The 72,089-nt window shown below is 41.0% G+C and overlaps 1 protein-coding gene across 1 annotated transcript; it reads left to right on the top strand.

Moving 5' to 3' along the window:
- Positions 1 to 41,429: 41,429 nt before the first annotated feature.
- LOC146987561 (embryonic protein UVS.2-like) lies at positions 41,430 to 45,931 on the top strand. The gene is made up of 10 exons (XM_085777845.1): positions 41,430 to 41,466; positions 41,579 to 41,669; positions 42,918 to 43,109; positions 43,277 to 43,429; positions 43,578 to 43,621; positions 43,715 to 44,386; positions 44,482 to 44,578; positions 44,673 to 44,858; positions 45,603 to 45,755; positions 45,886 to 45,931. The coding sequence occupies exons 1-10, from the start codon at positions 41,430 to 41,432 to the stop codon at positions 45,929 to 45,931; spliced, it is 1,671 nt and encodes a 556-aa protein (XP_085633971.1).
- The last annotated feature ends 26,158 nt before the right edge of the window (positions 45,932 to 72,089 follow it).

The following is a 72,089-nucleotide window of genomic DNA, read 5'->3' as shown; positions in this document are numbered from 1 at the left end:
ATCAAGTGACCTCACTCACTTCCATCAAGTACCCATCCCATATGAGCACATATGTCACCTTTGACCTTTTGGACATAAAATGTCACCACTTAGATTCATCCTTAGTGACATTTGAATTAAATATAATAATAATTGGTGTACGGATTCTGGAGTTATCGATAAATGACAAGTCACAGTTCCCTTTAACCATAAATTTCGAACTAATCCTCGGTTCACCCTCAGGGTTCCTGATCTTTGGAATCCTAAGAATGTGGTCCCTGTGGCCTCAACCTTTGACCTTCAAGTGGAATTGAATGTTGTTGTTTTTTTTTAGAGTATTTTATTTTTCATTTTTCAAGATATACATGAAAACACAAAAACAGAACACCAAACTCAATCCAAACTCCAAACCCCTCCAAACTCAACACGATGAAAAAATCGTAGTGCTCCAGCCTCCCGTCATTTGGGTGCAGTCACTTTGTGGCACATTTGATATCTGTATTGCTAGTATCTCGTCCTGGCCTGTATTTCACCAGTTGGATAAAGTTTGAGGTACAGCGGCCGTTATTTATAACTTAAAACCGAGTTTTCCTTAAGAGCCCCGGACCACATGTCTTCCTAGCTCGGCAGCATCACCGGAAGTCCCGTGGAATTGAATGTTTGAGCCAGATTATAATAAGTTTGCTCGAAGTATTGGTGAAATATGACATTCATAAGAATTTGATGGACAGTCCAGATACATAAAGCCTCTGACCCTGGTTGTCACCGGTGTGGAATTATGTGGAGATATCAAAGCGCTGTATTGACAGATGGACACCACCCATCTATGGTCCTTCCCAATGCTGCAAAACAACAACAGCAAGTGACTTGCTAACTGCTTTTCAGACATCACAGCCCCGAGCTGCGTACACAGGAGTCATTAGCGGTAGCTGCTTTCACAACAGACACAGATCGGTTCTTTGTTGCTCTGTCACGTCTTGTTTCTCTGTTGTATTTAGGCCTTTGTCACATTGTGAGGACTATGTCTGTGAATAAACAAATCATATAATACATAAAATACAATATACAATACAATAGCAGCATTAGGATATAAAACACAGAAGCAGGCTCTCAAAGCTAGCATGAAACAAAGGCATTGTAGACAAAAAACAAAAGACCACAACTGCTGTTTGTCATGAAATGATGTCCTGTACTCTTTGAAAGACGTCACAAAGTTTCTTTCTGTATCTATTCAGTTTCTCATGTGAATCATGACCTTGATTGCAGCGTCACATTTGTCCACTCATTAGCAGCCTGTGGGACAAGGAGAGAAACCACACTTCTCTCTGTCCTGCTAAATGTGACAAGGCAGTGTTTTGTTGTGTTTTAAAGGTTTTATGCAGGGTAAAGTTTGATGCTCTTGTGTAGTGTGATTATCCTATTGTTAAAGCTTCAGTCCACAGAGAAATGCACACAGCCTGTATTAAAGCAGAAGTAAGTGATATATTTGTGTTAATATAAGTCTTAAATAGTTATATCTTCCGACAGCAATCACTTACATAGAGTGTTTGGTCTGAAACACGGGTCTGTCAGTCCCTCTGCTCTGCTCTGAGCCGAGGAGAAAACATTTATCGTATCCTACAGTTTTTATCCAATGAGGAGAGAGAACGGCATGCAGGGCTGTGTGTGCAGCCAAGGAACGCCGTGAATGTGGTGACGTAGGGACGAGGACTGTTATGGTGCGTTCAAGGAAACTCGTATTTTTCCGACCGTGAAGTCGCACCAGTTCGATCTGGTACGAGTTCACCGGTCGGAAGTTACGAGTGGCCGTTATAGTGACTTTCACCGGTAAAACAGGTCGGAAAAACACGAGTGGGTTGCCTGGAACGCTACAAAGTCGTAAGTTGTGACTTGAAGCTGTAATTTACGATTTCAAAAGCCTGCCTGGAACGCAGCATTAGCGAAAACGACCGGACCACTTACTTCTGCTTTAAAGAAATTGACTCAGGACTTGTGTGACATTGTGATGTAACAACAAAGTGTTTTCCTGAAATCTGACACATTTTACTGGATCACTCCAAAATCAGTCAGCCATTTAGAAGGACACACTCAGAGCCTCCTCTCTGATGAGCTCACTGTCCTGTTGTAATAGAGCTCCAGAGGGAAGAGATGTAAAACTACAGCAAGACAATTTTTGGTTCTTAAAACCAAAAATTTCTATTTTCCTACACTGACGATATGTAAAATATGAAGCTTGAATGTCTTTAAATAAGGACAAAACCTAAACAGAGTGTAAGCTGTTATCTGCCATCTCTCACAGAGGCATAGCATGATGAAAGAAAGGCACATGGGACAGACAGCTGTTGACAGTCGCTTGTGTGTTTATCAGACAGCGTTGTGAACATGGTTTGTCCTTCTATTTTCTCAGTTTTTTACTGACCATGAGAGCAAACATTGAAAATGATCTAAGCTCTGCAGCTCCAGTTTTTTAATCTCCGGCCTTTGTTTGTGTAAAGAACATGCTACTTCCCCCGGCTGATACCTTTAGCAGCCACAACAGTTAAAACTATGTGACCTTTCATGACTCCCAGCTCATGTTCTTTAGATACTATCCCCCCTCACTTGTTTAAGGAAGTGGTACACTCTATTGGGCCCAGTGTACTTTCAATAATAAATAGCTCTCTAGTAACTGGTTATGTCCCATCTTGTTTTAAACACGCAATTATTCACCCTCTTATCAAAAAAGAAAATCTAGATCCATCTGACCCAGGTAACTATCGTCCCATATCCAAACTGTCATTCATCTCAAAGATTCTGGAAAAAGTTGTATTCACACAACTCACCTCATATCTTGACAGTCACGGCATTTTGGACAAATTTCAATCTGGTTTCAGAAAAAAACACAGTACAGAATCCGCACTACTGAGGGTTAGTAATGATTTATTAACATCTCTAGACTCCGGTGATCATTGCATTCTGATTCTATTAGATCTTTCAGCAGCTTTCGATACCGTAGACCACTCCATCCTTTTAGACCACCTCGAACATCTTGTTGGTATCCAAGGACTGGCCCTTCAGTGGTTCTCCTCATACCTCCAAGGTCGATCAGCCTCTGTGCAAATGCACGATATGCACTCTTCCTCTGTATCCATTCCTTGGGGGGTTCCACAAGGCTCCATCTTAGGACCTATCCTCTTCTCCTTATACATACTTCCTCTGGGCTCCATCTTAAGAAAGTATAATATCTCATACCACTGTTATGCTGATGACTCACAGTTATACCTCCCGTTAAAAATATCTAACCTGGGTAGTATCAGTGTATTACTACAATGTATTAAGGATATCAAATCCTGGATGGCCCGAAGTTTCCTTCAGCTCAACCAAAATAAAACCGAGCTCCTAGTTTTTGGCCCCACAGACACTCCTTCCTCCATCATCAGTGCTCTTGGTCCTCTATCCTCACATCTAAAACAGCATGCAAAAAACCTTGGTGTCATCTTCGACTCTGGATTCAAATTCGACAAACAGATCAATTCAGTAGTCAGCACAAGCTTTTTCCATCTTAGATCCATTGCAAAACTCAAATCATTCCTGTTACCCAAAGATTTAGAAACCTTGGTTCACGCTTTCATTTCCTCCCGACTAGATTACTGTAATTCTCTCTACTCCGGAATCACCCAATCAGCCCTATCTCGTTTACAGCTAATTCAAAATGCAGCAGCAAGACTTATTACTGGTACCAGAAAGATCGACCATATCTCACCTGTACTGGCTACTCTTCACTGGTTACCAGTTAAATATAGAATTCAGTTTAAGACACTTTTATTTGTTTTTAAAGCATTGCATGGATTAGCACCTGATTACATCACAGAACTCCTCACCCCCTATTCCACTTCTCGTCTGCTCAGATCCACTGACAAGTCACTGCTGTTTATCCCACCTACAAAACTAAAAACAAGAGGTGACAGAGCCTTTTCAGCTATTGGTCCCAAACTATGGAATAGTCTCCCACAAACAATCAGATCTTCACCCTCCATAGACATCTTTAAAACACAGCTAAAAACGTATCTCTTCTCTCTGGCTTTTAATTCAGTCTCATGAGAACCTCCCATAGGCCTACCATTATTTCTACTCACTTGTTGTTTTAATGTTTCTTTGTGTCTGTCCTGTCTTTGCTTGAACTAATCTTGTTTGTAAAGCACTTTGGTCAACATCTGTTGTTTTTAAATGTGCTCTAGAAATAAACATGACTTGACTTGACTTGACTTTCAAAAAGTGCACGACAGCAAACCTTGACTTTTAACAAAAGGAGTCGACTCTAACTGAAGTGGTGAAATAGAGGCTCCATCAAAGGCTCATTTCAACCGTGCTTACACCACCGCTTATGGAAGAGAAATGAATAAATAGAGATAAACAGATCAAAGCCGTGAGTTGGTGAGGTAGAGAGACAGACGGGTAAGTCAACTGACAAACATGTAAGAAATCTCCATGTGGGCCAGACTGTTGTGGCCTTGACCAAAGAACTGCAAAATCTCATTCCTATGAGGTGCAGAGCCCCCGCTTGGTGCCTCAGTAATGCTGAGATCCCCACTGTGTGCGTGATTCACACTGGCATAGCTAAAAGAGAGTGTTTGCTTTGAGGTTGAGCTGAAAAAAAAAATAGGGAGGCTATCATTTACTTTCTGTTTGCAAGCTGCTTAAATGCTCTGCCTTGAGGTGCCAGGTACCGTCTGTACAATGTGAAACATGTTATCTCTGTGCATGGTCAACTGAGCTGCTGGGTCAGGAAAATTATTTCAAAAAAAAAAAAGGAAAAGGAAAAACACATGCATACATCAAACAAAAAAATAAACTAATGATGATTTCATCCACACACAGTGAGGATTATATTGAAATCAAGAGGAAAAAATGCATAGACAGTCAAGGCACTGGAGTGATTCTTCATCTTTCAGTAACACAGACTGACAGCTGAGATCCAGCTCAGTTTTAGCGCCCACCTCCCTCCCTGCTAACCTCCTCCTAGAATGGTGACCTGTCCAGGCTGAACGCCGCAGGAACCGTGTGTCTGCTGGGATTGGCTCCGGCCCCCCGTGACCCTGCATGGATAAGCAGTTTAGACAATGGATGGACGGATGGACAGAACATTTGAGAATATAAAATTGGGTGCGCCGCTTAGGGCGCTATATACGTAAATAATCATCAATTCTCAATATTCTCAATATGTGATATATTGTTCCAATTTGAGTGGTCAAGTGTTGCCATCATCATTTTAAAAATGCCCCTTGTCATTTCCATCCATGCATTTAAAGTTGGGGTCTGTTTTACACATTTCCTGCTTAGATTCTTTTCACCAGACATCAACAGTATATTTATTTTATATTTATCTCTTTTCAACCGTTCTTGAGGTTTATATCCAAAATGTATAGTCTTGATTTTGTCTTGATTTCACATCTGAAACCGTCTTACTGAACTTCTGTATCTTTCTCCAATAGTCTCTAAAGACACACCAGTCCCCCAAAATATGGCAGTGGTTTGTGTTTTGATTTCCACACACAACTCAGGAACGGAGCAGCTTTAACTCATCCTTTTTTCTCCCTTTACTTCTTCCACTTGCTTTTCCTTTATTCAGAGCCCCTCTAGAAATGCAGCAGCTACTCTTTCTTGGGTACTCATACAACAAAACACACACACATACTGTATAATATATATATACTGTGTGTGTGTGTAAATATATATATATATAAAGACAAAACACATAGCATGCAGGCAAAAAGAGTTTTGTCTCGCTGTGAGTGGATGTCACTCACTGACACAAGTCGCAATAATTGTCTTAGTAGCATCAGATGACCACCATAAATTGAATAATTAAAAATAATAATTAATTCTCCATAACTCATAGGCCATACATCTGAGTTGCTGATAGGACCATATCACAATTAACATATCGGTGACCTATGATTCAATATCCCGTTATAATTTGATGCCATATGAATGAAACTGACCTGACTTGATTTTAATCTTTAAAAGTTCGCCCACATATCCTCCCTCAATAATTATCCATTAAGCCTGTTAATTTCATAGTAATATAAGACACAAAAGGTAACTAATGGAATCTTAGTGCTTTGAAAAAATAATGAATGTAGCCTGGAAAAAATAAAATATCAGTAAAAAGGAAAAGTTCATGATGGTCTGTTACAGGATGTCAGCTAACAAGTCACACTGGAGAAAACTGTGCATCAGTGAGGAGCTGGTTCACACAGCGGATCTTCATGTGGGCCAAGTGATTGTGGCCTTGACCAAAAAGCTGCAAATCTCATTGGTACAAGGTGCAGAGCTGCGGCCTGGTGCCTCAGTGCTACTGAGATCCCCACTGTGTGTGTGATGCACAGTGGCATGGCTAAAGAGACTGTCTGCTTTGAGGTTCAGCTGCAACCCTGTTTAACCTTAAGGCTTGGCTGAAATTCACTTTGGCACTTCATACACGTACAGAGTACATTATACTTTATATTATGTAATATGTAGGGCTGACCCAAAAAATTCGAAGCTTTGTTCGTTGCCATGGAAAATCGATCATGAAGTCCGTGATCGATTGTTTTTTTTTTTCTTCCTTTTTTCCTTTTTGACACCGGTTCTCATCGGCAATTGTTACATTACAATGAATAGGCTACTTGGCATCCTGGAAACCTTCCTGATTTAGGAGATATGCAGTGTTTGTTTGCCATTACTTTCATTATTTCCGCTACAAACGCGCACCCCCCGCCCCCCCCCCCCCCGTCAGACGTTATCGGGCCAGCCCTAGTAATATGTAGGTTTGTGTGTTCATTTCTCCCACACAGATTGTAATGTGTAATGTACTGCACAGTATGTCACTGTATCAAGGGTGATGTTGCCATAAATGTCAACTATAAAACGGTAAGATGGCGGATGGTGTACATCGCGGGTCAGCAGCTCCTGGTTTGAGCCAGAGGCCCCGATTAAAACCGCCAATCTACAAGACTGATGATCAAGTTATTGTAGAGGACGAGTTTCTCAACTTTCTTGTGGTCAAAATTAAAACGATGACCCAGGATGAAATAGTCCTTCTCAGCAAATGTTGCCTAAAAGTATTGAATGAATGTGAAGATAACAGTGTTTCCCACAGGCTTGCAAGTAGACTGCGGTAGCGATCGTAGACGGGGGGGGGGGTATAAGTTTCACTTGTATCAATGTAGTTCTATAGAAGCTCAGTGGCGCTGTTTTCAACTCGACCGCAGCAGAAGAGGTGCGTTTGATTTCAGCCCCGGGCGCTGCTTGTGTGCCCGCAGGGGCGGGGCTCATAGGGGCTCCGCTCCGTTCAGACGCTGTGCTGAGCGTGGACGCACCTCACCGGCACAGAGCGTGAAGAGAGAGAGGAGACGGAGGGGTGAAGCGAGTTTAGTGGGTTAGCGAGGTTGAGTCAAAAGCCAGGCTCTCCTGTACTACAAAGGTGGCTCTCTTTTAACCCGGCTAGATCTCCATGGTAACTTATACTTAGCTCATAACCTCGTCCCGACCAGGTTATGTTCAGAGTCTCATCTTAAAATCGGCTATAAAAGCGCCGCTGTTTAACTATTTAACTCGTTTTCAGCTGGCGTCACCTTTACTTTGAAAGTTCAGTGGATCTGGATCAGAACGGAGCGTTTGTAGGAGGGAGAGATCACACTGATCCACTGCTTTTTACTTTCACTCTGAGCGTCTCCGCCTGCAGATGTTCAGCTGAGGGAATACGCTGCTCAGCTGTTGAGCCGAGCGTCAGGAGCAAGTTGATAAGCTTCGTAGTAGCCTACCGTGTTAACTCCGGGGGGACCGCGGGGCTAGAGGTTTTGTTGAGCTAGAACATGAACACAAAGCCTGGCTATGTTGAGCCTCCTTCGCAGTACAGGCCGGAGGAGTCGGTGTTTTTTTTTTTTTTTCCTCTGCCTTTATTTTGAAAGGACAGCTGGAGAGAGACGGGTAGGCTACGCGGAGATAAAGTGAGGGGGGATTGACACGCAGTTCCACTATTATCTGAAGCTTTCAGGCAACGTTATCACCCATAAAAATACTATATTGGTGAGAAATGAAGGAGGAGGAGGGGGGGAAAGGCGTCAACGATTATTGATTTGTTATCCGTGTAGATGTTGACACCTAACTGCCGTTATGCTGAGTTACTGCCTGTGTCTTTTAACAATCTGGATGTGTCCAACCTGCTGAGCAAAATGGAGTGACTGCACAGTGAAGTTTGAAATTAAATAAGTCTATATTTCAAGCTTGTTTTGTAGCGGAAGCTTCTCAAAGCTCCTCTTCCCGGTTCGTCAAATTTGGACGAACCAGGGTCTGTCCTCTTCCTGGTAGAGGAGCTTCAAGAATCTTCCGCTACAAAACAAGTTTGAAATATAGGCTTATTTAATTTTTTCGGGACAGTTTCGCATTTCGGGGCTTCAATACAAGACGGACATTACATGCAAGCAGCCTGGAGGTATTTGGATGTTTTTTGGTGTGTCTTTTTGTTACGAAGACAGTTGGTATCCATTTGCAACCGTTATATTGACATGCACTGCTACGCTGAGACCCCCTGTAACTCAGAGAAGCCACGGATAACTCTGAAACTTCTCCCAGCCCTTAGTCGACATGAGGGTGAGTAGATAATGAGTGAAATTTCAATCTTGGGTGAACTATCGCTTTAACCAAAAGTCTCTTGAAATATCAAACAAAGAGAACTATGGACTGTGGAAGTTTGAATAGTCAACATACAGAAGTTATCATGATGTGAACGGTATGTTGCTTCTCTGGGAAAGACACAGAAGCAGACAGATGCTCTTCTCAACCAGAGTACCTAACTGTGCGTTCATATACCCTCTCAGTTTCTCCCGCTGTGAGACTCAGATCTGCAACTGGCTGGTGTGGTGGCGGCAACACTCCTCATGTACATCAAGTTGAAATTCTCTCAACTTCTATTTGATGCTCGCAACGCAACGCACCGCTCCTGACACCCATCGATGCCAGCCTCCATTGAAAATGAATTACTTCCGGCTGCCGCGACGCTCCTGGCGCTTTCGGTGTGAACACACATTAAGTACGGTGAATCCTACATCGTGTTGCATTAATTTCTACATGAGTATACATGTATAATTTATATACATTACACACACACAAGTATATGCTTTTATTTTATATAAATGTATTCCATATCTGGAAATTCAATTTTCAATATTTTGAATTGAAAAATAAAAATTGAATAGAATTGAAAATGTCATTTTAAATGTTTCCAACAAGAATTAAGAAAATAAGAAATACTACTTTAAATTGACTATATGAATAGAACAACACATAACAAATCATAGTGGCTAGACAGAAAATAATAATGAATAAAAAGCATAAACCAAAGAAATTGAAACACTTTGTTACTTGTCTGGCATTGCTTTGTTGTAACATGTTTAATGTAGATTGGCAATATTGCATTTGCGTATGACCACAGTGCTCAGACTTTCCTAAAATAGACGCACATATTTAGGGGGGGGGGGGGGGGTTCACTGGTGTATGCTATATAAACTCTGCCCTCGGGTGCTTGGTACTGTCTGCCTGTGGCCCTGCACAAACACACTCACCACCCTTGCGCCTGGTCTACGTCAAAACACCTTTATCAGCAGCACTGTGCAAATATCGCACATTCCTCTTGTAGCTGTGCAGAGAAAGCTCAGGCAATTTGAGATGTAGATCATCACCATAGAAGAGAAGGTGTGTGTGTGTATGTGTGTGTTCTATGTCTCCTTCCTCAGCTTCTCTTCATCTCTGACCATTTCTCTCTAGTGGGTCATAACGCACAACCTGTTTTTTGGTGTAGAGGAAATACACACAAACTGACACACACACAGCAGCATTGAGGAGTAGCTGATGACTAAATCACTATGTACATTCACTTCGTCTAACAAAACACGCCCACGGCCCTGAGGAGAGAGAGAGAATCAGAAATGTCCCTTCACCCGACCAACACTCCATCTGTCTTTGATTGTGTGTGAACAGTTTGTGAGTATGTGCTCAAAGGTTAACTTGCTTGATTGCCTGAGAGTGTGTGCGTGCTTATTTACACACAGCTCTTAGCTTGTACACACTGTATCCAGATGATGTAAATTGCTCTTCTTTTTTTTTAACTATGCTGCTGAGTCCACAGGAGTTGGTCCATATACATAAATTACAGAGGAAGTTCAGGGGTTATGCTGTCAGCTGAGGCCTGAAGTTTCCTCCTTTGTTTTTATGTTATAGCATCAATCTTATTACAGCAGGTGACACTTTGGATCACACCAGGGATCATAGATACTGTTCATCTGTGCAACTTCCTGTTTGCACAATGTGGGCGGGAGTGCGAGGGCGCTTGAGGATATTCATGTTGGTGTTCGCGTGTGTTCATGTTTTTGTTTCTATACATCCTCTCGCCTCTCTTTTATTTCATGTTTTTGCCCTTGCATTCCTAGATCAGTTGTCTGGGAGCCCGCCAATAACTGCAGGGCATAAACAACAAGTTTAAAGAATGTCTAAAGAGGAGAGCTGGCAGGACTCAAATACTCTCTGGGAAAAAAGCCCCTGTTCTTAAAGCTGCTTTGATTCATAGATGCACATTTTCTATCTTTAGCTTACAGCTAAAACTCGGCTCAGTGAAGCCTTGAGTAAACACTGTTGACTGACTTTTTTTGACTCCTGGGCTCTATTGCTCTTTTGGCAGCAAAAATGTTGAAGATATACTGTATATCATATTTATGTGAGCGGAGCAGGAAGAGAATGGTGGTGTATCAAAGGATTGATGCCATCACTGTCAGTTTGTGTTTCACAGAGATACTTTCATTAAAGGGACTAAAATAAACACAGATTAAATGGAGTTTTAATGTTTTTTTTCTTTGATCTCAAAATTGAGATTAGCTTGAACATGTCAAACCAGGACAGAGGTCCTTGTGTTTGTTTTTGAAAATACCATGACAAGAAAGGAAATTAAATTAATTAATAAATTGCAGGCCAACTAACCAGGAATCACCTGTTAATGAATCCATCGATCCACCCTCTACTACATGAGAAATGTGTCAATGAACTGAGAAAGCTTTGTGTGTGAGGTGTTTACCTCTTGGAGCTAAAGCCACAGAACCTGCATGCCTGCAAATATTTACTGCAAGAGCTGGTATGAACCTCTAAAGATGGCCCTCCCAATAAACAAAAAATGAAATGAAAAGTCACAAGTTTACATTGGTGTGACAAAGTAGTCAGTGTTGCTTTCTTTGAGATTATGTTTTCCTTCCTTTCCTCTTTTTCAATTGTGGCAAAGATTTGCACTCACTGGGACAAAAACAGATGTGATGTGAGTGCCTTTCAGTAGTGATATTATACTCAAGACCAAATAAGATCCACTCCGTCATTTAATTTCAAAGAACCTGGTCTCTTCATCTGGTGACCATAGTCACTTATTAACAAAAATGTGTTTGCGATCGGAACGTCTTATACATGGTGGACATGATGAATGTATGGGAAGCACTGCATGTCTCCAAAACTTATCAGGCAGGTTTCCAGGATGTCAAGTAGTCTACTCATTTCAATGTAACAATTGCCTGATAAGAACTGGTGTCAAAAAGGAAAAAAATAAAATAAAAATAGATCACAGACTTTATGATCGATTTTTTTAGGTCAGCCCTGGTCTCCATACCCCATCTCATCCAAAGAGCACCTTCTGAGATCCACCTACAAGGCTGAACGCTACAACCCTCTCGCCTCTCTTCTATGCACACATCGTGTATTCAGAAAATGAGCCTTAAAACTAGCTGTCAGGATTCTATGACTTTGTGATGTCACAGCAAAGCAGTCACCAAGCCCCGCCCACCTGGACCAACCACCCAACACTTGCAGGAGTTGGTTCCTCTGAGTGCTTTACCTGAAATCTGCTCTATTTTTATTCAACAACTCAGAAATAGTCAACCAATGAGATGAGAGGCTCAGATCCTCCTCTCCTTTCTAAAAAAAAAAAACAAAAAACACAGGAAACATATAAAACATGTCATTATCAGCAAATGTGCCATAAATATTGTAAATAAATCAAAGTACCTTCTTCAAGGTTTCAGGTCACATCATGGGATAGGAAAGACCATATTCATCCGCACGTTTTTCATAATTCATCTTCAACTAACCATCCAGCTCTCATTAGTGTCAAAGAAGATGCCAGGAAATGTGGAATGTCCACAGCAATAACAATTCCACATTTTTCTCCAAGCTTGAGATGAGATTCCACAAAGTCTTATCTCCTGCCATGTCAGACTCATCTCACCCACTTTACTAGGATGTGCGCTGAGATGCAGCTGATGCATTTCTCTGATTAATAACAGTCGGCTTTGAGATTGCACTGTACATTGAGCTCTCATTCTGTACAGAAGCTCACTGATTTCATATGAAGTGATGTCCCCATCGATCTCATGTCTGGCACAGTGACAGTATAGGGAAGTGTATGGACAGCTGCTTAATCTACAACCACGCATAGAGGTTAGAGGAAACACGAAACAAAAGTGTTTGCATGCATTCAGAGCACATGCAGCAGAGATATCATTGCAGTCTTATTGGGCTGGAGTGTAAGTTATACAAAGTCATTTCAGCTGCATTTTTCCTCTTAGGACAGTGTGACATCTGGTAATTTATCACATTTACTAAAGCTTATTGAAGGTAATCCGCATTCACAAGGAAAATGAAACAAACTGTGAGATATTCAATTTGAATATATTTTCATTCATATATAGTATTCATATATTCATACCTTTATTTTTACATTTACTTTGCTGCCTTCGTGCTATACAATCGTTTATTATATAAATAAATGAAACAGATTGTGGTCTTGATTGAATTAAAATCAACACATCTGAAGTCACTTTGAAATTAAACTGTATGTGATGTGATGGGTATTTCATGTACAATCCAGATCCACCTGTGAAAAAAGTTGCTGTAAACATCCATTGAAGTAAAAAGACTATTATGCTAAATGTAATTGTTACATGCAATATTTTTCATAATATCACAAAAAAAAATACTGTGTATCACAACAATTGAGCTGGATTGTATGACAATATTAAAAAGTGAAACAGCTGAAATGCACCAGTGTTGAGACGCTAGCTTGCTAAGCTAATAAATATCAAACTACTAGCCGCCTAATGCTAATGCTATAGTGTAATGGTGTTGTGACAGGAAGGCAGATGTGTTTTGCAGTTCATTGAACGTTCCTCACAGTGAGGGTGTTGAGACAGATTTGGGCACTATTATGTTATATAATAACAATAATTTCTTCTTGAAATGTTATTTTGTAGTCAGTAATTTAGATGATTTTACTACCCCCCATACCCATACAAAAGCCACATTATATCTACTCAATGTGATAAAGCAATCTTAATAAAAAAAAGTTAACACATAACGGAAATATGACAGCCACTGTAGCATCTGGCCAGGAAGGACAGATGGAATTGCTTGAAATGCTGTGGCCGCATTTGCATGGACATTTGAAATGAAGACACAATATTTTGGTGGTATTGGTGCTTGTGATAATCATTCTGCACATCCATGTTGTTTTTGTGTAACTTAAGATGATGTAGAATTAAACAGCACAGTCTGTCTGCAGTTTTTTTGAGCTACTTTCTTCTGCTGCAGTGTGTTACTGCTGCTGATATTGCAACACCTGAATATTGCGAAACATCAAAGCAACACCTGTTCATCAGTTTAGATGTCTTAGACAATCCTACAGATCAGTTCAGTTTGATGTCTCCGGGATAAAAACAAAAAATCACACTTAGAAAATAACTCCAACATTCTGCAGGTATTTACATTTTGCTAGTTTTCTCCCTGTGCTTATTAAGCTTGTTGATTTCTAGACGCAGCAGGTAACTAATGGACTTTCGGTGTATTGAACAGATAATGAATGTGCCTTGGCAACTAAAAAATAACCATTATAAATCAAAACTGCAATAGTCATTAAAATGTGTTGAAGAAACAATGAGTGGTGGTCTTCGGCGAGTTAATGAGGCTGTGTGTGCAAATCAGCTGATTGCACGACAAAACGTCTCTTAAAGGGATATTTCAACATTTTGGCAAATTTGCATGTTGCCATAATCCCTATTTTTAGGAGAAGGTTCATTACCTTTAATTGTTGGTGCAAGCTGGTTTTAGATCGGCGGGGCAGAGGCACGAGCTGCTCAGCTAACGCAATGGATGCTCATGGTATTTCTAAGTTTCTCTCATCAAACTAAATACACAATCCAACAACTCCAAAACGCTCTCGTGGACAAGTTGTGACCTGCACAATCGCCACGCTATGAATAACATAATTATAACAGACACTTGAAGCAAATACATTTGTCAAATTGTTGAAATACCCCTTTAACAGGTTGAAAGTTGAACATACTAAGTTTAACACACATTCAGTTCAGTGTCAAGCAGAGTGAAGTCATGTTTGGCCTCTTTTACTTTGAGCAGGCAGCTGATCTCAGATGACCCTGTTACATTTTAAAGGGATCAGGCCACAACATGGCCTCCAGTCATGGGGAGGGCAGGGGGGTAAATTCATTAAAGATTTCTGAGCTCCATCCCTTGCCTTGTCATAAAGAAACGTCAAAGTGTCATTTGGAGGAAACTACAGGATCTTCCTCTTACAATGTATAAAGCTAAAGAGTATTTTTTGTTCGTTCTTTCTTTTTTCAAAGGAATGACGCTACATGAGCAGCTCAAGTTAGAATGAAGAAATAAGCCATTAGTCTGTTAGACATTTAATGTACTGGGAGTCCAGCTAAAGCTGTCTAACTGCCCTGTGGTGACAATGAAATCATTTGCTAAAGAGGTTGACCAAGCAATTTGTGCATGACCTCAAACCTCATCTGCCACACCTATTTCAGACAGCATTCCCCTGTCTGTATGCTTCATAGCCTAGTACTGTTTTCAAAATCCCCTTCGCTCACAAACTCTAACCAAGAAATGAATAGGCAAGTTTTGATCAACACCTCTTAATGAACACATTTAATGGACCAATCCATGGCAGCAACTCAATGCATTTAGGTATTTACACAGGGATAAGATGATCTGCTGAATGTCAAAGCGGGCATCAGAATGGAAGTGACTTTGAACGTGGCATGGTTATTGGTGCCAGATGGGCTAGCCTGAGTTTTTTTAGAAACTACTGTGATTTTCATGCAGAACCATCTCAGAGACTGGTACAAAAATGAGAGGTGAGTGGCAGTTCTCTGGGAGAAAATGCCTGGTTGATGCCAGATGTCAGAGGAGAATGGCCAGACAAGATGGAACTGATAGAAAGGCAACATATACTGTTCATAGCACAGAAGAAGAGCAATAAAGTTGTTCACCCGCCCCCTCCCGCTGATCCGAAAACGATCTGATCAGTGACTCAAAAAACATGATCCAATCAGTGAGGTTATTGATCCGTTGCACCCCTAGATGGGAAGATCAGAATTTAATGTTAACAGCGAAAAGCATGGATCCATCCTGCTTTGACTCAGCAGTTCAGGCAGGTGGTGGTGTGATGGTGTGGGAGATATTTTCTTTCTCCAGTACTGTGTACAATGGTCTGGTCTAGGAATGGGAATCGAGAACTGGTTCTTTTCGAAAACCGGCACCCAGTGGATCAATTCCTTGGGCATACTTGCTTAAAGGGACAACGAGGAGTTTCTATTTGGTTATAAAAAAGTCTCATGTTAATGTAGATGAATCTACGCTACCCACACTTGTTAATGGCTCCATTTTCGATAAATATATCGTTTTGTCTCTATCGTTATTTTGTTATTTTAATTAGTGGCGGAAATGCTGGGCGAGCCGACCAGTGTTTCCTTACTTTCGGTTTCGCGGACGCTGCCCAGCGGGTCATGAGAATAACGCCACCGAATGGTCGTTTATGGTCGCAACAACGACGGTATGTGATCATGCTCGAACCTCCGACTCTCATTGTTGATGAATGAAAACATTCTTGGCAAGACGGCCGTCTTGCGCCGGTCCAAGAATTTCACCGTGCGCGCGGAGGCTCATGGTAAATGTAGTATGAGAACACTTTGCTTTCCAACTCCTCGTTGTCCCTTTAATGATTCTGCTTATCAGTTCTGCTTTCTTTGCAAATTAATACACACATTTCTGAACCAAATAGCCTGTCAAACCGTCTTGACAATTCTAGTGTTAAACTTTCCAGACAGGCCCTGTCTACTTTGTTAATGTTAGTGCCATTAATGCAAACAAACATCATCATGCCAAACTAATTACAAGGAAATAAGACAATATTCAAGTATTAATTCACTATTATTTCTATTTTGTGAAATTAACTAGCAAGAGAACAAGAAGATAAAACATACTCTTGGACACTCTACTCTACTATAAAACACTCAAGAACAGTAATGAGGAGTCATCACGCTCAACATTTCCATATTACATAAACTGAGAATGCCGTGTCTCTGTCAATTATAAAGGATGTCTGGGTTTTATATTGAAATACTGTATGTCTTAAAGTGGAACTGTGGAACTCAAGATCGGAATAAAAAAAAAGAAAAAAAAAACTTAGGTCAAACTGGCAGGGAAACAACAACAAACACAAAACGATGCAGGAGAGGTGGTGGACTGTTCCACTGTGGAGTCACTACAAACTCATCAGAAAATTCAATGTGTGAAGTCTGCAACATCTGGATGAGCTGGAGTCATTAGGCTAGAAGGGCTGTAGACGGATGAAGTTAGAGCTGAGCTCTGCAGCTGCAGCGGCATTCAATGAAATGGACAACTTGCCAGCTGTTAAGCATGAGGGTGGAAATGTTCCACGCTGCAGAGACACAGTCAGTCAAGAAAGTGTTAAAGAAAAGAGACAAGTCTCTATATCAGGACAATGATAGAGGAGACCTCAAACCTACCATGAACTGCGTACTCAGTGATGGCACAATTACAGCTTTTTCTTCTGTTTGTAAAATTCATGATATAAAAATCATCACTGCCTTAAGTCCCCAGCCTTGTCGGGCAGTTTCCCTCATGATAAGCTTCTCTTAAGCACACATAGAACTTGTTTTTCTGGCCTTAATACCAGAATTGACTACAAGATGTAAAGCCAGGTATTCAGCTGAACCCTCATTTCAGATCCAGATTCTCAGACATCACTAGTCTGAACCTGGACCGAGGGTGGACAAACAGCCAGGACTGAGGAACAGAATGTTAACTAATGATACAGTGGAGTGGTCAGGTTCATATCATGAGGCACAAACTCAGCATGTGCTTAATTTTAGGAATTTCTCCATACTGTATATCAAGCTTCATCACCAATGCACTAACTTAAAAAGTAAAAAGAATTAACGTTGTACTGAGCTGTTTAAACACTTCCTGAGTTTTAGTTTAAGGTCTGATATCCATAAAGGTGCGTTCACACCGGACCTTTTGTTTTTGTCGCTGTCGCTCGTATCGCTCCGAAAAAAACTCTCCGTCGCTCAGGTGCAGACGCTCATCAATTTGGCACAGAGCCACAGACTCGCATTTTCACTTTGATGATGTCATGCCCACTGCCATGTGTCTCTGTTTACACCGGCACCACCGGGATTACGGCAGCCAATCAGAGCTGAGCGACGAGTGACTGACGGCCGGAGAGTTGGGATTTCTCATCTCGAGCGACGGGAGCGTCTTGAGCGAAAAAACGCTCCGCCCTAGCATTTTTTCGCCTGGGCGATTAAACGCTCCATCGCTCGTTTGCATTCACTTAACATGTAAACTTGTCGCTCGTTCTAAAAACAAAAGGTCCGGTGTGAACGCAGTTTAAGAAGATATAAAATTATCACGTTTTTCTTTTTTTTTGTAATCCCCAGAACACACACACACAAATCTTAATGGCTTCCAGCCAAATCACATCAATCTTGTTTCCCAAAAGAAAAAAAGTGTGATGGAAACTTGTAAACAATGTAATTAGCATTAGTTTACAAACACAAAGTCACTGTGTTGAATTTTTTCAGAAAATCACTCGCTGTCCATTAATGATGTGGAAGATTGGTAACCCATTGTACCCACCCTCCTCCCAACTGAGGTTGTTTTTAGCTCATCCATGGCTGTGACTTTCAAGTTGCAATCCCCCAAAAGAGTTGCTTCAATGTGCACAAAGGTACCGCAGCACATGGGCCAGGATCTGGGCTAAAAGTCGGCTCAGGTCCAAAATTCTTTTTGGCTCAAACCACAAAGCCAATAATTGTACATCAAAACTCTCTTTCTCTCTCCCTGTGATTTTAATTTCTCCATTATACACAAATAGCTGCATAACAGACGCTGGCACGCTGTTCCAAGTAATCAGCCAATCCATCACGGTGAAGTCACTAAAGAAGAACTGTAAATATTAACAAAAAAACAACAGTGGTAATGTAGCTTACACAATGCATAATTACCATCACACACACACACACACACACACGGTAAAACTATTTAGATGTATCCATCACACTCTAAAAAACATGATGACATTAAAAAACCAACAAGCTTGTGGAGTGCAGCCAAAACACTAAAACATTGCACTTCAATATCCGAGACTCAAACCTAAAACACTTGTCCAGCACGTGTGAAAATGTGACTGAGGCCAAGCGGAACATGTCAGCAGCAAAAACTGAGCCACACAGTTACAGTAGGTTCATAGTTTGGATACAGCACCTCCTCGATGTCCCAGTGGTCCAGTTGAGCTCACACACCATCTGTCTGCGACACACACCATTTATTCCACCGTATTTCACTGCTTCTCCTGCCACTATCTGGCTTAAAGAAGTGCAGTGTGATGGTGGATGTGTTTGCTGAGGTGCAGATCCATGTCGAAACTTATCAGCCAGCACATCCAGCGTTTCCCATTAATAATAAACAACAGTGTTTCGCACAGGTTTGCAAGGAGACTGTGGCGGGTGGTCGGATCGTCCGACCCGGGGGAGGGGAGCGGTGTGTTTCGACCGGATCGTCTGACGTATGAGTTTCGCTTTACCGCGCACTGCTGTCCTGCATGCGCCCTTCATTCTGTGTGTGTGTGTGTAAACACTGGACGAGTCTGTGGCGACTGCCGTCTCTCTCGCGATGGCGCACGCACCGGACAGGTGGTGTAACGCTAATATGTTCAAATTGCTATCCACCCCCCATCAGACCGTCCGACGGGGAGTTCGATACCTTACGTTTCTGGTTAGGTGTCTACGCTCTCTTATTTGCTGCTGGCTCACTCCAGGCTACAGTCAGGTAAGCGTGACATATACCGTCAAGCAGGTCGCACTCTACGGCTCTACGCAGAGGGAGGAGGGGCGGTGTTCCTACCCGCACAGGAAGGTTACTTAAGGCCGCGTTCAGACTGCAGGCAAATCTGATTCAAATCTGATTCCTTCTCATATCCGATTTTTAGGGCTGACTGTCCACACTGTTTTTAGCAAGTGTCCAAATCGCATTTGGCTCTGTTCAGACTGGGCCACATTATTGACCCATCTGACAGGTTGCTGTAGCAACGACGTCGGAGCGGATGCCACGCCGAATGTGACAGGCGATGTCTTCTGGATGCAGCGGCTGCAGCACAGTGATCTGCCCGGTGCTGCAGCCGCACTACCCCACTAGTTTCAACCTCAGCCCGCCTGGTGTGTGTGTGTGTGTGTGTGTGTGTGTGTACCAGAGACTGGTGTGTGTGCGTGTGTGCAGCAGAGACGGGAAACTCCAGCACCCCAGAGCTGGGAGCGCGACGTCGCTGTCACTCCTGTCGCCGACAACACGGTAGTTTGCATAAAAGAAAAGTAACAAGAAGGAAATTGATATTTAACTGGAGCTCACGGGACCATACGGGACCTAACAACACAGTGACAGCGTCGCGGAGAGTGACGTCACGGACAGTCAAAACCGATCTGAGTGTTTTGAGCTGTTCAGACTGAGACGCATCTGTCCAAATGCGATCTGAAACTACCTCCCGGAGGTGGCTTCGATCCGTTTTGCAAAAATCGGATTTCATGTGATTTGGGACTGTTCAGACTTAAAAAGAGCCATCCAGTTCCAATCTGGATGGGCTAAAAATCGGATTTTGGCTGGCAATCTGAACGCGGCCATAGTGCAGTTTCAGCCGAGGCAACCCAGCTCAGGCTGCAGCGGCAGCACCATTCATCCCTTTAACCATTTTTCTATCATTGCAATGAGTCTGGAAACATTATTTTAAGGCTGATAAACTCTGCAATGTTGCTTTAACACACTACTCAGAAAGCAACACATGCTACAAAAACTGACAACAAAGTGTTTACAGGGTACACAAAAACTATGATGGACCTGTCTGGGTAGCACTTGCTGTTCAATACCTCTTGACTTTTGAAGTTGTGAAAACAGGTACCTGTTAGTACAGTAGTGTTTGAAAGTAGGTAATTGTCAAGAAGTAAAGCAGAACTGAACAACAAGTGTGTCCCAGCTGGGTCGGTCACTTTTTCAAGTCCTCTTTAAACACTTCCATTCTGTCAGTATGTGTAGCTCATTGATTGATGAATTGTTTTGTTCATTTTCATAATGCTTGTGTTAGAAATGTAACGATTACCGTTAAGAATTACTGTTTATGTTCAAATTATTCTCATTATCTCAGTGGACTATCGGGATATCTCTCATCCAAGTCTCCAGGAGCAGGTGCCACACGCATGTGTAGCTTGTAACATAGGCATCTACACTGAAAGCATGGCAGAAAGAGACAGGCAGCAACTTTCCTTTATAACCTTCCTTTCCTTTAAAACTTGTCAATGATGTATACCGAAGCTTTGAGTGATATATAGCCTCCTAAAAAAACGTTTTCCGTTTCCTTTTGAGACACTTTGCAGCCTTTTCTCCCAAAATGAAGCTTCATTTAATTAATTAATTACACTTGCATTACTCTGCTTGTGTTTCACATTGACCTTTATTACTGACACACAGCATCAGAAAGCAGTGAAGCAGCAAAGCCAGAAAAAGAGATATAATGTCATGGGTGTGGGACCAAGTTCATTTAAACTTGAACCACATGAACTTTTCCTGATGAATAAACTCTATTCCTATCATTTGTTTACATACTTTGTTGGTTTACACACTTGAATCACGTTCAGATTTGCTTATTAGCGTAGTTTAAATGTTAATTTAAACTTTCACTGGAAGAACTTTTCCTGACAAATAAGCTTTGTTGCACTTCAGAATATTGCAATAATACCCTCCTGAGACCCGAGCATTTTTTATTTCTCCTTGCTATCTGGGATAAGTAGGACCTAATAAGTACAATACCTAAAGTTTGTCTTTGTACAGGAAGTAGTTTTTGCAAAAAATGATGTCCTCATATGAGGACACTGGGATTATCACAACATAAAAAAACTGTATTTGCTGTTTGGGACCAGAAGTTTGTGTAAATGCAAAATTTCAGCTTTCTACAATAAGTAGTTCTCTCAAAAATCAGTGTCCTCATATGAGGACATTGGGTCGAAAAACAATGAATCCTATAGAATACAGTGACATAATGGAAGTTCAAAGGGGTTTTATTCTAAAATGCCACATCAGATTGGCCTGTCAGGAGTGTCATCCTGAGGTCAAGTACTATCAGTCTGAAGTGGAACGGTCAAGTAATAACGAGTAGATTTTAAGAAATGTGAATACTCCTGAGACCCTGCGTCCTCTTACGAGGACATTATTTTTGCCTCTTAGCACCATGATACTCCATTTTTAAAAACTTTGACCTATTAGCCTTAAGGGACACTGCCTGCACCATCTTGTGGTGATATCACAAAAAAAAAACCCAACATGGTACTTTAATAACATAACATAGTCCCAATGTCCTCAAACGAGGACGTGACATTTATTGATGTCCTAGTCTGTAGGGCTGCCCCCAAATAGTCGACCAAGCACTGGTCGACCAAAAAATCATTAGCCGACCAAAATTTCATTGGTTGATTGGTCGCAGGAAAAAAAACAAAAACATTTGGAGCCTTTGTCAAAATTAAGCCAACATCAATGATGAACTGTATATGAAAGGTTATGGGGCTTTTATTTTGAAGGGCCAGATACAGGAAGTCGTGACGTGACACTTTTTTTTTTTTTTTCTACACGGCACGGCAGTCTCTCTCGTATCACCGCTGTCACCATTAGCGGTGCTGTCTGAGCCCCGGTTCCGTCCCACAGCGCTCACCGGCGGTCAGTCTCAGTGTCACGGAGCGGATCCATGATAGTCCCCGCTGCAGTCAGAGACCCGCACCCATAGACACATGTCTATGCCCGCACCGCTCCACGCCGCGGACCCCCACCCCCGCACCCTCGTCACACAGCGGTGAAACCCGACCGGCTTTTTGTTGAATCTCGGACCCAACACGGCCGGAGTCACGAGCATTAATTAATTAATTCTCAACCTGACCACGGGCAAAAAAAACAAACAAAAAAAATAAAAAAATTTCCCTCAAGGTGGGGGGTCGATTAGTCGACTAATTGCCATAAGTGACGACTACTGGTCGACCAACAAAATCTTTGGTCGGGGGCAGCCCTACTAGTCTGCTACTATTACTAAAATGTGTCAAATTTTAATGCCATATGAAGACAGAGACATTGTTGTACATAAATACACTGGTTTCATTCATAAAATTTGGATTTAATTCTTACCTTGGTCTTTTATCTTCCGGGAACTGCCATAGAAGGCGCCGGCTGAAATTCCCACCATTTTTTTACCCCAAAGAAATTGGTGTAATTTCTGATATCACCACAAGTTGGTGCAGGCAGTGTCCCTAAATGTGGCTAATAGGTCAAAGTTTTTAAAAATGGAGTATCATGGTGCTAAGAGGCAAAAATGTAATGTCCTCGTATGAGGACGCAGGGTCTCAGGAGGATACGGATACCCGTGATCATTTGGTAACTATTGTTATGTCAAATTTTCCATATTGTTACATTCGTAGTTTGTGCATCTGCATTATGTTTAAATTAGTGAAGTTGCTGTATGTTGACCTCTCGGGGCCACTGTATCACTCTCATATTTGTACAGTGATTATAAAGCATAGCTATTTTAGCACAGTGTCTCATAGACCCATATACTCATAGGGTATCTGGAACATAAAATGCACTAAATAAATTATTTAAAATATCCCCTATCCCCCCAATAAAATAAAAAATGAAATAAGATGTGATTTTGGATATCATCCAAACCCAAATCTGAATCAGCAGCAGTGGTAAATCACTATCAAAACAGGGATTATGACTCCAGCACATCACTTTTAAATTTGAGATAAACAAATTGTTTTATCACTGCTTTTAATTAAACTTTAGGCCATTTTTCAGATGTGCATTTTTCATCACTTCTTGTTCTCATCTTTTTTCTAGTCTCTACTTTCTCATGTAAGTCTCACCTTTTCACAGTATCTCGCGGCCTTGGTGTGTCTGCATGACTGAGCCAGTGTCAGGGAAGACAGTGGCAGGGAATGCTGAGCATGCCGCCTCCCCTCTCAGCCTCCCTAATCCGCCCCAATCTAATTTAGATTAGCCCTGAACATTCCCTCAACATTCTCTGAGCTGTTGATATTACAAACACACCACACAACAGGCGGGTGTGTTCGCAGAGAATGTCAAGATGATCCCTGCTTGAGGGGCGGTTGGGTGTGAGTGTGTGCCTCCACAGTATGTGTGGGCTTTCTTTTCCATGCCTGTCATTTCTAGAGGTTGCATCGACACGTGTCTTTATCCAGCATCAGTTTGTGTGAGTATTTCTTTTGTTTGCAGTCAGTGTTGGATGTTTCTGAACATCTCAATGCCTGATCTTTTATCATTGTAATTTATTTTTTTCTATATATTTTTTCTATATATTGCAGGCAACACTTTAAACTTGTTGTGGGCAGTAAATAAAAACATATTTTACCTCATCCATAATATACCTCCTCTTGTGGATCCCTGTGTGGAGGCTGCTCTATGGATAGATAATAAAATATGCTATTGAAAAAGTACTTGAATTAATCTTGGACTGTTATTTGATAATATCAATGTTTTCCACCATATACAGTTATTTTTCCCTCCCTGCTCCTGAGTCCAACCATTATTTCACTTCATATAACAGATAAAAGAAAGAAAGCTGAAACACAAAATACAAGTTAGATTTGCTCTCTGTTTAACTGGGAACGCTCCCAAAAGCATAACTTGCATATTAAAATCACAAAAATTTTCTCCCGGGGGGGGGGGTGGGTGGGTGGGTTTGGTTTTTCGGACCTTGTCACCTTTTTTACTCTCTGGAGTTTGCAGGTCTGTACAACACTACAGCTAATCAAAAACACCTGAAATGTAAATTCAAATTTCTAGCCAAGCTAACCTTTTTGTCCTGCCCTATTGCCAGTAATTGTGCTAAGCTTTTAAAAATTAAAAAAAGTATATATATATATATATATATGGAGACTGAAACATAAAATTCAGCAATGCAATTATGCATGATGAAAAACATCCGTAACATGAATATTTAATAATACAGTTATGAAAAAGAAAAATTGTTCATATAGATTTTTCAAAAAGAACCAAGCCAGCTGCTTTGTCCTGCCTGTCAGTGTGATAATTTAGCTAGCTTGATGAAAAATACATACAATACAAACAACATACTTATTCTAAAACATCCATTATAAAAGGGAATGTAGCCTGTAAACCATGTTTATAACCATGTCATCTTTACTATATTAAACATAATGTAGGCTACATTAATAACATGCAATATTTTCTTTTTCTTTTACCTGTATTCCTGTTGTTATAGTATAGTTCTCAGTGTTCGGTCTGCAGGGATTAAATAATTGAATGTTTTTTTTTTTTTTTTCTTTTTATAGTTGAATAGGCATTGGTAAAAGAAAAAAAACACACTAACAAAAAAAGACAAACACTTTCCTATATCATTTGGTATCATATCACTGATGTCAGTGAACATGGTTATTAATATATTATTCATACGCAGCAGTGTGAGCAGGTGAAGTGTAGAACATGACACTAAACAAGATCTAGTTTGCAGTTTTTATTAAAGATATTGTTCAGGAATCATCCCGCTGCCTTCAGACTCTGTAGCATCGTCTGTCTGTTGCATTGACTACATGTTGTATTTGCTGTTGTTGTGGTGAATTATGATATCCGTCTTTCACTTTTTTTGTGTTGCAAGATTCTTGCGTGTGTGTCTTTATAGCACCATGAAAACACCCTCCTTCCTTTTCTCCTCCTCCTCCCGTTTACTCTTTCTCTCCTCCTCATTCTTCTCCTCCTGCACATCTCCACCTCCCCTGCTCTCCTCCGCCACCTCGCTGCTCCATGTGCAGAAACGGCATTTGTTATATAAACATAATCACATACCGTTCTAGTACATTCCCACGTATTCAGTGTTTAGCAGAAAACACACAAGCCCATCCTTGAAAACCCTGGGTGGTATTTTTTTTTCTGATTTTGCAGAAGAGGAGTCAAAAATAGTTCTTAAAAAGAAAAAAAAAAAATAGGATTTTGTTTTTCTTCCCCACTGAAACCTTGAGTTTATATGTACACACGTCAGTCACTGATGTCAGTCTACTTGGTCCTAAAAGTTATATTTCTACATGGCACAGCGGGCCCATATCTTTTATTCTTCTTTGCTTTCCAGTTGTCTTCACTTGTATTGTTTTCTCTGCAATATTGCTGCGTTCTCTCTCTTCGTGGCTGCTATCCTTCACCTCATCTCCCTCCCTGCACTTTTCATTTCCTCTCCGCACTTTTTTTCTCGGCCCCTGTCATCCGTAGCTGATTGGAAAGCCATATCACTAAAAAATGTGCCATATAACAAGGGTTTAAGAAAAGATATCTGATTCCGTAAATGATGACCATGCATCATAGAAAATTACAGATCATTGTGGTTTCTGTGCGAGGATTAGTGTCAATAGACTTGCTCTCCTTGTCTTTTCTCCGTATCTCATTTCTTCTGCTTTCCACTTCTCTTATAATCTCTCTTCTCATTTCCTCTCCTTTTCTTTCCTCTCCATGTCACTCATTAAACAGACATTGGAGTCTATTCTTCTGCATCTTCTTGACCTATAGACTTCTTGTCGAGCGCCGGTTTAAGGAGCAAGTTCAACGCTCAAGTTCGTACAGATGAAAATAAAAACTAGTTTATGTTCATAGCTGAGATTGGGAATATGTTTTTAATGTCCAGACTTGTTTGTTTTTTTCTTTTTTTTTTGTTCAGACCCAGTTGCACAATATGCTCAGAAACGTTGTTTTCACTTTGTTGTTATGGATCCTTCTTCAAATGCTTAAACCAACCTGCTTCAGCATTAGCAGATGGATCTGTACCTTCTGTAATGTTAGCACCAGCCATTCTGGGCTGCATCAATGGCAACGGCATGAAGTGTGAAAATATACGCACATCCCTTGCTTGGGGTGCTGGGCCAAATGGACAGTAGAAAATAGAAAAAATAGCCCGCACAACCTCGTTTTTGCTCCAGAATATTTTACTGACAACGTTTGAGGTTGTGCGGGCTATTTTTTCTATTTTCTAACGGCATGAAGTGTGCCATAAAACTGCCATAAGTACATGAGCAGGGTTCAGTTTAATGATCACAAGGAATGTGTTCAATGGAAGCCATTCATGCTCATGCACAACAAAGTACCCTTTATCAATATATTAGTATCTCACACTGCAAGGCCAGGGGGTCATAATGCAAAGACTGGGAAGTAGTGGTTTGATTTTTAAAGCAGATATCAGTGGAATGTTTTTGTTAATATAAGTCCTAAATAGTCCTATTTTCCGTCAGCAATCACTTACATGAAGTATTTCAGCCTAAACACGAGTCTCTCCGTCACTCTGCTCTGCTGTAACCCGAGGAGAAAATTTTCCTTGTGGGATACAAGTGTTATCCAATGAGGGGAGAGAACGGCATGAAGGGCTGTGTGTGCAGCCAAGGGATGCGCGTGAATGTGGTGACGTAGCACGAGGACCAATTGATGCCTGACAAGGGCGGGGGCTGCTAACTCATGGTGCGTTCAAGGAAACTCGTACTTTGTGTTTTTCCTTCCTGTGAAGTCATACCAGTTCGATCTGGTACGAGTTCACGGGTCGGAAGTTACGAGTGGCCGTTATAGGGAACTTTCACAGACAACAGGACGGTAAAAACACGAGCTACGGGTTACCTGGAACGCTACCAAGTCGTAGTTGTGACTTGAAGCTGTAACTTACGGTTTCAAAAGCCTGCCTTGAACACAGCATTAGCCGAAACGGCCGTGCCGCTGTTATCTGCTTTAATATTACATTTGTATACCTCTGTACCAACATCTGTCAAGTTTTACGATTTCTTGGAAACATGGAAGGCTCATCTTCAAATTTGGAACAAAGGTTTCACTTAAACTGGAGGATGAACTCCCTAGAATTTGTTGGTCAATGATCAAAGGTCAAGGTTAGAATAATCTCCTAAAACATGTTTTTTGGCCATAAGTCACAACATCATACACAAATTTGACTACATTTTTTTTTGTAATCGCTGCACCACGTCTGTGAAAATCCTTCATGCCTTTCTCAAGACTGTCAACATTTTTTGACAACAAACAAAATATGTTCAGCAAAATCAAACAATCTCCTGAAAACAGTTTAATATGTGCTCAGCATCATGCTCTGTTTTCAGATCGTATATCTGGTAGTCCAAATAAAAACACCACTGAGTGTTTATCCCACACTACTGAAAAAAGAAAACAGGGCATTGAGAGCATGTAGCCCAGCCTCAGAAATGTTTACTCTTTGCAAGACTGGCAAGGTGTTTCATGTGTAAAAGAATAAAAAATGTTCACAACTCAGCAACAGGTTTATCTACTAAAAGTACTGTAAGAGATAAAGTACTGACTGGCTACAGAACTTACAAACACAAACATCTGTTGTAGTATCAACATCTGTTGTAGTATCAACACAGCAGCGACATCCACCCTCACAGTCCTGCTCTTGGGACATCCACGGCTGCTTTTTAGTCCCAGTCCCAGACAATTTTTTATGTCAATCGATGCAAATTGTCACATATTTGTATCGATTTTTAATCGACTCATAATGCATTGTTTCATTCGTACTAGTAACCATTAGTATTTGCTGTTTCAAAGCGGTAGCCTCTAGGACAAAAACAGGAGACAAGCACACTGTGCTGTCCCTTGACAACTGCCTCTGCTGGTTGTATCAAACAAAGATGTCCTCCATGTGTAGCTGATAAGTAGGCGTCGGTGTCTCACACTTTGATAATTCACTGTTGCCACTGCATGGAAAGGAAGGCAGGCAGAGGGGGACAGAAGATATGCTGACATGCAGGAACCGGGTTGTAACAACAGAGACGGGGGACGTCAAGATACTGTAGATGGTGTGTCAGCCTTTCTGTCAGTGGTTTGTAGAGGAGGGAAAACATTGACTCTTCCTCACTAGACAGGCGGTTAGAGAGCGAGCAGGAGAGAGGAAGCAGATGGTGAGGGAGCAGAGGAGGACACTTCTCATTTCAAGGTTTTTTTTTTTTTTTAATTTATGAAAATCACCGGGGCTTTAACATAAGTGCTTCTTCATATTGCTCTCAATGCGATCTCTATAAAATGAAATAACTTAAAGTTCATCATCAAATGTCATTTAAAAAAAACAAAAAAAAACAAAAATTCAGTGTCTCAGTTTGGCCAGAGATGCTGCAGAGCCGCCAACACTCTGTGGCTCAAGTAGGTGGCTATAAAACACTTGTCGGTCGCAGTGCGAGACTGAGAAGTGAGTCACCACGATGTTTGTCACTATTGCGTCATGTAGACATTAATAAATAATCCTCTCCGCAGGTCAAGATTCAAGTCAGGTTGATTAAATCACAGTGTTGCTCTACAGCCAAAGGAAGTAATTTTCTCTTGATAACTTAGTTTTAAAACCAGGAAATGTACAACTTTTCTGACAAATACATACCAAATCACATGTCCTTTTCACACCATCGAACTCAGCAGCCAAGTACATGAATGTTCATATACTAACGATACATGTCCACGATGACTCTTTAGCCTCAAAGAACCTTTTTTTGAGGTATTACATTCATGCTCCAAAGTATGTGCAGTGTATATATATATATATATATGAGAGTTTCAGTGATGGTGAGCGTCCTTCATTATTACCGCCGCTGCTTCAGAGTTGGGGCAGACGAATAGTAACAGTCACCTGTTACCATTACCATGCTGACGAGCTAACTGCACAGCCAGAAAAAGAACCTCTTACGGTATTTTTGTCGCCGGTGATAAGTTTACATATTAAGTCAATGCAAATGAGTGACAGCGATTAATCGCTCAGGCAAAAAATCGCTGGGGCTCCGAGCAACAGCGACCGAGCAACGGAGCGAGAAATCGCTCAGTTGCTCGAGATGAGAAATCCCAACTCTCTGGCCGTCAGTCGCTTGTCGCTCAGCGCTGATTGGCTGCCATAATCTATGCGTAACTTTGACAACTACTGAAATCATGGAAACGTAATACAACTCCGCCGGTCCGGCAGAGCAAAGCCAGCTTGATGTTGTAAGGCACTTGTGGGACTTCCACAACAGGTTAACAGCGGCAGCAGGTAAAATGTCAGCCGTGCTGGACCAATACAAACAGGAAGAAAAGAGCACCTGCTCCGAGCGAGGTGAAATTCACAGGAAATCACTTGAATGACATCATCAGAGCGATCTGTTGAATTGTTCCAAAGTGACGAGCGACTGCAGCTGAGTGACAGAGCGATTTTTTTCGAGCGACACGAGCAACAGCGACAAAATTAAAAGATCTGGTGTGAACGCACCTTTAGGCAGGGCAAGTAAGAATTTAGATGGGGCATGTAGATTTGAGAAGTACTTGTTCGGCAGGGCAAGAAGAAAAAAACCTTAATGTCGGACCCTGATGTGACAAACAGAGGCCACACGCACTCTGTTTATGGGTCATCACATAAGAGCCCCCACATTTGACTCTTAGGGTGTTTTATTTGAAGTGTTATGATCCATAGGGAGACGTACTGTATGTGAGGCAAAACACTAAGAGAAATCCAGCAAGTGCTGGATGGCGGGCGGGACTTGGGGACTGTTTTGCACTGACATCACACAGAAGTCCTGATGGCTGGTTTTAAGGCTCAATTTCTGAATACAGGATTCAGAAATTGCATTACTTCACCAGGTCACGTCTCAGGAAAATGTACCTGTAGTTAGATATGCATCAGAGAAATGGCAGATGTTTAGGCTAAATTTCCCTTATAATCTTTCTGGGTTTATCATAATGTGTGGCCGTTTTACTTTCTATTCATCCTCCTTTTAGCTTTTTGTTCCTTTCTACCGCTCCATCTTTTCAACATCTCTGTTCTGTGTCTTTTTTTATTTATTTTGTTCACTTGCAGAGTATTTATACCAGGGTATTAGTATAATTGCCTCATTTTTCTAGCAGCGTGGTGAGGAATGCATTTGTCTCGCAGACAGAGAAGAGATGGCACAGGCGCGAACAGCTGCGTTTCAATGGTAACAGGTGCGAGGAGGCTTCACTCTATAGAACGGCAATGGATCCTGATTTTGAGTGGGTATGAGGGAGACAATATGTGTCAGATTGCATGTTGTTGTGCGTGTGTGCAACCCAGTCTTCTACACATTAAGTTACTTTACAACTGAAATGCAACTAGGGTGACCAAATTAGGTTGTCTATAGTTGTAATGAAAATATGATGAATTTCCTGCAGTATCCACTTGTTTGGTTTTATGTATGTATGTATCCTATGTATGTATGGTCACAGTTTTATAGTTTTACTTCAACTTTTGGCTGAGCTTTTAGAAAAATCTTATTAAACACAGAGATAATTCACAGTGACCTCAGACACCTGGTGTGTGATGAGAGTCTAAAATGGATTGGTGTATCTAGGCATTTAGGGGCGCGCTCCTAGTAAAAGTTTGCGTGTTTGGTTAGCGCATGCAAAATGCAAAATGATCTACTAAGAGTAACCCGCTAAATGACCACATGTGCAAACCGCAGTATTTAAATGCATGTTTTGCGTGTGGTAATCGTTTGCGCCATGGAGAGTGTGGACAGAGAGCTGGATGGCCACAAACGCAGAATGAAAATTTGATCAGATTGATTAAAGCAGATATCAGTGGAATGTTTCTGTTAATATAAGTCCTAAATAGTCCTATTTTCCGTCAGCAATCACTTACATGAAGTATTTCAGCCTAAACACGAGTCTCTCCGTCACTCTGCTCTGCTGTAACCCGAGGAGAAAATTTTCCTTGTGGGATACAAGTGTTATCCAATGAGGGGAGAGAACGGCATGAAGGGCTGTGTGTGCAGCCAAGGGATGCGCGTGAATGTGGTGACGTAGCACGAGGACCAATTGATGCCTGACAAGGGCGGGGGCTGCTAACTCATGGTGCGTTCAAGGAAACTCGTACTTTGTGTTTTTCCTTCCTGTGAAGTCATACCAGTTCGATCTGGTACGAGTTCACGGGTCGGAAGTTACGAGTGGCCGTTATAGGGAACTTTCACAGACAACAGGACGGTAAAAACACGAGCTACGGGTTACCTGGAACGCTACCAAGTCGTAGTTGTGACTTGAAGCTGTAACTTACGGTTTCAAAAGCCTGCCTTGAACACAGCATTAGCCGAAACGGCCGTGCCGCTGTTATCTGCTTTAATAGAGAGGGGCAAATAAACATATTGTCGAGCTGCAGCAGAAGAAACGAGGGAGACTATCTATGTGATTGGTAAAACAAGAAAAATCTTGGCACACAAGAAAGTGCTGCTGTGATCAGTGTTGGGCAGCAGGTGCCCACTCGGGTCTAAACACCCTGACCAGAGGGATCACAGACGGAGTGAAGGCAGCGGTGACGTCTCTCAGTCCCGGTCCCAGAGCTGAGCAGCCAGGTACTGGAGAGACCTTTCAAGTTAGTAAGAACAAAAATCAACCCCAACTTTTGACCTCATCATCATGATACCTCCAGCTTTTTCCTTGAAATAACGTGATGAGGTGGATTCAGGAAAAAGCTGTGATCTCACTTTGACTTCACCTGTTGAATCCAGTTGACTCAGTGTAGATAAAGAGAAGGAAACAAAGAGGCTGATAGATACTGAGAAATCTATTATGTACATTTATGAAACAGAATGGGCAAGAAATAATTGTGAACATTACCCACAGGAACTCATTATCCATATCCTATATTACACCCCATACAATCACAAAGGCAACATTTTCTTTCAAGCAATCTGCAGCTGGATTTTGTTCCAATGAATTAATGAGTTTTTCTTTTTAGTTTCTGGTCATGCCATCCTTGTGCGGCATTAAATGACAGGTGAAAATATCGTACATAAGTACAAACCTATGGTTGTTTGTTTTGCCAAACAACACTGTACATAGTTCCTGAGCCAAGAGAAAGTGGTGAAGCAGCAGACTGGAGGAATCTGGCACAACTTCACCAACTAACAAGGTGCATGGTGAAACTGAGGAAACTTTGAAAAAAAAAAAAACATTCCAGCAACACTTACTGTAAAAGAACAAATGTATTTACCAGAAGAAAATATAGAGCATATATACACACATAAACAAAAGGCAGAGGAGACGCAATATAAAGACTGTCTCCTCTGTGCAAGCAGCTGAGGAGCCCGGGGCTCAGCTGGAGAGCCGGGATGGGCCGGCAGCTCCCGACCGATCTCGGGAAGCGCTGACATCATTGAAACTACCACACTTAGGTCAGACACGGTCCTGATGCCTAGGTTAACCAAGCATGTGCTGTTGCTAGAGTCGAGTGTCCCCTGGGAGGAGTGGATGCGGGAAAACCCTGGGAAAAAAAGGAGCCGAATAGCTGACCTGGTAGCTGAGTGCCGGAGGGTGGAAGCTGTGAGCTAGTGGAAGAGGGATGTAGGGGCTTCGCAGGCCAGTCTCTACATCGCGGTGGGGGCTGCCTGGGGCTTCTTGGTATCTGTTTGCTCTGATTGAAGAGGGTTGATGTGTGGTGCTGTGTTACCTGAACGTAAGTCAGGGCCTGGTCTATGGTGGCTCTGAGAGCTACGCACACTGCAACTGAACAAAACACCTGCAAAAACACACTGTAAATTCAGGAAGCTTTATGAATTTGACAACACAGGGGAAGTGTTCCTGAGGATACAAAAAAAAGCTTGATTTTTGGGCTGTAGAAGTTAGAAAACAAATACATTTCACTTCCTGTTTCATTTTGCCTGCATAACCGCCGAAGCGCCTTCTGATGTTCAGAGTGCCCATTGCCTGGAGCCTGCATATGGTAAATACAGTGTGATGGAAGCAGTAAACCTAGAGGTGGTTAGTTGTGCAAGATATTAAAACTGCATATTTTCATCAATACTTAAAACCAGTTTCTCTGCTGCCCAGTGGTCAAAAAATGTTGTTAAATGCAGCTTTAGAAAGTAAAACAGATACTGTAGTTTCACAGTTGGAATCAAATCTAATTAAATATATTAAATACAGAAATATAAATACCATGGACTCACGCTTTTCCCACCGGAGAGTTCTGTCTGATGCAGAGGCATTCAAAACATGTTCCTCCACTTCCATTATATTACATAAATAAAAAAGGGGATGAACAGTGGCAAAGCAAACAAGGATACAACATCAAGAGGTAAATTAAACAAGCATGTGTGATGTTTATAAAGACAAACCGGATGCCACAAAGGCAGTTAGCTGAACAGTGGCTGTGTTTGGGGCTAGAAGCAGTCTCTCTGTAGAGAGCTGTCAACGCTTTGGCCCATGGCCCAACTCATCCAGGCTGCTGTGTTTGTGTGTGTGTCTGTATGAAACAATGTGAAGAAGCCTTCTGTTGTCTTTCATAGACACACTATGAAAATCTTTGTCCTCATGAAGTGCATGGTGCTTTTCTGCTAAAATTGGGGTTTGTGCTGTCCACACAGATGTCAGCAGAAAGCACAGAGGTGACTACAGACATGGAGACTTTACAGTGTCTCACATGTCACGTTTCCTTATGTAGGATTTACCACATAATATGCAAAAGAAAAGTCCACACACCAAAAAAAGCTCCAGAGCAAAAATGTATTATCACCCAAGGGGGGAGAGTAACGTTTCGGGCTCAAGACCCTTCCTCAGACTAACTAAGGGTCTTGAGCCCGAAATGTTACTCTCCCCAAAACATGTTGCCCTCGCTGCCTTAACAGCTTGCTGGTATGTGTCAAGACAGACATCTATTATCTATTATCATTATCTACATTTCTGATTCATCCAGCAGCCGAACAAACCCACGTGTTGTTTGTACAATCAAAACCAAACCATCCTGTTCAAAAAGCAAAGCAGCTCCACAGGATTTAAGTCTAGAGACTGTGCTCGTTCTCCATCATGTGGAGCCTCCGTCTGGTTCTGTTCTTCTAATGTTTTCCTTCATTATCTCACTGGAGGATGAAGTCCTGACCACCCAGTCTGTCTTCCTTTTTTACTTGTCTTTTTCTCAGCACCCTGACAGCAATAAACACTCAACTTAGTTATCATTTGCATTTGTATCACTTAGGGCGCTTTCACACCTAATAGTCCGGACCAAGGTCCGAACTTAATTTTTTTTTGTTTCCATATAGTCCAGTAAAGTTTGCTTTCACACTGCCTACGTCATGACGTCATTACCTGCAAGGGCTGCGCCTGCTTATAACTGTCAGTGATTGGCTTGTGGATGACTGTGCGTGTCACGTTTGTTTAGGTCGTAGTCGTAATACTAAGAAAAAAAAAAAAAATGTGTTGGGAAGCACGCTGTGGTTCGTAATTTCGGTGCAGAAGAGAGAGTTTGGAGCTGACGAAAGGAGAGAAAAAAGAGAGCCTCGTGCCGAGGCTCATTGATGAGAGTGGCAGTGATCAGCTCCAGTGACCACGGCGCTGACGGACCCAGTGTAACATGACGACCCCGCCCCCGCTGAGGAGGAACTATGAAGAACTCAGCTGTGAGTGAGACGGGCAAATCTGACGTGACGTCCTGTATTTTATCCGATAGTTTGAACCTTCCAAAAACATGCTTTCACATTATGCAGCAGCGGACCTTGGTCCAGGATAGTCCGGACCGAGACCACCTCCCAAGGCCGGACCAAAAACTCTTTACTTTGGTCCGAACTATCTGGAAAGTTAAAGCGCCCTTAAGCTTCTAAGAAATCTAAAAAAAAAAAAAAAAAAAAAATAGAGAGCCCTGGAGGGAAACACATTTGCTTTTTCTGTAATTTAGGTGAATATGTAGTATCTACTCATTCTAAGAGACAGTAGCATTTACGCTGAAAGCTGTGAACGTGACCTCAAATGCTTTTGTACATAACGACAAGTTTGTGTGTGTGTGCAGTTACCTCAGCATGATCATCCATAAATCTACATAGATGTAAGGTACAGTGCACTTTGAACACAGGAAATATGAGGAAGCTGGTTGATCCCTACAATGAATCAGCATCAGAATCAGAATAATGGTTATTTGTAGTCTATTGAGAGAATAGTGGAGTGCTCTGCAATCAATGGACTCTAATTATACCTGCAAAGCTTTGCGATTCACTTAGTGACTCTGTTTATCTGTTATTCACTTTGTCATTTTAATCACTGTCATCTGCCTGTCTTTTAATGTCTGTATTTAAAGTGTCTTGTTCTCTCACTTGTTGCACTGTGTGTTTCATAATGGACAGATGTGCCGCTTTACTCACATATATTGTTTTATACATTAACAAAAGGCCTCATCTAAAAATAACTAGATGTTTCCATCTGAGTGGTAACTGTGAGTAGGGCTGATTAATTTCTGGTAACTGAATTCAAACTGTGTCAGGTCAAAGGTCAAAATGAGATGGAATACACCAATCAGCCACAGCAGTGACACCAGTTACTTGTTTGAAGGTTATGGCTAATATAGACATCCAGCCTGTATGTGGTGACTATGAACATGTGTAGAACAATACATGAAACTAAGACAGCTGCACATGACTTATATTAGGTGATTTGGTAATTTGGTGGATAGCAGTCTCTCGCCTCTCAGCAAGAAGGTTCTGGGTTACTTCCTTGCCCTTTACATGTTACATGTTCTCCCTATGCCTGAAATAAATATTATTTAAAACGGGTGAAAATAGTAGCCCTATGAGGTGGTGGTACCTGACCCCCCTCCGCCCCAACCCCATATTAATTAGAGAGGGGCCAATATCTGACTATTCGACAGTGAAATACTCAAGCATATAGGAGCATCCTTTCCCTGCTCCCTGTCTGGCTCATTGAAACAGCCTATCTTATTCCTGGACGTTACCAGTGACAGGCAAACAGCCAGTCATTTAACAGCTTAATCGCCATGTGTGTTGATTGACAACAGAACAGCATGTAGTGAGAACATGAGTGCTTAAGGAGAGGATCTTATAAACAGATGTAAAGATGTATACCTCACTTGGTAGAGCAAGCGCCCCTTAAACAGATGCCTCAGGTTCGAGCAGCCCTTTGCTACATGTAATTCTCCCACTCTCCGCCCCTTCCTGTCTCTCTCCAGCTGTCCTTTCAAAATAAATGCGTAAAAAAAGCCCAGGAAAAACTCTGCCTATAACCCAGAAAATGCGTTACTCTCTGAAAAATAACCCCCAAATTTAATCCAACACGAGCAACCCAGAAATTGGGTTACCTTCTACATAAAGTTAATAAAGTTTCTTCTACCCACCTCTGCTGTGCAGACAGACAGAAACAGAAAGGCCACGCTTTGAAACAATTTCCACTGGCCTCCTGTATGTACCTGAGCCAGTGCTGCTGTTAGCATGTCCACTGATAAATGTTTCAGTGGAGAGGGGAAAGAAATTCAGAGATTCACATGCCTCAAGCTAAGCTATTAATCTTCCATTTGTATTCATGTTGGACCAAGCTAATCAATATGGGGTATCCCTCCCTGGCGCCACTCCACAAGGGAGGTAGAGCAGCAGCACAATACTGCCCTGCGGACACAGCCAACACAAAACTTCATGTTGGACCAAGTCGACCAACACGTGCCTTCTCTCCTTTTTCCACTCTTTCTGACTGGCTCACCTACTTGACATTTTCAATGACATTTTTCGTCTGTGTCCACACATGACGGCGTCGACCATGTGCAGTGGCCAAGGTAAAAAGACTATGGATTACAGAGCGTTGGCATGTAGAGTAATCCTCCTGCAGGTCAGATAAGAGGAGAGAAGCCTCCAGAGGGTTTTCTGGAGGATTTATGTGTGCAATACTAATCCATGCTTCATTCATTGGTATTCATGCTGGCCCAAGCTAATCAACATGGGGTCTCCCTTTATCCCCAGCTTTTCTCTCCCTAATTTGTTTTCTTCCCTTACTTCCAGGACCTCAGTAAGTCACTGGGAAGCCATCTCTCTCCCTCTCCCTCTCTCTTTTCTATATTCCTTTTATTTCTCACTCTCTCTTTTTTCTCTACTATTTTTGCCTTGTCTTTTACTACCTCCCTCCTATCTTCCCTCTTTCTCTTCCTGTCCTTACTAAAATGATAGGTCATGATTTAGTTAAAGGGACACCTGTGGTCTTTCTTGGCCATTACATTCTGTGTTTGTTTGTGTGTGTGTCTGTCAGAGAGAGAGATACAGATACACAAAATACAGCCAAAAGCTGCAGAGGCAGGACTAACCAATTAGATTGGAGCTGCCAGTGTGGGTGGAGCATCACAAGAAAGGTTTGTGTGTGTGTGTGTGTGCGTGCGTGTGTGCGTGTGTGTGTGTGTGTGTGTGTGTGTTTATGTGTGAGAAAAGGGGAAAAGGGAGCACATTCCTCAGTCTGAACACAAAAGGCTGAGGTCCATTAATCTGACTGTGTGTGTGTAATGGGAGCCTCAGCAGGATACGCTTGCTTTGTATTCACCTCTTGTCTCTCACACACACATGAACACACAGACACACAAACACACACATCGACAGTGTCTTAACATGAGGTAACAAACAAAATCATATAAGCTGAAGTTGCAGGTGTTTCAAAAGAATATTTAATTTTTGCAGACACAGTGTTGCAGATGTTTAGGTGACGTCTGTGTACATTACATTCAGCTGGTAGAGGCATCTGTCCACTTCTGTGTATCAGGAGACTATGTGCAGTTTAGTAGCTTGCGCGAGGGCTCATGAGGAGGAGATCAAACCATCAAACCCACATTCATTGGGCTACCTTCTCAAACAGCTGAGCAACTGCAGAAATGACGTTCAATAGTGAAACCACCAGTCCTAGAAGTTGTTATGTGTTGCTGCTCACCACCTTTGTCCTGAGAGTGGCACAGATGTGCAGGCTGCTTGTTGGTAAACAGGGTGGCACAAGACTCCTGAGTCAATTTAGCCAATTAAGTCAATAGTAAATAAAGGAATGTATCTAATTGTATGACCAGGAATAAGCCTATAAAAGTTGAACAGAGTTGTGATGGTTACACCTGGGGGATTGAAATTTGAGCTAAAATGACTTTACTGTGAAACCTCAGACAAAAAACCTGGAACACTCAGGACTAAAGCAGACAGAGAGAGGCAGGTGTGTCTCTGATTGTTTTAAGGGTTGTAATAGTTTTAGTTGCTTGGAATCTAATCAGTTTCAAGAAGTTGTACTTGTACATTTTTCATATTTTGTATCAGGTTGGCTCTCTGTCCCCTGAAGTTTTTTGCGGCACTGGAACTTTTTCTGTCCTCATTCTTTTCACCGCACAACTCAGCAACATAGTCCCAGCTTTAATGCACCCCCCTTCCTCTCACTGTCTCCCCTCCCCAGTCTAGTTCCCATGCATTCCTAGTGGCCTCAGAAACCCAATATACCCCTTTTGGCTTGTCCGCAGATCCACAGCGTGGCCTTTCCGTCGTGCCAGCTGCCTTCCCCTCCTTCAGCCAAATGGAATGTTAAGCCCCACTTGTGGCTAGCTTTGTTCCCTGTCATGCAAGACAAACAAAAGGCAAAGTGGCTTTTCATTGTATTAGGTATTCCAATACCCCCCAAATCCACCTGCTCGCCCATTCATCCTCTCTGCTCCTACAAAGAAACGTGTGCGAGCTGCAGCAACAGCCGGATAAGCCTACTGCACAGCGTATATAGACGTGCACAAACCTGCATGAATGTAGGACAGCATGTGTTAGCATGCAGGCATGTTTTTTTTCTTTGCATGCCTGCATGCACACACAAGACAAAACACAAAGGCCTAAATATGCCAAACTCCTCATGTACATGCTTACCTGGCAGACAAAGCTGTGTGGACTTTTCAGTCAACTGTTCCCTCTGTTTGATTAATCTGTTATTAGAAGCCATTGTGTTGGCATTGCCCCATCAAGAGACGGACATAATCCAACGACAGCCTTTCAATTCATGAATCTGCTTCCATATTGTTATAATTAAGTAAATAGTTGGTAAAGTAACAAAAGCAATCTTGATAATAAGTATACATCTCTATGTAGCTAATCATCCTACAGTATAGGAAGACTGAAAATATTCAGGGAATTTTCTTCAACAAATGTCTCATGTTCGCCAGCCCAGCAAGGAACTGACCTACAATCCTACTAACCTCATTTTTAAATTTGAAAAACAAGCTGTCAACAGCTCAGTCCCCCCCCTTTTTACGTCTTGTGCATTACTACTAAGTGATAGGTGGTGGGATAGCCAAACAGTTGTTGCTGAATAGCACCACTCTTAGTCCTTCAAGGTCAGAGAAGTCTTCAACAAAGATGAACTATGACTGAAACATTTTTTTTTACAATATGACTATTCACGTCATGTTTCAAAGAGAAAAAAATACTTTGCACATCTATTTGTTGTGCAGGTGTGTAGAAGGACTAGTAGATTTGCAAATTTACTGAATATACAGACTCCCGCACACTGTTACACTGGCACAAAAAACTTTTGATGACTGTGATTAAAAGTTTTTTGTGCAAGTGGAACAGTGTGCGGGAGTCTGTATATTTGGTACATGTCATGTTTTGAAATTGATTTTCTTCATGAGAATGAATGAGTGAATATTATTATCAATACAGTTTTATTCACATTATTATCATTTCACTTAACTAAATTGTGGTGCATTTACATGTTTACAACAACATGGAAATCAATGTGAAGGTGCCACAAAAAACTGCAGACTCCTATATTAAAATGCTTAACTTGACAACAAAAATAAACATCTTTACACCCTATTGCTAAAACAGTTTTCGATCTCTACATATATATACAGCTAATTTCCTTTTCCGGGTGGTGGTGGTGGTGATGAATTTTTATGGAACTCACCTTTTCAATTCAATTTTTTTTAAGTTTAACCCTAACCCTAAAATGTGAAAGCTGAGGCAGCTAAGGACATGTGATGATGAATATGAATGAATGATATGATTGATATGAATTTCTGCTATGAATTACTTTTGCCCTTCTTGGAAGCACTTTAGTTGTTTGACATACAGTACATTCATCAGATGGTATGTAATTACAGTGTCAGATTAATTTACGTTATGGAATTTCTGTGTTCTTATTGTTCCTCCAGAAAGGATGTGTTGAATATCAGTGCGAATGATTGAAATCACAAACATCAGTAAGATATTTTTCCAACAATTGGAATAAATAACTCTTACCTGAATACCACCGTAAATCTCCCACTCACCACTGACTGTTGGCTATAATTAGCAACACAGACAATGACTTCCGTGTTGTGTTGAAGCTACATTGTTGTGTATCATTATACTTTTGTGTTGCTTGAATTGCTACCTTGTGCACATTCAGCTGAATTCATTATAGTTGGAACTACCTGTAATTCACCTCGACATCAGGTACTAAGTAAGTATTTTTTAGAAGAGTCCCCGTTTCTGTCTACACCTGGATACTAAGTGGTTTCATAACACCTGGTGTGATATTAAACAAAACAAAACAAAATCCAGTTGCTCTTTTCTCTTCTGTGCTTTCAGCCACCACCAGATCATTTTAGCTTCCACAAACTTATTTTAGTGAAATACATCAAAAGTTACAAATGGGTCAGATGGGACTACAGAGCCACACATGTTTACAATTAATGAGAAAGCATATAAAAGTGTAGCCTGAACATGAGTGTCCCCTCAAACTTCTTCAGGTGCACCGAGCTTGTTGATTGGCTGCATGACGGAGTGGTATAGAAATTATGACAATACAAGTTTTTAACCTAATTTTATTAATTTTTTTATTTAATGTTTCCTAATTGGGTTAGGGTTAGGGTTACGTAGTGGAGTATAAAGTGTTGAATTACTTCAATAACATGTCTCCCTACAGCTACTGTAATATAGTGGTGCAATTTTCAGATGTCAATCCTAATTACACCTCACACGTGCTCACGTGCATGTCAGTCACAAGGTACAAGTTGGAAAAAACATCAAAGCCATTTAAGTCATTAGATGATAAAAGTAGTAATGTGTATGAGGAAGTAAGAACACACATACTCTTTGAGTGAGTGTAAGCACATGCCCACAGATGAAGATGCAACGTCACTGTTTCACAAGTGTTTAAATTGGAGTGCTCGCAGGCAGAAAAGTCAGGGTTGTCACAGGTGACAATACTAAAACAACAGCCTCAGCGCACAACACATCATGTGGAGTTTCATTGTGATTCTGGTCCTTCTGACAGGTGAGAGCAGCAACCTCTTAAAAACCTTCTAAATATTAAAGTAACTGTATTATGTCAAGAAACATGGTGATTATATTTTTAAGTAATTAATTTAACTCCATATTTACTGCAGCTGGATACAGTGTACAGCTCTACGACAACTTTCCTAAGGGCATTTTGTTTCGTATTTGTCCAAGTAAGCGCGTTGTGTCTCAGATTAAAAGGTAAGTTCATGAAGATAAATCAATACAAAGATATGTGCATACAGTATAACTAGGGATGGGTATTGATAAGAATTTAGCGATTCCGATTCCATTATCGATATTGCTTATCGATTCGATTCCTTATCGATTCTCTTATCGATTCTCATTGGGTGAGGGAATAAAAGAGAAATGGGTTTGTTTGCATTAATGCAGTGGTTCCCAACCTTTTTTGGCTCATGACCCCTTTTGACATCACAAATTTCTGGTGACCCTCATTCAAGATGAGCAAGCTCAGATATTTGTATATGCTGCATTTTATTTTATCTTGATTTATTCAAGAAAGTGAATATATCAAGAATATAGTTGTTTAAGATTGTGAAAAATAATTAGTTTATTTATTTATTTATTTATTTTTAATCAATTACTAGACATTTAAGGCGATCCCATTTGAATTCCAGGCGACCCCACATGGGGTCCCAACCCCAAGGTTGAAAACACTGCATTAATGGCTCTGACATTAAAAAAGTTGACAGGACCGACCTGCCTGGACAGGTTAACACTAGACCACTGTGGCTGTGGGGCAGCTGTGCTCACAGGAGAAATTTAACAATATTTCCATTACATAGTTTTTATGCATCTGTATCTTCTCACTAGTTATTGTTTTCATAACGTTCGTTTTTATGCGGAGCGAGTGAGCGAGCGAAAGAGAGAGAGCGCGCCAGAGAAAAGACACAGGGCGCAGCTACCGTTTCACCTGGCTACGAGCAAAACCTGAAAGGAAGTGATTAGAATGAAGAGAGAAAAACAGAAAGAATAGACATGTAGCCTGTTCAGGAGACGTTGTCCTGTCCTCACGACGTGAGGGAGGGAGGACCGGAGGGTGGCTCTGGCTCACAGGTTAGTGATGAGGAAACGTCACTGTCAGCTGCATCTGTCAGCAGCTCCGCTCCACACAGACACGCCACTAACTTTATTTTGTGAGAACAAACGGTGACATGTGGATATAAACACTAAGCACCCTCATTTATAATGAAGATTGATTTTAACGGAACGTTACGTAACGTCATTAATCAATTAATGCGCGAGTTTCTGAACCAAACGGAATCGATAAGGGAATCGTTAAAGCAGACACGCACACGATTCCAAGAATTGATCCAAGTTGGAACCGGTTCCGAAGAGGAACCGGTTTTCGATTCCCATCCCTAAGTATAACTATACCTTTCTATCATACCTGATCCTTCTATTAAATTTTTGTGATTCATTTCACAGCCTCCACACAGACAGTGATCGCCAATGGAAGATTGAATGCAATACAGAGCTGAATGCTCTGGACAATACCCGACAGTGCCAGTGGTCAAGTTTCTACAAGTTGTATGACCAAGAATTGAGCTTCAGTTGTCCGGCCAATGGTGTGGTTGCAGGCGTTTACAGTGATTACAGTGGTCTACACAAGGACAGGAGGTGGGTAGCCCAATGAACATTAAGCAATCAAATTTTGAACATCTGTACTCATTGCTTGTTTTCCACTTGGAAATGAATGCCATTCGTTCCCTTTTTTTTTTTTAGGTAATGGTATCTGAGTATAACACTTGACTTGAAATAAGTATCTTTCATGAATATTGTTCCAGGTGGGTTTTTCTTTGCTGTTCTGTTCCACAACTGATCACATTTGAATGCCGGGAAAGCCCAACGGTCAACTATTGGAATGAAAACTTTGACTGGTACGTCCCTGGAGCCAACATCCTAACAGGCATCCAGACCCACAACAAGAATAACAATGGGTAAGTACACTGACACCAAAGGGTCATGTGGCCATATTTCTACTTCCAGCTGTTGTGACTTAACCATGTTTTTTTTAATCAAATTAAAAAGGCTGGCATCCACTTTCTAATGACATAACATGATGGAAATTCCTTATCTAATTGACAGAGATCATCGCTGGAGTTTCAGTTACTGCAGAGTAACAACACACGGTGAATAATCTCATGTACTTCAAATTACTATGGCATAATGCTTAACATTGTTTCCTTTCGGAAAAGTGTAAATCTTTGTGAATCTGTTTTTAGATAACCTGGCAGTCAGTTCTCAGATTCTTTCTGCAAACAGTCCAATGGAAAACCTCTTGACTGAAGGAGATGTTATGGTCGCGAATACAAGGGATGCAAGAGTCTGTGGAAACTGCAGATGGTCAAAGTCCAATCAGCTGGTCCAAGTGCCATACACCCTGAGCGAATCATTTAGTAGCTCCGAAAGGACAACGATTGGAAAGGCCATAGATGAGTTCCACTTGAGCACCTGTGTTCGCTTTACCCCTCGCACAGGACAGACTAGCTACATCAGCATTGTGAAGGAATCTGGATGTTGGTCACTAATTGGAAGAACAGGGGCATCTCAAGAATTGTCCCTGGGTAATGGATGCATTTATAACGGCATCATACAGCACGAGCTCATTCACGCGCTAGGCCTCTGGCATGAGCAGAGTAGAAGCGACAGGGACATTTATGTCAAGATCAACAGTGAGAATATTTTGGACGGACGACATGGGAACTTCCAACGTCTGGAGACAAATAACCTAAATGTTCCATATGACTACTCCTCTGTCATGCATTACGGAGCAAAGGACTTTTCAAAGAATGGAAAAGACACTATCACTCCCCTCTCACCCTCACAAACAATTGGCCAGAGGATCGGTATGTCGGAAAATGACATTCTCAAAATTAACAAGCTGTACAGCTGCAGTAAGTGAAACACTTGAGGTCAATTTTGCACTTTGTAGGCTTGCTAGTGCTGGAGCTTACAGTGTATCTCAACATTAACCTACTGGTTCTTACAGGGAACTACCTACATAGAAATGGCGAGTGGGACAATGAGTTGGGTGGTGTCTTGAGGCGTCAGTGCCCCTCCGGCCAAGCTGTTTCCGGCATCAGAAGGTGAGCTAGTGCTAACATCAAAATAAATTCCATTCTTATAGATATTATTCAATCTATACAAATCTAAGTTTTCAAATATGGTGGTTTGTTACAGCTTCCACAGTGACAACAGAAAGGATCGTATCTGGGGAATTTCATGCAAGGCTTTCAAGGTAACCAAGGCATGCCACTGGTCGAGATATGTGAACGAATATTGGGGACCCATGGACTTTAAATGTACAGACAACCAAGTGATTGTTGGAGTCTATAGCGAGTACAACTCCATCATGCAGGACAGGAGGTGGGTATCTGTTTGAAGTCATTTATTTTCTCGTTTACAGAAAAGATGGTATAGAAAGTACTAAATCACAAAAACACTGATGTAGTTTCCTGTTTTAAAAAAAGAATTCCGTTCATTTTCTAAGTAACGCTCTACAGCTCTAGGTCCCTGAGTGCTACCATAGGGAAAAATCTGATAAAAATATGTGCAGACCGGATTTAGGAAGAAAACATTTTTTCTTCCTAAATCCATGTTTTTCTCACGTTTGTGTCTTTGTTGATATGGAAACAATCCTGAGCTCGACAGTTGACTAGTAAAGGTCTACCCTGGAAGCTAGGGTAAACAGAGGTACCTGATAAAAACACATGTTAATACTGCTCTCTCATATTAACAGAGTTATGCACACTCAGTGTTGTGCGGTAAGGAACTGGTGGGTGTTGCAAAGCATTTGTAGTGATATTGGATTCGAACCGGGGACGCCTGCGTTGAGGACTTTAGCCTCTACATGGGGTGGCCGCTTTAACCACTGCGCCACGCACCGCCCCATTACTTTGCTGTTTAACTGCAGTGTAGCACAGCTAGCAGGAGGCGAGCTAGGTCCGGTCTGCACATATTTTTCTCGGATTTTTTTCTGTGGTCGCACATGGGGACATAAAGCTGTCAAGCGGTACTTAGAAAATGACTGGAATTCTCCTTTGGAATTCTCCTTTCACATAGCTGAACAACTTGAGGAATGCCGATTAATACCTTGTTCTTGTATCCCAGATGGAAGTTCTACTGCTGCAGTTCTCCTGGTTTTACCCTGGTCAATTGCAAAAATGAGCCACAGGTCAACTACTGGCAGGAATACTTCAACTGGCCAGTTGCCAGCAGCAACTTCCTGACAGGAGTGAGAAGCTCTTTTGACAGTCAACCACGGTGAGTACATCTGTCTAAGTTCATTGCAGCTGTACGTTGATATGCAAAAACAGCAACCTTTCTTACCAGTCATTCTTACTGAGTATATTGAGTTACCAGGTTGTAACAGTCGTTGATTTTTCATTGACAGTGATCGCAGATGGAGTTTCACATACTGCCAAAGAAATCTTCTGTGAAAAAAGTACCTGACAAGATTTGTTGATATGTAATGATAATCAATGGAATTGATTGTTCTATAAGGGATTGAGGCTGTTAAAAGTTACACATGAATACACAAGAGATTAAGATAACGGTCCTATGATGGGGACATTTTTAGTGTAGCAACAGCAGACAGCAGAATGATAAGAATAAAGAACATTACATAATAACTACAAAGCAATTAAAAAACACTATTTGTGAAAATATAAAAAACAGCGTGTGGATTAGTAAAGTGAAGGGTTCTATTCTCATTAGCCCCATGGGCTTGGTCAATATTAGAGAAAAAAAGAAAATCTGTTTATTGATTGCGATAAATTTCCATCTGCCACATGTGAGCTGTAGCAAGAAATTTAAAAGACTCCCTGCACTTTATTACAGCAGCAACTTTGTAACCATCACTCGCGGGGTTATAATGGCCTGCATTTATCAAGATCAGAAGTGCTGATGTAAGATCATTAAGAAAGTGCCCCTGGCCATCTCCTTCCATAATGACCTGAACAGAGAAACTGGTCTCAGAGCTGCTCTCCTGCTGCACTTGTGAAGGAAAACAAAACCCTCCATGTGGTTATAGACTGCTGAAGCTTAGTGATTTTTGTTTTCTGTTGGGAATTGTCGCCTGTTTTCACAGGCTGGTTGAGTTGTGTATGTGTAGCGATTTATGAATGAATGAATGAATGAATTTATTTATTTCGGTATTTCAAGCTTATATAACCGAAAGGTTGTAGGTTGAAGCCAAAGTTTATATACCCCTACCCCTTTTACCTTAAAAAATTAAAATGAAATAAAAAAAAAAAAAAAATATATATATATATATATATATATATATACTCATTAATACAATAGGATCAGATCACAGACATTTGAAATTAATCAGTACACTTAAATTTCTGATCACAACAAAATAAAGAATTGTACACAGCGCATAACCCAAAATAGTACAAAATCATTGAACTTAATTTTCCATACTGTAACGAGAAATTATGTTGTTCTTATAAAGTTTTTTAAAGCTGACTAGAGTACAGCATAATTTAATATTTTCAGGACAATTATTCCAGATGTTAACCCCTCTAACAGAAAGACAGTGATTTTTTTATTTTTTTTTTTTACAGTAGTTCGAGTCTTTGGTTTCTCAAATAATAGTGGTCTTCTCAGGTTATAACTGGAATCCTTCATTTTAAACAGATTCTGGATATCTTGAGGAAGAAGTTTATTTTTTGCTTTGTACATGGTTTGTATTGTAATGTAATCAACTAAGTCCCTGAATTTCAAAATGTTCAGGTTTAGGGTTAGGATTATCTGGCAGGGAAGATAGGAGGGTATTTTGAAGTGTTTTATATCTTTTAACTCTTATGGTGTTTCATGGGGTTGTACATTTGGATATTTGCATTACCTTGCTTTGCAAGTAATTGCTGATCTAGATTAGATCATTGGGTCATTCTCTGATATGAAATGTGCTTGAAATTAAACATTATGTTAACTGAGTATGACATTCAGTTCAGAGTTTATGATAAAGTACTGATTATTGAATGCATTTGAAATTGTGTACTGTACATTACAGGGCTTGGACAAAACATTGTATTTGGTTAAATGTACCTTTTAAAATAAAGTAAAACATGAAGTACAATGTTTGAGTTGTTTTGCTTTTTTGCTAAACACTGATGAGCAATCTAAAAGTCAACAGGTAAAATCCCAGCTAAACTTCAATACCTGTTGATGTTTAAAATCAAGCAACCAACTTTTACAAAAGGTTAGACAACACAAACATGATGAGAAATCTATTTTAAATGCAGGTGGAGCAACCTGTCCACACTCAAAATACAGATTTCAGGCATCCTTCTGTTGCTATAAACAGTGTTTGAAGGATATGAGGCCGACCTCAATCTCTAAATGATGGGTCCAGCAGCAACAAACCAGAGCCACATCTCTCTTCAGAAACATTGACCAAGTTACTATGGAGATCTCATTACTGACAGCTTTTACAGGGACTGTTGTCTTTTAATGTTTCAATGAAACAACTGCTGACAGCGTTGTTTGCATATTGCTTCACTTGGATAGGTCAAAGTTTTCACTTATCACTTATCCTGTGAAATTTAACCCTGAGGATTGTTTGGCTCAGAATGTTTTCTAAGAGATGTTGTCTAGAGACTGGTGGCTGTCTCTTAAGATAACATATTAAATTAGAGAAGTTAAATCATTGAAAAAATAGCTCTACCTTGTGTTGATCACGAATGTTTAGCGCTAATGAGGAGATGCTTAAATCAAGTCAATTCTCATAGACTCTGACAAAAGCGTAGGGTATGAACATGGTTTTGGCCTCTACAGCTAATTTCCTCCTTATCACTGTATTCATGCTAGATTTTTATTCCACTGTTAACATTTGCAGGACATGTTAGTGATTTTATACTGATCCACACAAATCCATTTTGGGAATTAGCTGGGTCAGGTACTGCCAAAATGGTGACAGCAAAGCAGCCCACTCTGACCTTCAAAACTGCTCTTCAGAGGGCAATGGGTGGTGTCACAGAGGCTATGTCCATCTTGATTTACGATTGATGCTCTAAAAGCACACGCATGCTGTCTAGAATCCATCCAGTCAGCCATTCGGAGAGATAAGCAACTTGCAAATTGTCCAATTGAGACTATTATGCAACCAGAAACACATGAATCTATCTAGCCATTTAGCCTACCAGGCAGTCCTGTATACACATGTATGTATACAAGTACCCTGTCAGCCACACACACATGAACAAGGGAATTCAACTTGACATAATTAATGAATCGGAACTATTGCAACAGTGATAATGGTCTGAAACAGCAAAGAAATATAAATCAGAGCAGAACAACAAATGGGATAAAACATCAAAAACAACACAGCTCTCACAGGGAGATAGAATTTCTGGTGCCATGAACCTGGGAGCTGAAACTCACTGGGGAAAATGGAGAGGGCAGAAGGAAAAAAGGAAAAAGAAAGAAATACATCAAAGAGGGGGTAATGAAGCTTGTCCAATCCTGAAGAGCCACATAGGAAAACAGAGATACGGTGATTGTGGTGGGGTTGCTGAGAGAAGAGATGTGGATGAATTATGATGAAGTTGTGGGTGAGGAAGGGAGAGAGAGAGAAAGAGGAAACAGATGAGCAAGGCAGCAGGTGGATGGTATTACTCTGCCATTGTTAAAATCACTCCCTCTCTGTTTTCTGTCACTCTATTATCTCCATCTCTCTCTCCTCTCTTTCCCCTCCCCTCTCTCTCTTTCCCCCGCCCTCCCCTCTCTGCTCCACTCTGTATCTCTCTGTGTGTGTCCTGTGAAGCGAACCTGGCCCTAAATGGGAACAGAGGTAGTGGTGATCACGCTGGTCTTCTGCAGCAGGACCTCTTCCTCAGCTCATTAAGCCTACAGCAGAGCTCTACTTATACCTACCTGGGATATAGGGGGGATTTGGAGAAAGAGAGGGATGAGGAGGTTGAGTAGAGGAGTTGCAGTGGGGGTTCTGGAAAGGAGGGAAGGGGTAAAAAAAAAAACGCAGTGTGTGGATGAGAAAGCTTACGGCCAGTAAAATAGGAGCTCTGAGGATTGAACAGCATTGCGACTCAAACAATTCTCTGATTCTGATCCTTTATTCTTGCAAAGAGCCATGTGTGTTTGCACAGAGAGGTGATCGATGGCAGAAATGATTTTTGGCAGAGGCAAGGAGAGATTTATTCCTATCCATTGTCTATGGGAGACAAGTGATGTCATTATGAACTATGGTGCATGTCTTTTATTGTGGCCTTACTTTTATTGTGTCAGCAGTATAATAATGTACTTTATGTTTGATAACAATAATGATGACAAGACAGCACAATATCTTATTTCATGCATATTGTTAGTCCACATAACAGATGTTTACATATGTTTCATTATATACTGCAACCATTAAAATAAGTCAAACCTTTTCGTTTTACTTTCACATGAAGTCCCCCTGTCTGATTTTTGCTTATAAATGTTACTTTTAGACAGTGTTTGACCAAAAAGTCTCACATTCTCTCGTGTTAGTATTGATGAAATTATAGTGAAAAACCATTATTCCTTTTTTTTTGTTCCTCAGGACCCACTTTGAGAGCTTGATTTGAACTAAAAACTGGTCCATAAAGAAGCAACGGTTTACAGAAAGTGGTAAGACAGTAGTCAACAGTGCACATACAAGGGGTGACAGTCACCAATATGATTTACGTTGCGATTTAATACCATTTTGCAATTGCAAATTTAGGCCTGAAAGGGCTATTTTGTCAACATCTGTTTTATCGACCTATTTATATAACTTAAATCTTTTTTATTGCAAAATATTATTGCCAGGCAGGCAGACAGACAGATCATTAAAGGTACAGTGTGTAACTTCTTCTGTTATCTATTCACGAAAATCGATTATTTCGTTCAAAAGTACGTTTTTCATTCATCAATAATCTCCCCCATCAACAAACTGAAGCGTTCCGGTAAGCTCTGAATTTACCGTTCATATCGTTCATATATACATCGAGCGGGCAAGCTCGGTTGGTAGCTGACATGGCGTTTCGCCATGTTTTTGCGTTCAGTGGCAGCTGACGGTAGGAAACCACGGAAACTCACCGGAGACACCAGAGCTGTCGGCTCAGGTCGAGGTGGCGTCTGTGAAAAGTCACTGCGGTGCAGTGAGGACTGTGAGGACTGCACATGACTGCTGCATTCAGGTGCAGTCGGAAAAACGGCTGTCAGTAACAAACCAGATGTCATTTTAGTCACAGAAGTCCAGAGAAATCCGGTAAAACGTGGGTCAGGTAAACAATACAACATCGCCATGACAACATATTGTCACGTGTATTGTTTTGCTTCGTCCTGACGGGCCACTTGTTTAAATAGAGGCTTGTGTATGCCGTTACGTGCAGCGGCTGTTGTCCGTCTGCCTTAAGCCCGATTTCACATGAATGCAGCATGAAAAATACGACTGAGTTGCTTGCCATCTACAACCGCACCCCTAGATGGGAGTAATTCTTACACAATGTCCCTTTAAATAATTTTAGTACTAAAAATCTAAATTAGTGTTTGCTATTGCATAATACGGTACTTGGCATCCGTGTATAAATTTTACAATACAATATAATATTGTCACAGGAAATATTTTGATACTGTGCTGTATCAATTTCCCCCCACCCCTAACACATTCATCATTTAAATAAACGTATTGTCTTATGAGTGACTGAGCTAAGCTAACAAATCTGAGGTGAATAACTTATATCTTACATATTTCAGGACTATGAATCAAAAATGTTAGACTACATGCTTTAGTGTAAATGTACTCTGATTTTACCTACTGGGAGTGTGTGAATAAAGCGGTTTAATTCTTACCAAAAAAAGGAGATAAAACAAGCAAATTAATACAAAAATAATGAAGAGAACAAGAACAGAAAAAGGGAAATACAGCAGTCAGGAGAACGATAGGCAAAGGCAAAAGGGAAAGACGGGGAATGAGAGGACCGGGCTTTCAAGCAAGACAACGCTATAGTGAGAAGGAAAGATTACTCCTCTGTAATGCTGTGCTCAATGAGGGAGAACCCGATGAGAATAAATTTAAGTCCTGGAGATGAGGGCTTTACACGCTGCAACATTTTCCAAATCACTTCACATCACTCAGACCTGCCCGTAGACATGAGCCGCAATCTCCACAAGACAGCTTCTTTTCTCTGCCTCCTTTCTCTCAGCTTTTCCTCTCATTCTTCCCTCTGTCTTCTATTTAAGATTCATATTTCAGCTTTCACCAACGGCAAATTACTGACACAGGACGATTTGCACAATTTGGGTTTTGATGAACAGTGGCTGGTGTGGGGCTCAGCATCCTTTTTCCCTTTTCCATCTAGAGTACGTTGATGACTGCACAGATCATGTTTTAACTCCAGTACCACTGTTTAGGGTTGAGGGTGAAGAACACGAGGGTGATTTGAGATTGCCTTGGTGGGTGGGCATTGATCTTTGATGTTGGATATCTGAGTAAATGTCACATTGCTGATCTGAAATCAATGTTCACTTTCCCTGACCCCGACCAAGAGTTTTAATTCTTCTTTCACTGTCCTCCTCATGTTTTTTGGATACAGCAGCTGGTTGCAACAATGTAATTAATGTGTTTAATAAAAAAGCCTCATTTAAACTGATAAGTCCTACCTGATTTAAAATTCCCCAAAACATGCCCTCTGGTGGTTGTAGGGGTAAAATGTGTGTGTGTGTGTGTGTGTGTGTGAGAGGGGGGGGGGGTAGTTGTTTCCAACCCACAACCTATTATATAATTATATAGATTGTTTGTTATGCATGGTCATGATCATGCCATAACCTACAAATATCCTCTAATCATAATGAAACAGCCATTTTAAGACGAACCATTATGTTTCCATAATTCCAGCCACAACATACCTAAACCTATCCAAATCCCAACCTGTCATCACATGAATAATACTTATGTGTTTTATTCTAGAGCACGATGACATTACATAACTTCTTGCTGTTGGTACAGGATTGCGTCGTTTCAGAAACAGCGTCTCAGTCCATCCTTTAGGGAAAAAGTCTCTGTGAAACCTGTTGAATTCCTATGAGTCTCTTAAAATTTGGGAGTTACACTTAACATGTACAGAACAAATAAATAGCTCTGAAAGCAGTAAAGTAGAGTAATGATCAACACAAAAAGTTACAACACAACAGTCAAGACTCCAAAAATAAGATTCTGGGTTCTGGGCTCACTATAAAGTTCTTATATGTGATCAAACTTGTTTTGTTTCTTTGTTGGTGTGTCTTTGGGTTCAGCTCTTGTTTGAAGCAGGTACAGTACCTGGATATAAACTCCTTTTTTTTTTTTTTTTTTTTTTTTACGGGACAGTGCATATTAATGGACACTGAGTATATGAGTACTCACTGTAAATACACCGGACTTAGCACTGCTGCTAAATTTTATCCGTAGTCCCCAACAATACAACAATTGACAATAACCTGCTTTGTCAAATAGTGTTAAAATGAGAATACTGTGTTTTATGGTTTTTGACATTTCAAATGCTTTATCACATGTTGGAGGGAACTCACACTACATCAGTAAATGATACGTAAATGTGTGATGTGAGTGAGTGTGACATGTCACCAAAATCAGCCGCTGTAACTGAAGCATTATAGGGGGATTCATGGCTGGGCAGTTTTGTGGACATGGGTCCTTCTAGCTATCAAATGGTCCAGTCCGCTGTTTATGTTTATTAAGATCCCCATTAGCATCTGTTTAGCATCCGCTATGCTTCCTGCGGTCAAAATGTATCCATGGAGACAATAAAAGAGTACACGTTCACACTGGACAATATAGACATAGACATGAAACAATGCAAACAAATAAGAAATAGACAATGTAGACCATATAGACATAGATATAAAACAATACACCAGCAACATTGCATACATTTTCAACAATACCATGACTGACACAACAATAAATTAACAAGACAAGACAAGACAGCTCCAACTAGGTTTTTTATGATATAATGATACCCATCTATTCATAATTGACTATGCTTGAGAACAACATCCTAATTAATGGAAGTTCCTTTTCAAGTAATATTCTTTTAGAGCTTTTTTAAAAGCATTTAGTGGTTTAATATGACTTGACAGAGTCCCATTTTTGCATTGCTCTGACTGTAGTTGCTGTAGTTTTATGTTTGGGTAAAGTAAAACAACCGTCAGCTGCGTGTCTTGTTAAATAATTGCGTGTGTTGTTACTAAAAGAAAGTTTTTCAAAGAAAATATATGGACTCTTTGTGGTTATAACAGTTCTCAAGAAAATCATTAAGGAGTACAAAAGTCTATTTTTTTTTTTTTTTTTTTACATCAAACCAAGAAAGAGAGTCATGCATTCTTCTGACGTTGGTTCTGAAAACCACACGTGCTGCTTTGTCATTCATTCAAAGCACCTTAAGTAGTCAAACACCAGTTTGAACCGGTTGTGTCATGTTGTTGTCCTCAGTCTGAGACAACTGCTGCCACATGGCTCCAACACATGCCAGATTTACTGCCTCTCTTACAAGGTTTGTTCAGACTCAGCCTTGGTGTGAGCACGTAGGCTTATATACATGTGACACATTTCTGCTCAAGGACACCTATGAATGCAATCTCACAAACACAGGCATGTAAACATGTAATAAAAAATACAACAAACATAATGCACAACTAGTGACCAGTCAAGGTAATAATGGTATCAATTAAAAAAATCTCATAAGGAAAAATTACATGACTGTTTTATGTTTATGGGACCAACCATTTCCCAGAGGAAGATATTCCTTAACAACTTTAGCATTTGGTTGACAATCTAAATTATTTAAGGTACTGTTCATCACAAGTGTCTTTACACTGTGCGGTAGGTCTCATGCTCGCACCTGTGTCCAGCTGTTCCTGTCTGTAGCTCTGTCTGTGCAGCACAGAAACTGCTTTGCACTGGAAACTCTGGCTGCTGAGCCCAAACATTCTCAAACGTCCAACCAGATGATTGGCTCCCACAGGGAGGGTGGGGTGGGGGGGGGGTTAATTCATGGTGGGAAAGGAACAAGAAGAGGAAAAGAGAAGCGACTGATTGATTAGATGCCACAAAAGAGCGCAAGGGAGAATGAGAGAAACACAGATTAGTTAGAATTCTCATTGGGAAACAATGAAAGGAGAAAAGAGATTTAGAAAGAGGAGAGGAAGAGAGAGTGGCTGTGGTAATGAAGGGTTTTAGGTCAAAGACTTGTATCCCCATGGAGAGGGACAGACAGGAGAAAAGGGGAAAACAAAGAATTTAAAGTGATAAAGCAAAAGCCTGTACAGTAATGAACGGTTTCAGGTTGTGTGAATGCTCATATAGTGAGAATGAGCTATTGAAATAAAAGGTCCAAGGTCACAGAGTCTAAAGGCTGCACTTTTACAGAGGGATGAGACTAAAGACTCACCTACAGACACAGCGATAAAAGTCTGGGCTGCTCCTGTGACCTTAGCTGTGGAATGTGCGTCCCCCCCTCCTTTGTATTCATGGTCAGACACCGTACTCCTGAATCCCGTGGGTCTCTGTGAACTAAACAGGACTGGGTCAAAGATCAGACGCAACATAAAGACAATAGACGCTCCGCTGGTTAACTGAGGAATCAATGTGGGCCCACACCTCTCCTCATATGTTGCCCCTGGGGAGAGACAACAAGGTGTAAAAGCAGGCCATTTAAAACGTTCTTTACTTCATTTATATGTGCGACGCAGCGACGCCTTTTTAGTTGGGTTTTTTTTGGCCCTGGTGGAGCCTGCCTTCTGTTTTCAGTGTCTTCTCTCAGTATCTCTGTGTGACTCCCATTCACCTGCTCCTTTCTTTCTCTTATCATCATTTGAAAAAGCTGTTGTGTCTCCTCAGGAAGGTTGTCTGGCTACTGGTGTACATGTTAGTCTTTTTTCTTCTTTCTATTTGCTTTTAAAAGAGCTGAATTAACAAGCTCTGATGTAATAATGAGCTCTATGGGCCCCTATTGAGACTCCGGACACAAATACATCCAGGGTTTTGCAGATTATTGTGGGGCAAATTAAAAGCCATATCATGCCTTCTCAGCCTTCTGTAACCTCAGCATACCAACTGAAAAATCTCAAGATAAATAAAGCAGCTTGGTTACAGTAAACCAACACTCATAAATCTCTCTAGAGTCTCCTTTAACAAGAAGAGTGGACATAATTAAAATGTTTGCACTGCTCATCTCATCTTCAGTAATTTCCAAAAGGGAACACAGCAGCAGTTTAACAAGCAGTGTTTCTGTCACAGGTTGGATTCCAAGGCTCAGTGCAGTTCTCCGCAACGTCATGGCAGAGTTGTTTGTCGGGTCTGTGTGAACCCTGGCAGAAGCTCTAAAGGCACAGCTCAGAGCTCAGTGCAGAAATAATCACTCCCACCTCCCAGGCAGAGTAGAGTACAATTAAAAGATTTAATTAATTTGTTTTAATCACTGTTGTTTTCCCAGAAAGACATTAGAATTGAAACATCAATCAAAGATAATGCAGCAAAGCCCAGTAATAATGAAAATCCAACATTATTTATCAAAATGCATCAAGTAAACAAAATGTGATTATAGTGTTCGAGCACTAATCATGAATTGAATAGTTTTCACTCAGTTGTTTACTTTCAGAGGTGGCACTCGTGGCTTCTGTTAAAGGAGCTGTATGCAACTTTGCTCATCTCTCAATGCTTTTCAACTGTGTTGTGTTTACAAGGCATGATGGAACAGGGAAGGCCCATGCCTGGAAACAATTCAATACTGGATTGACCATTTCAGCTATAACAGCTGTTGACTATGTTGGCTACGTAGTGTTTGCTCCATAATATCTCTGTGGAAGTTCTAAGAAGATGGTAAACTGTAAAAAAAAAAAAAAAGAAAAAAAAAGGAAAATATGTGTTTTGCTGGTTAGAGCTGGCAGAAAAAGACTTCGGTAACTCAGATAACTGCTCTTTACAGCAAGCAGAAAAAGAGGTGGATTAGCTAAAACAGTAGATACAGGCTCAACAACACTTCCCAACAATGGTTTGATGAATCTGGATTTTTGTCGAGGTACACAGATGGTGGATTTTGTTGTCAGCAGCACAAATCAGGATGGATCCAACCTGCCTTTTGCCAGTAGTCCAGGCTACTAGCGATGTTAGTGTTGGGAAGGCTTTTTTAGGACTGTATCTGATTATGTATGTTTCCATTGATCTTGTTGATTATTCCTGTGTATTATGTGTGTGAGTGCAGCCCACAGAGCTGATGAGCTGACTCCTCCTCTCCAAGCCAATTGGTGCTTCCGAAGTCTACCTTTCAAGTCATCATTTTATGTTGTACAACTAAACAATTGTAGAATTCTTTGAAATCGCATCCGTGTGGCTGCTTGGGTCTTGGGGAAGAGCGGGCTTGTTCCTGTTGCATACCCCTGAATAAAACACTTTCTTGGAACTTGGTGATGGGCCCCTTAATGTGAATCAGTCATGGCTTGAATGCGACATTCATGAGAATTGATACCGTGTGCAGCCACAGTTTACCATCTCCATCAGCCACTTCCACCAGGATAGCGCATCGTGTGACAAAGCAAAAGTCGTCTCAAACTGGTTTCATGACCATGACAAAGAGTTCAGTGAGGCCTTAAATCTTGAAGGCCTTCAGTCACCTCCTTTGGCCCATTGATAAACCCCAGTGTTGGACTTGAGGGCTGTTTCCCATCTGTCTCCAGCACCGTCCTCTTTCTGCATTGACTGGAATGTGCCAGGCGGTGCTCATTGTTGTTGTTGCCGAGAGAATGTTTATGTGCGCCTTCTTCCACTTGACATTTGTTGACCTTGAGAAGAATCAGAAGCTTGTATTTTGGAGGTTTTTTGTCCGTAGATTCAGCACCACTCCCGTCCAGTTGGCATCCTGAACTAAAGCACAATTGTGTAATAAAATGGAATTATGCCCTTAATCATTGCCCTCTCTCCTGCTCTTGCTCTCATTCACTTTCCTCTCTTTATCTCCCTTCTTCCACACCAGCTCTCCATTTTTCCCCTTTTCTTTTTGAAGTCATTATAGGATCCGAGGACAGTTTTACGACATTTATTCTGCCTGGCACTTCGCTCTCCCTCCTTCCCTTTCTCATCTCTCTCCTTTCTCTCATCACCCCTCTCTCTTTCTGTTAATTACCCTTGCAGTCTTATCTGTCGACACCCTTCAAACTTGCGGTTCCCTGTCATGAATCAAGAGCCCCCACCCACCCCCTCCTCCTCCTCTACTTCCCCCTCCTCCTCTTCTACCCGTATCAGCCAAACAATTAACCAAGCGGCTCACTCCAATTAAGCATCACAGAAAAGATACATAAAGAACTCCACCTTTTTCTTTTGTGGGGACATGATAGAAGGGCCCACTCATCTCGTCATGGTGCCGTCAAATTATTTCTTGCTCTCCGGTCTCTCCTCACCAGCATTTAGTCACAGGAGGAAGACGTCCTCATGCGGCAAAGTGTTTGTGAACATCAAAAAAAAAAAAAAAAAAGACACACACACAAAATAATCTTTGTCAGCAACACTTTAACTGGTCTAAAGAAGGAGAAGAGAATATTAAGTTGAATCAACATATTATCATAATAGAAAGTCACGCCTGTCTTCACTAATGATGTACAGATTGTGTTTATGAAAGCACATACTCCATTACCTTTTTGCCACCTATTCACTTTGTGTGCCTGTTTCTTGCTGGAGCTTTACTGTGAAGGCTTAATAATACTGATCAATAACCATATTGATTGAGCTGCTGATGAGGTACCCCTGAGAATGCGACTTAACTTCGAGCTTGATGTTGTATTTCAACGGCCACCTAGTCTCTGTGTGGTGCAGTGGCACACACACACACACACACACACACACACACACACACACACACACACACATGCGCACAGAGCCTAATTACAAACACACACACACACTTTGTATGATAACTAACCACATTTAAACCACTGTAACAACACTCACAGTGAACGAGGCACATGGCGGGTGGGTGTTAACGAGAAATGACAAGAAACGTCCCAGGGTGCCCGAGCCCATGCAGCTAACCTTCAAAAGCAGCCCGGCTCTTTATGATTGATGTCTTTAATTCAAAGGATGCAATAAAGCAGAACTAAATACAAAATTAACTGTACTGGTATTGTACATTATTACACTTCATTATTGCTCTCCGAAGTGGCACATGACCCATATAATGCGAATAACCTTTTGTTAACTCCACCAAGGAGGTTATGTTTTCATCCATGTCTGTTTGTCAGCAGGATTAAACTAAAAGTGCTGAACCAATTTACACCGAACTTGGTGGGGGGACGGGTCATGGTCCAGGGAAGAAACCATTAAATTCTGTATCAGATCCGGGTGATTTGCAAGGAATTTGAATCTGAAGTTGAGTGTATGATGTTTTTGATATTGACCTTGTTAGAGGTCTGCATTCCCTAAGTGCCCTGTTTTCTTTCCAACATGTTAATTTAACAAAGTTCTAATCCAGCTCTTTAAACAGCCCCCCCAAAAACTGACTTTTTCCTTCGTAAACATGACTTTGACGAAGTTAAATATCTGTATCTGTATCTACATCTTTCTACATGTACAACTCCCAGAATGCAAAATAAATCTTTATTGCAAGAGGTGTTACAATGTCAGTATGATATCAATATTTTTATTTATTTACATACATAGTCAACTTCCCTTGACTAAGCCCAGTTCAGGTTTTATTACCCCCCCCCCCATTTTACTTTGTTGGAGGGACTAGAGGTTTTATGTCCTTTTATCTGAAATTGAGTTTCTTCGCTCTCCAAATATATTATATTATATGCTTCAGATACAAATGATGCATTTCAAAGTTTGGTTTGTCACCTGCTGAGTTACAATACTCATTTAGAAAACTAAGTCTTAGAGTTGGGTAGACATCTGTGTGTGCTTCACCCTGTAAGGACATCACTGCTAAGAAAAAGAAAAGAAAATGAGGGCACTGTGCTCTCCAGCCGATTCACCTCACGAGCTGTCAGAGGAGCGCTCTGCTGTGCCTCAGTCTTTAGTCTGGTGTTTGGCTGCACTTTGTATAAAAGCGTTCAACATTGGAAGATCTAACCTCCATCTGAGCACCGATTAGCTGAGCCAGATCACAGTGGATGTGGCGCTGCACAGCTGTAGCAGTGTGTGTGTGTGTGTGTGTGTGTGTGTGTGTGTGTGTGTGTGTATTTTTTTTTATGATATCGGCAAGGAAAAACAAAAAAAACTCTCACTTCATTCAGTAAACTATGCAAGGCAAAGTGCAGCTGGTGCAGTGATAGTTTGGTTGTCCAATGCGCATTGCGCAAACAGCACCAAGACTTCACAGACAGGTTTCCAGAGTTCCAGGCACATTTAAATGCAATAAATAATCACAACAAACACTATTTAAAGGGACAACGAGGAGTTTTGGAAAAGCGAAGCGTTTTCACACTACATTTATGAGCCTCCGCGTGCACTGTAGAATTTTTTGACCGGCGCAAGACAGACTCATGTTTTCATTCATCAAGAATTAAAGTCAGAGGTTCAAAGAGGTTCAGTTACCGCCGTAGTCCCGACCATAAACGGCAATACAGCGGCATTATTCTCATGAGCGTCCGCAAAACCGAAAGTAAGGAAACGCTGGTCGGCTCGACCAGCATTTCCACCATTAATTAAAATAACAAAATAACGATAGAGACAAACGATATATTTATCAAAAATGGAGCCATTAACAAGTGTGGGTAGCGTAGATTCATCCACATTAACGTGAGACTTTTTTTATAACCAAATAGAAACTCCTCGTTGTCCCTTTAATGTAACTAATAGAATCAACACGTGAATTTATATCTATATAGATTGTCCCGTCAGATCTGACATCAGATCAAAGGCGGTTGGCACGCATAACGGAAACTCAGCCTGACTGAATTACCACAGCTGAAACTGTGATGCAAACTAACGAAAAACTAAAAAAACAAAATAACCATCATCTCTCTCAGCCAACCACAAACAGCCTCGGCATCAGATAGTGAGTTTATAGCCTACTCAGCATCTCTCATCTCAGAAAATAAAAGAGAGAGAGAGAGAGAGAGAGACGCTCGGCAATGCGTCCTTTAAGCTGAGATGCTTCTGATTTCATCCCTGTTAGGCATGGTGTTTGTTTATGTTGTGATCAGTGTACACTTCTCATTTTTGTTACACAGGGTTTAAATATGGGTTACGAAATGTGAGTGTCTTTATTAGTGGAAAAGGGGTGTGTGTGTGTGTTTTTTATTACACTAGGCAACATTTCTCAGTGTACCAGGTCAAACCTGATTAACGATAGTAACCTCCTTATTCGGCCACTCGGAGCTCGGACCTTCAGGGCCAAAGCATCCGTTTCCTCCTGGGAGAGGTTTGGCCGTCTGGCGTCGCAGAGTATTACATCTGAGGCTGACACCACATCTCCCACTCCCTCTTTCATCTCTTTCTATCTGTCACCAAGGTGTATACTGCACCGCTCTATATATACCCACTGACACACACACTTACTCAACAAGGGTGACGCAGAGGAAGCAATTGGGTGTGGAGGGAGATAGTTTTTTGTAATTATTTCTCTGCGACGTGGTCGACATGGAAAATATTACCCACACGAACAGAAGCAATCAGTTTCCTCCTCAAGGTGTCGGATACACTTATTACGTTGCACCGAGGACGATTTGAAATGCATAATCCTTCTCCCACACGCTTTCTCGTCTGCGTTTATTTAATAATTTCCCACCAATAACTACATGAATATCATTACAAATGTCACAGCAATGGTTTGTGAAGGAATGCAGAATTTCCTGAACCTAGTCTGACATTTTTTATGATGATGATGATGATGATTATTATTTGGCATTGGTGAAGAGAGAAGCGGGTTGACTTTTGGGTTGACACAGTGATTGAATAAAACAGCGGCTGGAACGTGACTGAAATTCAGGGGCAGAGGTGCCAGGAGCTTTCTGTTCACTCAGCACACACGTCAGGGATTCTTTCTCTAAAGTTCGTCTGGTTGCTTGTTTGAGGAAAAAGAAAAGAGCAGGTCTGTGAGTGAAACAGGTGGCTGCAGCTGCTGCTAGTGTTTGCTACACACATCATCGTGTGCTCAAGGTTAATTGTGAGAAAGCTGGGGTTATTAGCGGATGGCTGCCAGTTTAAATCCTTTAACAGGCCTGGGAAATCAGGGTTGGGGAAAGTAAGTGAGACACACTTATTGTTGCACTAAACTGCCTTGTGAGTGTGCATGTGTGTATTTGTGTGACTCTCTTGGCTGCTATTAAAACGTGTAACCTATCAACTCTATGAGAGTATGTGGTGGTTTAGTTTGTATCAAGGGGGTAGATCGGACTACACGCAGGGGTAGCTCACAGTCGGTCATATGAGGACGGGCAACTTGCTCTGACTCTGGCTGCAGTTACAGTGCAGTAGATAGGTGATCCAGTCATCTGCACTAAAAAAAACGATTCATAACTCTGTGAAAAATAAATCAGTATGTAGCTATTACTTTAACTATTTGCATAATGTCACTATAATGTTACTTTTACAAAAAAAAATACATTATTAAAATTATCCGTGATTCTAAATATGCTGCATCATAACTGCATAAACGTTCATAAAAATCAAACCGTTTTGAAATCGGACAAAAACTGAGAAAGTTATGGTCAATATAGCAGAACATGCAGCAGAGGCTTAATGCTCTGAGGGAGAGAGTTGCCCGTCCCAAGATGGCCGCCGTACTGGCTACGCTTTGTCATTGGGCAGCAGCGGTGGGTGAGTCATCTAGTTCTTATATATATCTATGGTTTGTATGAGCAGGTGTGTGTCAGAGAAATGGCTGCTAATGGGAATGCGAATGGTTAACTAACCACAGAGGACACCTGTTGCTGCACTGTCCTCAGAAGTCTTAACAGTGAATCATTGGATATACAACTGTGAATAAAAAATACATGAAAAGTTATTCAATCCTAAAGATGCTGTGTTTTATCTTAATTGTTAATGCTTAACAAAATATATTTGTGTGTTTCAACAACCAAAAAGCATCTCAGTATAGTTTTACATGAACGGAACCAGCCCACTTACAATCATTGCCGTTTGCCGTTGCCGTCCGCGGTATTTTTTGCCGTGCTCCCCCAAGTTTTACCGTCGTCCTCTCGTCCACTAACATCCGGCTTGCCGTCTGCCGAACTCCATGTGAATGTAGCATAACATAGGACCTTGATCTGCTTTAAAATCACACTACACATGCACATCTAACTATACTGTAATATCCCACTTTAACTGAGAATGAGGGCAAAGTCAGAGGAATAAATACATCTGTATGGTATTGCTGGGCACCACATTATAGTAGCCTCTTGAGTTAGACAAATAGATGCACTGATCTTTTTTTGTGTAATTGGTTTGTATCTTTTTTTTTTTAATTGAAAATCTTTTTCTAAAAAAAAAGAAAAAAGAAGTGCCCCATATAAAGTAAACCAATTTCTGTGAGCAGCAGTTTCTCAATTTGGCATTTTGTTTTAACACCAAGCAGGTGTGTATCTGTGGAGACAGTTTGGATTTGTCTGTTTTATTGAGTCTTGTGTTTTTGTGTTTTCTTCCTGCCCGCATGGACTCGAGTGATAAGAACACACAAGCAATCCCTTAAAATATTTTTTTCCCATTGGCGTTACTCTGCAGTTTGCTCCTTTCTGCTCTTCTTTGTTTGTTACTGAGATAAATCTGTTTGGTCTGACCAACACTTGTCGTCTTTATCATCAACATGGGATATGTAACAGATGACATTGTGTGTCACAATCATTCCTAAGTATCTACATTGTTATTTGCAGAACCCGTTTATTTTAATTAATAATAATAATAATAATAATAATAATAATAATAATAATAATAATAATAATAATAATAATACATTTTAATGACATCTGCAGTTACAGTGATTTGTGATTGTTTTCACATTTTGTCATAATTTTACATTTTCAGCTCCTGACATCAGTTTTCTGGAAAAAGGATCCTTGAATGTCCTTATGTTAAGCTGAACAGATGTTAACAGTAACACGGATGCTATTTACACATGAAACTGTCCTATTTAGAATTTTACCTGATTTAATCACCTGATCCATTAGTCATGCTGCCAGTTACCAAACTGAGCAAACATAAATCTTCTAACATATACTTGGGTGTTTTGCTTGCCTTCCACCACCCAAAATGTGAGAATTGACAAAAAAAATCTGTAATTTTAAGGCTCCCTATAATCCATGTGGTTTCATGTGCTGTTCCCTCAGTTGTCATACAATGTCATTACTGTAGTTTTCGAATTTGCATAATATTTTGACTGAAGCATGTCACAGACAGTGGTGACTTGTCATTAGGTCACCACTGACGACTTGTCAGTCGTCACGAGAAAAACATGTGCAAACACATTATGTTATAGTTTTGATTGAAAAACCTCTGTTGGTGGAAATTACACACTCTCTATTTAAAGTGTTAAAATAGAGAAATTAATTTATGTTAAAACACTGTGGTTAAATGTTTAACAAACCCTGATTAATGTTTACTGTTCGATGTTCAGTGAATCGAATAACAGGTTTCATATTGCAGTCTAGATAGCAAGGTCGCCATGTGAACCGAGCAGAATATGGTTGCTAATTGTAGAGGCAGCAGTTAATGCAGTGGAAGTCATTTGAAATTGTGACTTCACAGGATCTTTTTTTGTGTTGGTCCACAGATATTGTTTCTTCTGCAGGTATCAGTCATGCTCAAGAACAAGAAAAGCAACCTTCATTTGAAGAAAGTTGCTTTAGTATTGAATGTTTTTTTGGTCATAGATTGCACATACACCTGCTGAGACTTGATGATTATAATAATAACCATGGCTTGTATTTATATGGTGCTTTTTCATGGCACTCAAAGCATTATACAGCTTCAGCCATGGATGCATCCACACGGTCAGAGAATCAGACCTAGGCTCACTGGTTAGCATGCTAACCTCATTCAAAGAAAAAAGATGATAGAAACCCAGATTAACATTGGTAACGCTTTGATGGTTTAGTGAAGAGAGCTCTTGGTGACTGAAGGAATTAAGTTTGATGCTGAGCACAAAACAAGCTTCCAATGCTAAAGTTAGCTATGTTAGCCTTAGTAAAGTATACAACTAGCTCCTCTCAGGATCAGAGCCCATGTTGATGTCAGGTGGAAATGTTGTCTTTGCAACAGAACATTAAACTACAATTCATGGATGGCATATGATATGGATGGGGAATTAATTATTTCAGAGTATGCAGAGTAAATAGATATGGTTACCTAATATAACGATGAATTAAAAACAGCAGTTGAAAAAACAAAAAAACAAATCCACACATCTTTCATGCAAACTAAGTGCACACACAAGCTCTGTTGTCTCTTAGTTACCCTGCTCCGTCTCCTGCCCACTCGCTCAAATGTTTTTGCGCCTATCTAAATAGGACACAATAATTCAAACTGATAAGCTTCTTTCCTCCCTCGCTCACCAATTAATTTGTTGCCAGGTCTTTTATACCAGCCTGTGTGGAATGAGTGCTTGCTTGTCTCAGTAATTTAGTGCCTGTGTTCAGCTAAGTTTAGATGTGCAGTGTTACATAAGGGGTAGTTTACTCACTCACTTCATAAAACTTATGTGGTGGAATAATGACCTGAGCATTCCTGATGATGGCACTAATTCATATGAAGTGCCTGATATTATTTAGAGGAGGTTGCCACTAGTACAGCAGGACCAGGTCTGATCCAGACTGGGCAGATTTACACTTTTGCAGGTTGGTGCATCGCAGAGCCTCCATGCTACCTTGGGCATAGGAGCTTATTTATTGTGAGGTCTCACATTTCACCTGTTGACAGGCTGAATCTTGCTGTAATTACAGGCTGTATCTCAAAATAATTCCCTTGTCGAGCTTACTTTGGAAAATCAAACTAATGCCATGTAAACACTGTCAGCAGAGTGAGTGACTTCACTTAATGTTTTTCATGTGATTATTGGCTAAAATTAAGACTTATAGCTTGTGTTACTGAGAATGAGAAGATTAAGTATTTGTTTTATTGTGCATCCACCAGCTTGAAACTGTCCTCCTGCATTGGTGGATGGTGTGGGATTCCCATGTGAAACCCGCAATTTATTTGGTTTCTATATCATACACAATCCTATCAACAAAGTAAACCACATAGTTATTGTTATAACCATGACGCCAAAGATTGTGTATGTATAATCTAATGATGAGTTTACTTTAACCCAAACCACAAATCATTGTCAAAACGTTACCAAATCATGACTGTTTATTATTGGCAACAAAGGTCCCGTACATTGCTGATTGCAATATGCATGCTTATCACTGGAACCATGACATAACCAATGTCACACCAGTCAGGACAAGTGACCTGTGTTACTGTTCAGGTTGAAGGGTTTATTTATTGGCCATCTCCAATAACCTTCTTAATTGATTAGTCTATATGTGTTGATATATCATACTGTCAATTAAATGTCAACAAAACAACATAAAATGGATTCCATGCAATCTCTGAGCGCAAGGAGGGGTGTTTCAATTGCTTGTTTTTTTAGCAACTGAGTGCAAACCTCCAACGATATTAAGTTTGTCATATATGCCAAAAAAAAGAAAAAAAAAACAATCAAAAGAAAAATATGTCTGAATGTTTCTAAGGCTGGGACCAGTCATTGTTTTAAATGTGTTTTTATATTGCAAAAACAAATAATCAATTCATTTATTTTTCTACTCACCTACAGCTGTAATCTTTACAGTCATGTGTGGGTGTGTATGTGCACGTGCCTCTTAAAGCAGAAGTAAGTGATCCGGTCGTTTTGGCTAACTTCTTGTCAGCTGATGGAGTTAGCAGTCCCCGCCCTCGTCCCTACGTCACCACATTCACGCGCATCCCTTGGCTGCACACACAGAGACGACCGCCCCTTTATGCCGTTCTCTCTCCTCATTGGATAAAGGTTGTAGGATACAAGGAAAGTTTTCTCCTCGGCTTACAGCAGAGCAGAGTGACTGACAGACCCGTGTTTCAGTCCAAACACTCTACATAAGTGATTGCCGTCGGAAGATATAACTATTTAAGACTTATATTAACACAAAAATTCTGCTTACTTCTGCTTTAACTTACCAGTGTAATAGCAGCTTCACTGGGAGTGTGGGAACAGAGAACCACACGGTCATTGGATAAACACTGCACAACCAGAAATGCAGGTCTTTTGTTAACAGGGTCAGGGGTTGAACCTGTGATCAGCTACTGGATTTAGCAGTCGCAATTTCACAGTGATATAGTGGATTGTAGCCTACTATGTGATCAAATTTAATCTGTGTTAAGTCTCCAGTGCCTCTGTTTATTACGAACACATTTGAATCAATAACAGCAGAGTGGCAGGAAAGGGAAGAGACAGGAAGCCCTGACACCTGCACCTGCTGATGGAGGCACTGGTGCACTGGTACAGCTCCACTGAAGCAGTTGGCAGTATATGTGATTGGTACATGGATTCCAATTACTGAGTGATCAGGAGGCTCCGTCTTTGTTTCTCTGTTTGTGTGGTTCTTTTAGTCATTTGTTCATGTGTAATACATTGTTCCATTAGAAGTTCACCCTACAACGGTAAAGGGAGAATAGATGCAGTCGTTTTTGGTAGCGCAGCCACAGTTAAGCGATGCCTGGCGTTGCAAACCAAAGCATGGCATCCGGCGTAGAGTGATTCTTTTCATCCACATGTAATTCAACACAAGAACTAAACACCATTAATTTGGAGTGGCAGACCTAACTTGAATTTCTGTCATCATGTAATCCACCTGAAGAAAGCACTGCATTAATGACTGTATTAATAGCCCAGAAGGTCTCTGATTCCTCCTTTTTATCTCTCTTTCTTTACATTCACACAGTAGCTAAATACCTGTGCATTAACAGGACCACAAAAGGTTTTTTGCCACATGTCAACACACATTATGATTAGTTGGTTGCAGCTTTTACTTCTAGACAAAACAACACAGCCTTGTGGGAATTATGAGAAACTGAATTTTATACTTTTACCTGTATAAATCAGTGTCAGAGGATGGATAAGCACAGGTGAATAAACTGATGAAAAAGATGCCTGTGAGATGAAAACTGAAAGGCTCATTCCTTGAATTCCTGCAACAAAAAGACCATCAAATCTTCACAGTAACCAACCATCTATATCATGCTTCCACTTTCAGCAGAATAATGTCCGTGGAGCACAATAGCCCAGTCTATCTTCTTTCCAAGATAGTGGAGGTGGAGTTTGGGGGTTAATTTAGTCCTCCTGTGGCTTTGGCCTGCAGACACTCACATCTCAGGCTGGTAGCTTGGCGATTTTCTAACCACTAAATTGATGCTTAACTGTGTGATTTTCTTACAGCTGCTTTACACTCTGCAGTTATTTGCTGTCCTGAGATGACAGTCAATGTGAGAGAAAGTGATTTTTTTGGTCATTGGTCTAAAACGCTGGAGGCACATCCACCGGTGGCCAGCTTAGAGAACAGGGCAGACAGGACTTCTCACAGTACGATACATCGGCCAGTGTGACATTTCATTATAGCAGCATGTTTCCATTTCCTCGATTAGGAATAAAAACATTAACACTTGCATTGTTCAGGCTTCCAGTGTTACCAGATGGCATTCATGGCTACCAGTGACGTCACGTCAACAAGACCACCGCTATTTGTTTCTGGTTTGATAGTTTCCCTCAAATGACAGCATGTAAACCGCAGGATGGAAATGACAGTTCTTGACAAATGACAGGGTTTCGTACATCCTGAAGGGGTTTATTTCTCCATAACAACAGACTAACTCTACATTATCCCGCTTATTACAAGGCTTATGAATGAAATAATTGATCTGAGACGCAATGTTGATCAAAATCCAATGTCTGGTCACTTCTCCACTGTTTTGCTAACCCTCCTCACGGTCGTGTGCATTTGTTTTCAAGGAAGCCTTTGATAATCAATCAGTAGATTCAGTGTTTCCCATACATTAATTTATTCGTGGTGGCCCACCACAAATAGAGATTCTTCGGCCAACGCAATATTCTTCTGTTAATTCATCTCTGGATAGCGCTCTTTCACCATTATTGCCGTTCAAACACGCACGCACCGAAGCGTGCATGCATGACAGCAGTGTAAATGCTCATACAGTCCGACCCCCCCCCATAAAATGCAAAATCAGAGTGTAATTAATCAGAATACAGCATTCAATAGAGCCACATGATTAGAAAAAAAGAAGTTAATCCACTCTTTTTGTGAGACTTGTTGTCACAGCCCATGGCATGACAGATAGGCGGCCTGTTGCAAGTCGGTCCTAAAGATGGCACCACGACTGCTGTGACGTCACATATGAATAGCCAAAAGGCTTAACTGATGAATGCAAAAATAACTGTCAGGGCTGATAATTACCCTGTGTATAACCAATAAATTTAAGGCTGATTAGAAAATGACAGTGAATAACTCAGCAATTTAACGGTGTGACGGTGCAGCGTGCCTTCCAGCAACACATTTTGAGCCATCTTCCGCTGATTATCTTCACTTATTTTGCCCACACAGCAAATCCCCCGCCACACACACACGCACCACCTCCACTCCTGTGTGTTCTGACAAAAGGCAAAGCCACGGAGCAGCACCGACTTGCCTGGCTGCCGATGGTGACTGCTGGGGGGGCCGAGGGGGGTTAAACTCACAAGCCATGATTGGAGCTACTTTAGTGCTGTCAAGGCACAAAATTGGACAGAGCACCAGGCTGAATAATTACAGAATAACAAGGGAAAGGGGGTCTTTGTTTGGCCAGGGGAGAAAAATAATTGATTTATGAGGGGAGGGGCATTTTTCCGTTTTCTACATTTTTCCTTTTTCTTTTTTTTTTTGGTAACGACGAAAGGACATGCAAGGTCTCCCGCAGTGGCCTCTCGCCGTCCAAGGGAACTTCCAACCTACTAGAACGAAGAGCAGAGAGAGCTTGGGAAAAAAAATGTAATTAATTGGATCAGATTAAAATTAATGAAGTAATTAAGGAGCTGCCTGCCCTAGTTCTTCCAGTGGAGGAGTTTAGAAGGTACCACTGGCAGCAGGAGCAGTAGCAGTGGCACTGTGGTGAGAAGGAAGGAGGGAGGAAAAGAAAGAGTGACTTTGATTTAGAAGCACTGAGAGTGCAGCGAATGGTAATGAGGAGAGAGGGAGAAAGAGAGAGACAGAGAGTCACTAAAAATAAACAGCACTAGGAAATGAAAGTGGTAATCTGTGGGATACCACTTTTCAATTTATTTCGTACATCTTTGGTGGTGAGTGCTCATTGCCGCAGTGTTTCGACGCTTTTCTAAATTGCACTCTTTTCTTTGTCTGCTCAGCCAAATTGGCCACCGCGATCGCTGACTATCAAGTTCTCTCTTGATCTTCCTTAGCAAAGGCCCACCTAACAGGGAGGTGTAAAACACTTGTATAAAACCAGGTTGGATTACGCACTTGTTACACATCAGGTAAAACTAGTAATTTTTGAGAATATATTCTGAAAGCTGGGATAGGCTGTTTGATGCTGAGAAAATGAGTAGGTAAGTGAGGATACTGATATCTGGTGGATTAGCATCGGACGCTAAGCAGCAGTCTATTTCATTGCAGCACAACAACCAGTGAAGGGTACACAGGTGGGAGGGGAGGCTCAAACACGTGGGAAGTTCCTACAGATCAGGCAGCACAAAATGATGCTTTGGTGTCTTAGTGGAAAATTGTTCAGCCGACGGCGACGTCCTAGAGCCACGTCTGTTTTTCACGCGATGTCAGTCTGCTGCTTCTCTGGTGGCAAGAACATCTGTAAGTCAGTTTGCATTTATCTATCAATGAGTGTGAGTCTGTGAAGAGCTCGTCCTTCAGTTCATTAGAATACACAGTGTAGATGTTGATAAACCTTCCACCTGTTAAATTACATACAAATGACACCAGGCACCATGTTGCACTGCTCAGACTTGAGTGGATTTTGTCATGTAGGCTATATGTCACATTACAGTGGCTCATCAGTTGTTTGTTTCATTGTCTCCTTTTAAGCCAAACTAGCATTTTATCTTTTCTTCTATGTACGTGGGCAGGTATGACCATTTATGATATGAGATTAGTGAGACTAAACCTGACCAGGCATCAGATTGATGTGGTTACATCTCTGAAAGCCGCACGGTGCGGCTTGTTTACCTGAAAGTTGCTACTGCTAATACTATGGTTAGTTTCTGCATGTTTTTCCGACCAGCTGGACGAAGTTCAGCTTCCACAGGCTTCCTCTCCGCGACCTGGACTTACTAAAGCTCTGGCTAGTTGCGCTAAAAATTACCCGAATGCTGAAGCGGAATGATTACTATCAGAATGAGCCGTGCAGCGCTCAGAGATGACATCATCCAGGTCAGAGGTTAGTAAATCAACCTCCTGACCCCAGATGTTGATAAAAGGTAACCCCGGACTCAAAGGGGAATAGCACTAGCATATCATGACAAATGCTGGCCATTGTTGTGGGGCTCACACAAGAAACACTCCTGTGGGTCATACCAAGAGAACTGAACTGGGTTGAGGACTTGTTGTTCTTTTATAGCTGCTAAAAAACTAAATATAATTTTCATGGTAACACAATATGAAATATCAGAGCATCACCAGCAACATCAATGGACCTCATCCTCTGAGGACCATGTATGTGTGTAGACTGTAGGTTTCTCAATAATCTGAAAGAATATTTCAGTTTGAACCAAATCTATCCCCACATGCCTAGCACTGTAAAGACAACCAGGTGAGATGATATACGATCAAGTACTATACTAACGTGCAAACAATATCTTGTGTTCCTTTCGATGCTATAGAGTTTGTGATATAAGAACTTTCCACTCGGTTCAGTTGAGTCTACTGTATGTTCACCAGTGCAGTGCTGTTATGTTTCCACTCTCTTATCTGGTCATTTGTCGTTTTGTTGCACAGAGACGCCTTCTTTTTTTTCACATGAAGCTGCTCTACAGTGGCATGAAACTCCAGCTTCATTTGCATATCTGCTGTGATAATGTGCGGACAGAGAGGTTCAGGTAGTGAGGCAGTGGTATTAATATGCATGTGAATATATATCAATGCTTCAAAATTTTATCAAAACACTTGAGTCTCTTTTGTGCTGGGTGTTAAACATACAGAGAGTTTCTCTGACTGAAGCTAATACAAACACAGGAGCCTCAGAGCCGAGCTCAGGCGACACACAAACTTCTGCAGGAACATCTGGAGGTGCAGCCAGACTTTAAACAAACAGAAAGCTCTGTCAAAAGTAGGACATAACATTTATAGGAGAGCAGTGTTCAGGATGCCTAGCGGTGGTACTTTTAGTGGATATGTCCACCTGCATTTTAATTTTTCCAAGGTGAGGTACAGTATACCCTGAAGAGGGCTATCATGTGTATTGACAACTGCTACAAGTTAAGACTGATTGTTTATCATCCTGAGTAATGATTCAAATCCATGGATTTTCTTGTGTGAAAATGAAGACACAATTAATTTAGCGTCATCATGCAGTAATTTACAATGAATGTTAATGTGGAAATTGTTTTG

Source organism: Trachurus japonicus, chromosome 5 (genome assembly GCF_045865225.1).
Source record: "Trachurus japonicus isolate A0001 chromosome 5, Traja_1.0".
Classification (NCBI taxonomy): domain Eukaryota; kingdom Metazoa; phylum Chordata; class Actinopteri; order Carangiformes; family Carangidae; genus Trachurus; species Trachurus japonicus.
This window is presented reverse-complemented; position numbering and strand designations above follow the sequence as displayed.

Bases quoted from the DNA above. Each gene is read 5' to 3' on its own strand.
- LOC146987561 (XM_085777845.1), top strand. From the start codon at position 41,430: ATGTGGAGTTTCATTGTGATTCTGGTCCTTCTGACAG. The intron at 41,670-42,917 runs GTAAGTTCATGA...TTCATTTCACAG, and splicing joins GTTGTGTCTCAGATTAAAAG to CCTCCACACAGACAGTGATC. The intron at 45,756-45,885 runs GTGAGTACATCT...TTTCATTGACAG, and splicing joins TCTTTTGACAGTCAACCACG to TGATCGCAGATGGAGTTTCA.